General features: G+C 34.8%; 3 protein-coding genes across 3 annotated transcripts; 2 read left to right on the forward strand and 1 right to left on the reverse strand.

The window, feature by feature from the left end:
• Nucleotides 1-1,091: 1,091 nt before the first annotated feature.
• On the forward strand, nucleotides 1,092-42,222 carry LOC145586028 (uncharacterized). Its single transcript, XM_081642741.1, has 36 exons — nucleotides 1,092-2,132; nucleotides 5,019-5,163; nucleotides 6,847-7,122; nucleotides 7,232-7,399; nucleotides 7,510-7,725; nucleotides 9,860-9,954; nucleotides 12,591-12,765; nucleotides 12,883-13,292; nucleotides 13,559-13,682; nucleotides 14,806-14,901; nucleotides 14,998-15,069; nucleotides 15,606-15,734; nucleotides 16,129-16,273; nucleotides 20,505-20,866; nucleotides 21,873-22,336; nucleotides 22,431-22,766; nucleotides 24,967-25,188; nucleotides 26,814-26,904; nucleotides 28,912-28,989; nucleotides 29,076-29,366; nucleotides 29,525-29,722; nucleotides 30,118-30,609; nucleotides 32,272-32,433; nucleotides 32,661-32,990; nucleotides 33,743-33,825; nucleotides 34,005-34,121; nucleotides 34,356-34,584; nucleotides 34,976-35,341; nucleotides 35,635-35,736; nucleotides 37,319-37,453; nucleotides 38,602-38,690; nucleotides 38,867-38,949; nucleotides 39,029-39,144; nucleotides 39,954-40,039; nucleotides 40,867-40,966; nucleotides 41,455-42,222. Exons 1-36 carry the CDS (start codon nucleotides 1,261-1,263, stop codon nucleotides 41,518-41,520), a joined length of 7,521 nt encoding a protein of 2,506 aa, XP_081498867.1. The 5' UTR covers nucleotides 1,092-1,260; the 3' UTR covers nucleotides 41,521-42,222.
• Nucleotides 42,223-42,539: 317 nt separating this feature from the next.
• Nucleotides 42,540-44,489, reverse strand: LOC145586029 (uncharacterized). The gene is made up of 4 exons (XM_081642742.1): nucleotides 44,336-44,489; nucleotides 43,338-43,389; nucleotides 43,011-43,175; nucleotides 42,540-42,756 (listed from the first exon to the last, which is right to left on the reverse strand). Exons 1-4 carry the CDS (start codon nucleotides 44,427-44,429, stop codon nucleotides 42,726-42,728), a joined length of 342 nt encoding a protein of 113 aa, XP_081498868.1. The 5' UTR covers nucleotides 44,430-44,489; the 3' UTR covers nucleotides 42,540-42,725.
• Nucleotides 44,490-67,519: 23,030 nt separating this feature from the next.
• On the forward strand, nucleotides 67,520-70,394 carry LOC145584617 (FCS-Like Zinc finger 10-like). Its single transcript, XM_081641429.1, has 3 exons — nucleotides 67,520-67,919; nucleotides 68,498-69,627; nucleotides 69,729-70,394. The coding sequence occupies exons 2-3, from the start codon at nucleotides 68,513-68,515 to the stop codon at nucleotides 69,868-69,870; spliced, it is 1,257 nt and encodes a 418-aa protein (XP_081497555.1). The 5' UTR covers nucleotides 67,520-67,919; nucleotides 68,498-68,512; the 3' UTR covers nucleotides 69,871-70,394.
• Nucleotides 70,395-72,089: the final 1,695 nt, after the last annotated feature.

Raw genomic sequence — 72,089 nt, forward strand, 5'->3', positions numbered from 1 at the left:
GGCAAACCAATACGGAGTTCTCGTATATGGGTGTAAATGAGCTGAGTCGAGTATTACTTTGTTCATGTTCAAGTTCCTTTAACTTAGGCAAGTCTGAGCACGATCCCAAGTTTTCAAGCGAGATCAAAAATATGTTCACGAACGGTTTGTGAACGACTTGTTTATTAAACGAGTTAATAAACGAGCGTTTCATGACAAGCTTAGTATTAAATGAGCTTCTCCACTTCTTATGGCGGCTGTCAAGGCTATTTTGGATTCTTTTACGAGTTTATAGGCAAGACACATTTATCGAGAATGCAATTGTGTTGCCTATCTCAGCTACTCTACCCCGACTCATCAAGATATAGATCCGTTTTTAGATAGTAAATTTTCTTATTTTTGCTCCTTGATAGTTTTGGTCACAGTCTTGCGAAAAGACATACCTTAACTCCTCAATGTATCTTACTTTAAAAAAAATGATAATAAGTAAATAAATAAGGGTTCATTTGGCGTTGATGTGGTTTTCTGTTTTTTGGTTTTTTTTTTTTTTTTTTTTTTTTTTTTTTCTAAAAGTATATGACATGAATCTCATAATGAATAAAAAATTATATAAACTTAATAAAATTATAATAATTTTGAAAACTTACAACAGAAAAGTGGAAAGACCTTTTTCTTATTTCCTGTTGTTGATTTTTGGTTTTCAAAAAAACGGGAAACTAAAAACCAAAACTGATGCCAAACAAGCCCTAAGTTTTGTACTTTTGACATTTGAAAATCTTAAAATTAGCATAATAATTAAATCCTTATTATAAACCTAAGGATTAAATCTTTATTATTAAAAACTTAAAAATTAAATTAATAATTTGTGAATAAATAAATAATTCATGAATATAAATAAACGACTTGTTCATGAATTTATATGAAAGAGTACATCAATGTTCGTGTTCAAACAAGCTTCAAAATTGGTTCAAACTCGGCTCATTTATCAGATAAACAAACATGAACGAGATTCAACCGAGCTTGAATCCGAGTAGTTTATTCACCGGCTTGGTTCATTTATGCCCTTATTCTTATACCAAGTAAGAAGTGGGAAAACGTGCGAACATTTCACCACAACCCAATCTTTTTACAGTACAGACGGCGATCTCCCGCTTTAACAGACATCCTCACACAACATCAACTAGTGACGCATTCAACTGTCAATCTTCTCTCTCACACTCTCTTTCTCTCTCCTCTTCTTCTTCGCTTCGATCGTCTTCGCTACCTTCAACTCCTTCATCAATGGCGGAAGAAGAGAGAGAACCACCTCTAACAATGGACAAAGACACCAATCTTCTCTCCAAAGTTGCAGCAAATCACCTATTCCTCACTCAATTCGAGGCATTTCGTGCTACAATCCTTAGTCTCCGTCATCGGAACCCTAATCTTGCGCTGTCTCTCCTTCAGACGATTGTTGTTAATGGCGGAAGCTTCAAGAATGCTGTTTACTCTACTAATTGTTCGTCACCTGCTCTTCTTACTTGGCTTTCTTCGCTTGAACTTTTTCAATTTGAGAATTGGACTTCTGCTTGGTCGAGTTCGGTATCAGCTGATTCGATTAGGTTTCGTGTCGAGTTCTTGCTGTATGTTCAGATGATTAGTGCTAGGGTTTCGGAGAGAGTTGATAGGGTTGCGGAGGTGGAGGATGAAGCGGAGGAGGTTTTGAAGGAATTGAGAGGTTCTATGCGATTGTTGGATGGATTGATGGAGTTAGGATTGAGGAGATTGAAGGAGGATTTGATTGTTGATTTGGAAGATGAAGTAACGGAAGAATTGATTGTTGTTAGGGAGGAGGAATTGATGTGTTTGAGGAGAGTAATTCTCGAAAATGTGGATGTTTTTGTGTCGTTATGTGAGAATATACAGGAACAAGTAGGCGCGGAGTTAGAGAAAGATGATGGCAATGATTTGGCAATTACTGTGAGGAGAGAAGGGAGAGTAGGGACAGTTTCGAGTGAGGAGGATCAAAGAGTGTTGAAATCAATCCAGAAGTATGTACAAATCGCGCTTTTGGATGAAATGAGACAATGTGTAAATAAGGAGGATGTGGATGAGGCTATTTCGCATATTCGATGTTTGCGCTTAGGTTATGGAGTTTCCGAGGAAGAATATCGGTATGTGTAATGGTGCTTAATCCTTTTAATACTGGCATTTTAAGTTATAGAGTATAAATGCAGGTTATTGTTAGATTGATGCTTTATCTTATAATAATCTTATTGCTGCACAATGGTAGTATAATAGCATATTGCCTATTATGTATTATGTGAACTTTGTATAATTGTAATGTATTCGTTGTTAGATGAAAGTAGTTCATGGGAGGGGGATTAGATGCTAATCACCATTCACCAAGCTATTCAAATATAAGATGTTTGGTGTGATGGCAATTATTGTGAAGCGAAAAGCCCAATTATTGATGCTTTGTCAGGTTACCTGCTCAATTGTCAATGCTCAATTGTCGAAGACAACACTTCAGCAGATTAAGCTATATAAAATGGAAGTATTTGTGATGTGACTTCGTCCGTGTTCTCTGAAGAGGATTGTATAGCCACTTTGTCTTATACTAAGGGTTTTGATAGGTATTACATTCTTTAGTTGATTTGATGGAAGTCTGTAGGAGAGTTTACGTGAATAAAAGTTACTTTGACCCCCTCTACAAACTTTTATCTTGAATATTTGCTAGGAATTTGAGATTTTTTTCCATCAAAATATACTTTTGTGATTGCAATGTAACTTTCTCCTTTGGTTTGGGTAGATTATGTGGTGAGGAATGTGTAAGGTTTATTTATGAATTAGTGGTTTGGAAAGTAGGTGGAGAGCAAAGCTGCAATGGTAAGTGATTCAATAAACGAGGCAAAAAGATAATAAAGAGTTTAGAAATCAAGAGAAAAGTTGGAGAGCAATTGAGTTTATATAAATAACATGAATACTTTGTGTTTTAGTATTCCTGTAATGTATTTGGGGAAAAAGATGGAAAATTATTTCAAACTTGGACTTTTGGCCTTCATGGGTGCAATGGCCGACGTGAAATTTGCCATAAACTGTAGGTTATCTCAGAAGTAAGGGTTGAAACTATATTATGTGGAAGAATTATTACTTTTTGGCCTGACTAGTGATTATAAGATACATAGTATTTATTCCCTATATAGTTCTTCCTCCAAATTTATCTCATGCCTAATTTAATGTTTACTCCATTTTATAACTTTTCTTAAACCGGCTCACCTAACACATTTACTTCTAGAAATTCTATAGAATTCTCGCGGTGTTCTTTTATAATCGATACACATTCTTCTGTTGGTACTAAGAAGTAAGAACTACGAATAATAAAAAGAAGATGGAGGTTCACTTGTATTGATAAGGTGATATTACCTCCCAATGCTTGAGTTATAAGTCAATTTGTACTAGGATACTTGCAATTCTGACGGACAATTTCAATCATTGATATGTATTAATATTTACCTTCTCTTTTCCTTGCAGTAGTTTTTTTATTTTAGTTTCTGCTGTTTATTGCTTCAACCTTGTCATATTAGGTTGAGGATGGGGGAAAAGGTGTGATCTTGGGGTGGGGGAGTGATGACAGTTACGGAAACTATTGAAGGGTATGAAATGATGTTTGTCAGAAAAATGCTTCTATCTTTCTATGTCAATTGGTTGTTGTCAGGCTACATTGTGCATACTTTGTATGAGTCATCTCTATTTTGCATCAAGTTTTCTTTGGGAGTTTTTGCTAAATTTCCCTATTTTGGCCTATCTTTTATATCTATTGAATAAGTTTTGTTTGGTTGATAAATCTAAGTTGATCACTTGGCGTTCCTTTTTATTTTTTTTTATAATTTAAAATTATTATTATTTATTTATTTATTTTCTAAATTTTTTATTTATGGTATCAAATCATTGCAGTCAAGTCTCCTGCATATTCCTGTCAAAAAAAAAAAAAAAAAGAAAAAAAAGAAAAAGTTTGCTGCATAATAATTTTAGATGGGCACTGAATTATCTTCTTGTTGCCTCATTCTCTTCAATGTTGATTGTTTGGCCAATATTTTGAACCTTTATATGCATATACAGTTGGTCTTGTGGCAATCCTATTATTCTTACCTGGATGGAACTTTTGCTGGTGAAGTTCTCATGTAGCATTTCTCCACATTATCCCTTTTGCTTTGATTCAAGAATTGGCCTCTTCATCATTCTCTCCATACTTTGGAAATTGGTCTAAGATATCTAATTTTCCTTATGAGCAAAATTTAAAGATGCATTATGTTTTGTTTTCTTCAATGTTTTTATGTGGTTAGAGTTTTATGGAATCTATCTTGCTGCTAGTTTTAAATCTCTTAACTGGTTGGGTTAGAATTGTTAATTAGCCTAGCTTGTTCATGAAGTTTTTCGAGTTCGGTTAGATATGTTCATGAGCTGGACACCTGGACACAACATAGCTCGGCTCTAGAAGAAGCTCATGAACAGACTCGGTTATTTTTTTATCCTATATAATGTAACATCTAACTTAAATTAATAGACAAGAGTAATATATTAGACAATACTGGTGAAAAGCTTAAACAAAATTAAAAGACAGACATAGTTGTAACTAATTTCCAAATCAATTTGACTTTTATGGTAATTTGACATTGAAAGTTAAAACTCGATAAAGCTTGTGACTCGGTTTGAGTTTGAGCGGAAGTCTATCTCGGTCTCGGCTCGCTTGACGGCTATACACCTGTGTTTATTTGATCTGCCTGTAGTAGCAGGGTCCATATTGTTTTGTTTTCTTAATCCCATAAATGTTGTGCTTATTGATATTACAAATGAGGCTTGTTTGCATATTTTAAGTTGATGACTTGTATGACTGTAAGTTGTAATATTGACTAGTCATGTCACACTTTCCTCTTCTTTGGCATTATAATCCACTGTTAGAAGTTTAATGATTAGTATATTCCTCTTATTAGCGTATTAACCTTTTTTCATAGCTGTTAAAAGAAAACCATTTTTTTTAATTTTAATGTCTCTGTTAGGTTGGTATTTCAAGATTTGCTCCAAAAGGTTTTATCAGGAAAAGAGGGATCAGGAGATGTTTCCCGCACATCACGGGATAGGTTGCTGTACATATATCGAGAAGCTCTGTCAACCAACTGCACTCATCTTGTTCAAATGCTCCAGGTTAAAATTTTTGTCTTCCGATTATGGAAAGAGAAAGGTCCAATTGAATGCTTTTCTTTCTTTGTCTAGGTGATTATTTGTACCTTGTAGCTCCCTTAATCATCCTTCACTGTAGAATACTTCTTGTTTGAAGATGGCATAAGAAACTTAAGATTTTTAACTCCCTGGAACTGTTGATAATTTATGTGAATGGTGCTTGCTGACTCATGTGTCTTTGGTATAGCTTCATTTGTTCTGAAAAACTTACATGTATGAATGCCCTTGTTACTGTGATTTTGATTGTAACACAAATAGTCTCACTCTTCTAGGAGGCTTCCTAGGAGTAGACTTGCAGAGTTGCAGCTGTAGGGCCTTATCTCCATTGAATTTTTGCATGTTGGCTTTACCTTGCTTCTTTTTCCCCTTGTTTACTTTGAAATCATATCACTATATCATTACCATGATGGAATAATTGAAGGTTAGTATATGGATAGATTTGTCTTTTTGCCTGAAGTTGACTCGTGTTTAGTAGTTTTACAGGTGAAGTAGTGACTGATGGTGTTGCAGATGTTATAAATGTAGAACTTTTGATCTTTCTATTTGTTTATTGATACTGTGAGGAATATTGGAATAGCTGGTAAATGGTAGACTCCAGGTTTTATTTGAAATTACAGGGGATGATTGACAATTCAAATTGTATGAGTGATAAAATTAAGTTTTAGGTAATGTTAGGATCGCAGCAGTGGCGGGTTCAGGAATTTGACTTGTACCTAAAATAGCTTTGAACAAAGTTTAAAATGATAAAGTAATGCATCTCAATATGGCTACCTATTGCTCCCAAAATAAATGGTACGATATCTAAAGATGCCTAAAGATTTTAATCATTACCCTTCCTTCACTGTATGGATGTAGTGGCGGGTTCAGGAATTTGACTTGTACCTAAAATAGCTTTGAACAAAGTTTAAGATGATAAAGTAATGCAACTCAATATGGCTACCTATTGCTCCCAAAATAAATGGTACGATATCTAAAGATGCCTAAAGATTTTAATCATTACCCTTCCTTCACCGTATGGATGTTGTATCTAGCATCTACTGCCAATGCTGGTTTAGATATTCCTTTCCCTGTTTACTGAGCTATAGTGTTAAATCTATTCTCTTTAATTGCAATGTATTTTTAGACTTGTCAATGCCTAACTTCAACCATTATTATCTTTAAATATTAATAAATATAATAATAATATAAAAATGAGATATTGCGAAAGTATATGTTAAGATACATCTAATAAGATCACATTATTGTTTTTTTCGTTGAGTATAAATCACCACATATTGTCAAAGTAGACAGTAGTATGTGTTGATAATGTTAAAGAGGTGGAAGTATAATTTTGGGAGTTTGCTCTTGCATATCTTTAAATTCTACCTATCTCAATTATACACCTGTATACTCTGTGATGTCAAATTGTTGTTTATCACAGTGTGGACTGTCCTCTACATCCTGTTTATTTTCTGAGGTTGCCACTAGTCAAATTTAGAATTATGTTTTTCATTGTTACCTTTGATTTCAAGAGCTTTTCAGTCTCGACAGCAACGCTTCAATGACTTTTTAGACGCTTATCTTTTGAAAAGTAGGTTTATGTTGTCAGGAATTGTTTGTATAATGCTTCTAGAACTCTAAGCAGTATTATTATTATTATTCATCCAGGCTGTTCAAGACCATCTTTTGCTAGAAGAGATAAATATGCTGAGGGCTTCTGACAATCAGATTCTGCCCCCATTAATGCAACTTCAAAATCGCATGCGAAAGAAGAAACTTGAGAACATCAACGATGACAGATCTTTATCTTCTGACTTGGATATTACAGTTTGTATGCGAGATTTATACCATTATGCCCGTGTTGCTGGATTGCATGTTTTGGAGTGTGTTATGGAAACAGCTCTTTCTGCTGTCAAGAATGAGCAGCTGGAAGAAGCAAGCTATGTAAGCCTTTTCTGTCTCACATATGTTCTTGATGAAAGCTTATTATGCTTTGCTATATGTGTCTTTGTTATATGTTTAATCCAGACTAAGCTGCCCGCATGCTTTACAGGTAGTGTCATTGTTTCCACGGCTTCAATCCCTAGTTAGTGTCCTGGGGTGGGATTTGTTGTCCAGCAGAACTGCTGCTCGGAGAAAATTAATGCAGCTACTTTGGACAGGCCAGCCAAAAATTCGTCAGCTTAATGATTCCTCTCTTTATGAAAATGATTCAGATGAGGTACTACTTTCTACCTCTAGATTTACTCATTCAACAAATTTCTGCATCCTCAGGCTTGTGTTTATAACTTGTGTTAATTTTTTTCTGAAGTATTTTCCCATTTCTTACAGAAATCGTGCATTGAATTTCTTTGTGATTCCTTGTGTTATCGGCTTGACGTTGCTTCTTTTGTTGCTTGTGTCAATTCGGGTCAACCATGGGATATTAGATCCTCCTTATTTTTGTCTGGTAATGGGCAAGTAGATTTCCAAGAAGGGAATGCTCATTTGGATCCTTTTGTGGAGAACTTGGTTTTGGAAAGGCTATCTTCCCAGGGTCCTTTACGGGTAAGATTTTATGTTTATATGCTGTTTAATGTTGGGAATCCTTGTATTATGCTGATGGCTTTATATGTTATTTACTTTTGTTGAAGTTCAAAAGCCCAAATTTTATTTTTATTTTATTTGAGTATAAGATTAGAAATTTTATTGACAAGAATGAAGCACATGAAAAATTACAGAGTAGTTGAGAAGAGTTCGGAAACCAACCCCATATAGGTGTTCAACCAATGAACGATACAGAATTAATCTAGAAAAAAAAATATTGACAATGGTGACAGAATAGTTTTATAATGTGTTTGGTTTGCAATCATGGAAGGAAAGGAAGAGGAGGGGAAAAAAAGGAAAAGAGAGGGAGGGGAGGTTTGGGAAGAAATGACCTTCATCAGAAAGAGATTGAGTAAGAGGACCTACATGACATAGAATATGAAGGGTGTGTCAGTGTGAGAGACAGAGAATAAGCTGAGGGTTCCGCATCACATGGGTTTAGTAAAAAATTATGTTTAAAGTAACATAAAGATTTAATGTGGACATTTTGAAAAGGAATATAAAAAACTATTAGGGGAGGTTTGGGAAGAGATGAGCTTCACCTGAAAGAGATATGAAAAGAGTGTGAGTGACAGAGAATAAGTTGATTTGTGTTTAAAGTAACATAAAGATTTTATATGGACATTTTAAAAAGGAATATAAAAAATTATTAGGGATAGAGGGAATATTATTCGTCAATTCTTAACAATAAGACAAACATTTGTACATTTGGTCTCTCATAGTTGAGTCATCCCAACTTTCATATTCCACTTTTAAGCCACCTCAACATCGGTAAGCCTCCTTAGAGTTACCCCCACATTCATAGGTTTTTACATCTTGAGATTTTGATCTCGATCTCCTACACAAAATTTGAGCCATGCTCCCAAGTCCCATCATCCGTGCCTAGTCTCTCTAGGATTAAAAAGAACAATATCTTTAGGATATAATTTAAGAGAAACTAATTTGACGAAGAGAAGTTTTTTCCTAGCCATACAAAATTTATCTCTAAAAGCAACTCGTAAGATAGGAATAAATCTAACAAATTAAAATCTCATAAATGCCATATAAATAAAAGAAATTCTTATGATCAAATTGAAGGAATTCTTGTTGCCACTTTTATGCCACCTTGCATAACAAGAACTAAGTTCCAACAAAAAAATTCAACCAATCTACGCCATGTCAATGACCAACGTATTATATTTATCTTGGACCATTGGAGACCTATCCAGAGCCATATAATAATTATTGGGTTCCACTCTAACAATAAGTTCACCAGAATCAAGGAACACAGATGAATAGGACTTCAATATCATAACACATAAGAAATAAACGCATTAGGTAAGGCATTACGAGTGTGAGGCCGAAGAGAAGCTGAATATATCTTAGATCACTAATACATTAATAAAAATGGTCCTATATTTTATAAATTGCCAATAAGTCACTGTGTGCATCCATTTTACTCTATTACTCTTAGTAAAGAATCTAGCTAGAATTGGTCTTCCACATGGGTGCATGGGGGGTGTATTGTGAGATTGATGTCTTTTTACTCTCTCTGTGGCTTTGTGCCATATAGTTCATGTTTTCCTTTCATAGTGTCTCAAAATGTTGTTCTTGTTCCCACCCCCCCCCCCCCCCCCCCCCCCTTAGACACTATGAAATGTTAAAGCACCCCCATTTTTTTGTCTATATTCAATGCACTACCCAAAATAAGTTCTTTGGGGAGGTTTGTTCTTGTTGTGACGTTGAGTGGATATGGGGTTACTGGTTATAAATAAGTTCTTTGGGGAGGTTTTTTGTTGTGGCTCTCTTTCCTGTCTAAGATTTGTTCTTGGGAATATGGCTTTCAAATTGAATTTCATTTTGACATTAGGTTTTATTAGCTCCATCTGGCTGATTTTTTGTATTATTGCATGGATAATTGCAAATTTTTATACATATCCTGTTTGGACTAATGTTTTGTGATTGTTGTTGTAGAATATACATAAACTGATCAACATCATGTGAAGTACTCCGTTATTATCTACCACTATAATGCATTGATATTTATCGTGATCCCCCCCTCCTTTAAAATGCCTTGCTTACCATGACTTTTTTTTAACTTGACCATTTTCTGCAGGTATTATTTGATGTTGTTCCAACCATTAAATTTGAGGATGCTATTAAATTGATTAGCATGCAGCCAACAGACTCTACTGCAGCAGAATGGAAAAGGTGTAGCACTTTTCTTTGTGGCTGTATTTAACATTTAAAAGTACCAGTTCAATGCCCTGGTCCCCAAAAGAAAATGAGATGATTTTTTTTAAGAGGATAAAATAACAGTGTCCTTTGGACATGCGTGTTAATTTTGCTGAATTCGATGCGTTGGCTGTAGTGTTATGACTATATATCTCATAATGAGGCTACTGGAGTTATGGTGTTCTTGGATCTATGGGGTTTTTTGCTTCTGAATGGTCTGCATTGTTTGGTACTTTTCTGTGTGGTCAGTATGCCCACTCTTGTAACTAAGGACACCTTGTCTTACAGTTGTTGTGACTTGTAGTTCTCCTTATCTCCATAATAAAGCACAATCATATTAGTAGAACACCAATGGCCATTTGATACATGGTATTAATGGCGGTAATGTTAATAAATCTATTTGTTTTTCTGCAAATAACATCTCATGTTCAAGGCCTCAAGCTCCTCATTTAGTAGCCTCCCTGTCTTCTTGTTAGTATCTTATCTATATAGTCTCAAACAATTTATATCCCACTTTTTTTTGCCTCATAATTTCAATTTGTTCATTGATCTAACTTTATGGGTTTAGGATTCTATTTAAAGACTTTAGTACATACTTCAGATCAAAATCAGTCATAATCAGAAATTTGATGATTGTTTAGTTGGATTCAGCGGTTTTGATTTCAGTCCCCTTTGTACTAGGCAAATAACCTTTTTGTTAAGTTGTTTGGAGGGTAGTAAAAAAAGAGGCGTATTTTAAGAATGCAGTCAACCTTAAATATAGTTAGGTGAGGTTGGTTTTGGATCCAGATTCCTAACTCTCTTGGAGTTGGCGGACGAGAGTCTGGCTTTGCAGAGTTTGTTATTAAGTCCTTATTTGGCTTAGTTAAGAGCAATATTATTGCATGCTATTTTGTGCAGGCATAAAATCTGAAAGGTTCAGTTCTCAGACCTATCCAGAAAATCCTTGCTCTGGGAGGCTGATGTTGTCTATACTCTATAGACTGTAGGTGAGGTGATTGTATGGAACAAAGGAATTGTTACTAAAACATTGGGTCTTACTGTCTTACTTTTTATTAGACTTCATAATGGTTGTAAGAAAATGATTTGGCTAAGAGTTTTAGACTTTTAGTAAATTTTTCTGTAGAAGAATCAGTCTTATGGCTGGAGATACCTTTTCTGTTAAGATTTTTATTTCCCCTTTACTAATCTAAAAAGGATTATATTAACATCACGGAAGGCGAAGAGGTTAAGCTCTGCTTTAAACTTATATTATAAATAAAAACGTTAAGAGTAACTCCATTTCTTTGAACCTCCCCAACCAAGTAGCTTTTGAAAATCTCTTTGCCTATAGTCCAAAACAACACTAAATAAGTTTTTGAAGGAATGCTTGTGTCAATTTCCTTGCAAATCATAATTGGAAGGTGAAGGCTCCTCGTAAAGCATGTTGTGTTGCATGTGCAGCCATTAAGGATCTATTTTGACAGAGAGTGTACGTAATCAAGGAATTTAACTCTCAATAGTTGTTTATGTTTGTAGAGGAGAAAGTGTCTCTTGGATCTATTTGGACATTGAATGTACTTTAGAGAAGGAAATTTACTCTTTTCGGCTGTTTAGATTAGGAAGGTCTCTTGATCAATTATTACTATTATTATAATTTTTTTGCTTTTAATATGTTTACATGAATTTTTTTTGTGTGAACAACTGAACCTATTTGAACAAACCAGAACTTTTATGAACTTCTTTTAGCTGTGAACTGAACCCTGGTAAGCCCATATATTACTTGTTGGAACTTATTTTTCCCGGCATGTATAGTTTAAGGTGAAGAGAACGACACCTTTCTATCTGTCATGAGGTTTTAGCTCTGTGGGAGGAATTGGGTTTAACTTTGCTCTAGCAAAGTAGCTCTGGTGTCCTGGAGAAGTGGGATGATTAAAGGTTGGAATGTTTTTTTTAGTATGGACTATGCAATGTTCTAGGTTGGCAATCTAGTGGATACGTAAACAAAAGAAACCAACACATTTTAAGTAGAAATGGCAAAAGCTGACTTGACAACACAACAAGAACTGGAAACAAAGTGTTTAATGTTTGGAGTGAAGCTTTGCCCTTGTTAAATTCTCTGTGTTGCTGTCATTTTGGTTTTCAAAAATTATTATTTGCTGTCATTTTGGTTTTCAAAAATCATTATTAAAAACTAACATAATTTGATAAACACTGTCCCCTTCCCTCCTCCACAACCAACAGCTTAAAAGTAGGCTGTTGACATAATCATATGAAATTACTGAGGGAAATGGTTGGTGGATAATTCCCCCCCACTACCCTTCCTATTTATTGGTCTGTTTGCCTATATGATTATGCGTTCTTTAATACATAAACCTAGTACCTGATAATAGAGATAATACTGAAAAACAGAAGATTTCCTTATGGGTATAACTCTTATTTAAATGAAGTAAAAAAGTTGCAGGTGGCCTTTTCTAATTCCCTTTTCCTTTCAGAATTCTGATCTGTTCAACTTATAATGTGGGTAGAATATGCTGTTAAAAATAAGCTTAATTCTTTTGCTTTGAGTGACGTGTAGATTTATTGACCTTCGAGTCACAAAAATTGAAAATGCGGCGTACTTTTGTTGGTAGGATGCATGATGGTGAACTGATTCACATGCGCTATGCACTTGACTATGCCGTCATGGCACTGGGGGCTATGGAAAAGAGTGTTTCTGATGATCAAATCTGCTATCCTCAGTTGTCATTAAGATTTTTGAAAGAACTTAGGCATCATCTTGAGGCTGTCAATAGTGTGGCACGCAAGGTACTTTGTTCCTGGAATCCTAACTTCATGACGCGTTGTTGTGATCCTTTTTACATCTATTATTTATCAATTATTAATTTTTTTAACGGTCCTCTGCAACTAACTCCAATGATGCAGATATTCATGGTGAACATTATTATTTCACTACTACATGTTGACAGCATCTCAGTTGATTTTGAACATTGTGGCTTAGCAGGGAGCAACTATGAGCTATCTCGTGCTGGCCAGCAGCAGGATGATGATGTCAATTTTGATGAAATGGGAAACCACATGGCTGTTTCTATTGTTGAATTTCTACTTGATACTTTGCGTCAAAATTTACCAACAGAGCTGACGTTGGAGGTTACCAACTCTAGTGGTGAAAGGGAAGCCTTAGAGTGGAGAATATTGAATGCTAGAAAATTCATTGAGGATTGGCAATGGCGCTTGTCAGTTTTACAGCAACTTTTGCCTCTACGTGAGCTAAATTGGAGATGGAAGGAGGCATTGACTATACTCCGTGCAGCGCCATCAAAGTTGCTCAACCTGTAAGCTTCCTGAATACTTCAATTGATATTGGGTCTTTAAGCAGTTGTTCCACATGATATTTTTGAAATCTGTGATCTATTTTAGGTGCTCTTTGGAATTGTACTTGTAGGCTTTGTTCATTACTTGAATGGCTTTATAAAGCCTGATATTTGCCATTTTTCTCGATGTGCTCCTTTCTCCGATCCTGCTTAATACCATTCTTTGTTTCTGAGTATCTGTTGCTTTCTTCTTCATTTTTTTTTTTAAAGTTTTCCTTTTCTTACAGGTGCATGCAAAAGGCAAAGTATGACATAGGGGAGGAAGCGGTGCATAGATTTTCCTTGTCATATGAAGATAGAGCTACACTTGCACTAGCTGAATGGGTGGACGACACTTTCAAAAGAGCGTCTGTAAGCATCTTAAAGATAATAGCTCTTTTATTTTCAATGACACAGTTGGCTTTGCCACTATTGCTTTTACATGTATGGTCGACATGACCGTGTGTTGCTTCTACTCTTTGTTGAGGTAGACTTGTCTAACCTGTTAATTTATAGAAAATGCATGTTCCTGAATTATAAAGCTAGTAGGGTTCATTTCGGATTTCCTGTATTATAGGAGCTGTTACTTCATTTTTTCTTCGTAACACCTTTTTCCTTATATAAAAAAGATGGATTTCTGCTGATACTGTTCTGTGATAATATGTGTTAATTCTTGAAGTTTTTGATTACTACTTCTAGTGCCCTGCAAAATTGTATGTTTGTAGATATCTGATGAATTGGCATTGTTATTCTGTAGAGAAGATGGTAAAGATTTTGTTTGAATTGTGAAACGGTACCTCATCTGTTTCATAGTTTTCTGCAACTTCTACTTCTATCCATCTACTGTAGGACCAAATGTCAAGAATGAAACCCAAATAGTGGGGAAAGATAGGGTAAGATATCCCCATAAATGGAACTAGATCAATTTACTACACCAATGCAATGTTTCTTGTCTTTTAATTGCCAATGAACTTTACGAGTCAGTTATGAAAACCTGTGCCGAGTCCTTAATATGTTTGTATAATCTTAAAGGTCACTTCTAACCTCATATGGAGTGAGATGAGAGGCAAAAAAATCTATGGACAATTGGCTCTGTTATTGCTAATGATTTTTATGGTTGTAGTTAGGAATTATGCATACACCGGTCTTTGTCAAAAAATCAAAAGTTGGATTTGATTTTCAGACAAAAAAAATGCAGATTTTATGCTTTATTTGGGATTCAAAAAAATCTCTGTAGCAGATGATATGCCTCTACAATTTTTGTCTGAATTTTTTAATTTTAGTTGATCAGTTGTGTGGTTTCTTGTTGTTTCAGTGCCATTTAAAAAGTGATATATTGTTGTGGCTTTTATTTAGGCATAAATATTTCTCTTTTATGGAGCCAGTACTTTCTATGCTTGCATTGTTTTCCCCTGAATAATCCTCTTTCCTATTTGTTTCTCTTTGAATCCAATGTCTTTATTTTTTTTTCTTTTGTGGGAAAATTGAATGGTAGGTCGAGGATGTTGTTTCTCGTGCTACCGATGAAACAGTGACATTGCAAGAAATTGATTTTTCCTCGTTACGATCTCAAATTGGTCCTATTGCTGCTGTGAGTATAAAAAATGGTCTTCTCTATTTTTAAGCTTTATATTTTCATTTACATGTTCTTAATTTAATTTTTACTGATTAAATATTCTGTTTGCAGATTCTTCTCTGTATAGATGTTGCTGCTGCTTCTGCTAAGTCTAAAGACATGTCTGAGCGACTTCTGGATCAGGTATTTTAGTTTAATATAGGTTATAAGTATCAAATTAGAGAATTCTTATGCTGAGTAGGGCATCTTGGCCATTTAATTATCAGGTTTGATTGCTACTCACTTTGTATTTGAACAAGTGCACCACTTTGACTTTTGCACTATTCACATACTTTCACTTGAATTTTACTAAATTATAAAAACCAAATGTGATTGTGTAAAATTTTAATAGATCTATCATAAACTTACAATGTATGTCCTCACAATGTCAAATTTTTATGAGTAAAACTAGTCAAAGTTTGAATGCGATCAATTCTAACAAGATCCCATATGACCTTTTTTTCCTTACTATAAATCATCAAAGCTAGTCAAAGTGGGGTATATGAATAGTGTAAAAGCCAAAGTGTTGCATTTAAAAGAAAACGGAGGAAGTATAAGGTATCAAAAGTTACGCATTTTATATAGATTTATGAATATTTTACTTTTTTTTTTGTTCCATGTAAATTTGAGTGATCCCTTTAATTTTAAACTGCGCTGTAACTTTTTTTACATTTATGTAGGCTCAAACCATGTTGTCGGAAATATACCCAGGAGGGTCTTCAAAGATTGGATGGGATCAGATCCAGGAAATTGCATTGGTTTCAGTAGCAAGACATCTTCTCAAACGACTACGTGAATTTTTAGAGGAGGTGTGTATTTTTAAAGAATGAATATCTATTCTCTCATCGTTGATTCGTGGCCATAAATGTATTGGGCTTACAACATTAGAAACTCCCCCCCCTCCCCCCCCCCCCCCCCCCCCCCCCCCCCTCTTTTCCCAATAGTCTTTCAATTGATAATGATAGGGGTTGCTGGAAGAACTTCCATTAATAAAATGCTGTTTCTATATCTGCTTGATTGTAGATTTTCCTTTTTGCATCTATACTAATGAACTGAAACAGTGAAACCTGCAATTAATTGCTCTAGCGTATCTTCTTTTTTTTTTTTTTTTCCTCCAAAGCTATTCCCCATCAAACCTTCTGTAATATCTGCAAGTTAGGCAGTGAACTGCTTTATAATCATACCTATGTATTACACTTCCAGGAAAATTCTGCCACCCTTCAGTCTATATTGTCAGGGGAGATGAACATTACTTCTTCTCATCAACAAGGCCATAGAGATCGTGCTCTTGCATTGCTACATCAGATGATTGAAGATGCTCATATGGGTAAACGACAGTTTCTGAGCGGTAAGATATTATAATTAAATAAAATTATTTAAAAATTATTGATACACTTTAATGGTTTTGAATACTGCACTATACTCTTGTCTTAGTTTCTTATCTTTTTAGATGATGATACACTGTTGGCATCCTGTTATAGTTAGGAAATTCCTCTCGTCTATAGTCTTGAGTGCTAAAGGTTTTTTGTCCTTTGTTCTCTTTGAAATCGAGGATGCTCCCTCAGGGTTCTGTAAGTAACTATTTACTAAATTATCAGAATATTGTGGTGCAGTGGAAGCCATTACTATCATCTTTTACTCTTTTTTCTTTTGGTTCTCCTTGTAATGAACCGACCTTAGGAAAGGCAATATAGATGGTCTGATACGATTATTATTATTATACAATAGTCATTAGCTACATTGGCATTCTTGACAAATCTCTTAATAGTTTGGATGATGAATAATCTAGCTTTTTTGGGCTTTGGTAGGGTGAGGGAGAAGAGTTTGCTTTGGTAAAATGTAATTATCGCTGTTTTTTTGGACCATATGGCTACAGCGAAATTCATGTGATTAAGTCACATTGTTAGCTTCTGTGTGGGCTAAGGGGGTCGGCGCTTTCTGAAATTGTTTTATGATGGAAATTTTAAGAAGTTGGGGTAATTTGTAGTTGGGATTATTTCAATTGTTTTGTGAACTGTGAAGTCTCCTTGTTTGCTCTTTGTACTATGTTCTCTGTAGTTCCTTAAAAAATAAAAAACCTTAAAATTTTAGATCGTCTTCTAGATGATAGCTTAAGAGCATCTTTTTGTTGTACTTGATCTTGTTTATCCTTAGAGCAAGTTTAGCGCTAAGTCTAAAGAATTAGGGTGACATCATCATCTTGAGTCTTAAGACTTATGTGTAAGACTTTACCCATTTTTCTTCTTAAATCTTAAGCAAGTCTCAAGTTGAGTCTTGAAAATCCAAGACTCAACTTAAGACTTGAGATTGGGACCCACCTCAATTTTATTTTTATTATCCTTTTTTTTAAAAACACTTTTCTACTTATAAAGAGAGAGAAAAAAAGTCTTATATTTGAGTCTTAGGGCTAAAGTGATAAATTTGGGCAAGTTTTAGTGAGTCTTAACAAGAATTTGATGACATCATTTTCAATGGGGACCACAAAAAATGATGTCAAACTTGCTCTTAGCCCTCCTTTCGTTTTTGTGTCTTTTTTCCTTTAATTCTTTCTAATGATTTGATACTCACCAAGCACTAAAGTTTCTACTTTGGCGCTCGTAGTATTAGCATAAATGCATAATTTACTTTGGCACTTGTGCTTTTACTAGTTCTACAAGCTTAGGGGTGCACACAATGCGTGGACAAGAGTTGTAAAAACATTCTTAGTAATCTTGAAGTAAATATATAATAAATTATCATTTTTTAAGATAAATAAATACAATTCAACGGTTTAAAATAGCTATGGTTTTATATGACGTGAATGGTACGAAAGTAAAAGTAATGTCTTTATGCATGTTCGAGGCATATGGTAGACCATTAATATCTTTGATTGTGCTATAAAAATTTATCAAATTGATTTTATGAAAATGTGCATCAAGAATAATCTAAAATATATCATATAGGGCCATTAAGTGTACTAAAAAAATTAAGTCAAAGTAATAGTGCATAAAGGTTGAATCTTTTTGTTCTACTGACTTACTATTCATTAGGTCAAATTAAAAATAAACTTTGACCATCTATTGCTACTTATGTACAAATAAATTATTATTGTATGAAATTTGCCAGAATTGTTGCAATATGTGGGGTCCAAATATCAAATTTTAATAATTTACAATTTTTGTATGCGGCTTGCTGTATTGTGCTGCAGGGGTTACTCGACTTACTCGATTAGGGGTTACTCGAGTTGTCAGGATTACTCAAGTTTCTCGGTTAGGGGTTACTCGAGTTGCCGGGGTTACTAAAGTTACCACCGAATAACCCCTCGATTAATCCATAATCGAACCCCTCGATTAACCCCTATTGAACCTTCAAGTAACCCCAAACTGAATCCTTTGAGGCCCTAGGCCCTGACTGAACTCCTTAAGTAACCCCTTGACCGAATTACTCGAGTAACCCATGACCGAACTCCTCAAATAACCTATGACCGAGTAACTTGAGTAACCCCTAAAATAACCCCTAATCGAGTGGACCCCTCGAATAAACCCTATCTGGACCCCTCGAGTAACCCCTGACCGAGTAGCTCGAGTAACCCCTATTGAATAACTCGGGTAATTCCTAACAAAATAACTTGTGCTGCACCAAAAAGTTGCTGTTAATAATTTGCACTAGCACGTTTTTAAAAGTATAATCAATCAAACATGTGTGTTGGAGACCACAAAAATTGCAAATGAGTAGAAATATAATTAATGGAGGGATCACATATCTGTTTTCTTGTGTTCTAATCATTTACTTGTAGCTACATAGATTATGAAAAAGGGGGAATGAGGACCATGTGTGTGACCACTTTTTCTATAAATAGGTGAGAGATAGGTAGCAATGGTATTATTTGATATAATTGGACCCCGCGCAGTGGGATTGTAGTTGATAAAAATGAATAAACGTGCCATAAAGGGAATAAATTAAGTGAGTGGAACACAGAAAAATGGATGAAAATAGTAAGTTGAACTAAGGAAAACAAAGGGAGTATATTTTTGTTCATATATTTTACTAATTTTAGGTATATAGACATGTACATTATATGTATAAATATGGCCTCAAGCTCAACATGTGTGAAAAGTGTTGATCATTTTCATTTTCTTTTAAATAATTTAATTTACTGTTATTGGTTGATTCTCTTCTTTAAAGCAGTCTTACATCATGTAGATTTAAATGTTTATAGTTAATGCAGGGATTTCATGACAATTAATGTGCTTTGTTCATCACAATCTGAAAAAACCCTAAATGTAAAGAGTTGCAGAGATATGTATTACTTTATAATTTTATAGTAGATAAGTTTTACTTGAATGTTTGATTGGTTTATTTTAAGTAGACCTGATCATGGAAGGGACCCGATTTTGAGCGGGCTTTGGGCAGAAATTTTCAGCCTGAAATCAGGTCGGGTGTGATCTTTTTATTTATTTTTCTGTAGGCCTTGGACATGCATTTATAAGCATTTAAGTTATGTTTTGGCCCGGCCTCAAATACCCAAAAAGCCCACCACCGCTCCATTATTGCGGGGTTTTGGGCAAGCATTTTCAGTCTGATCCTTGGCCTGACCAAGTGGGCTTACTTTTTACCATCAGCCTGGCCCGAACCTGCCCCGCCCTTTGATCACCTCTGCTTTTAATTGACGACATTGATTCTCTATTATTATTTTAGACTTGGGTCCCACAGGAGTATATCGTCAAAAGCCACAATTAGAAAGTAAATCCCCTCCCGTAGTGCAAGGGGTTAAAACTTTCACCTTTTTGTCAAATGCACCAGAATTAAAAATAAGGGTTAGATTTTGCTTTGATTTGGAGAAGACTAACTCGTAAAGTTATAATAATAGGAAAGAAGGATCACTTACTTGGACCTTTTAATGGAGTGAACTACAGGGATCAAAAATGAAAATAAGAATGTAATCGTTAGGAGTACATGGAATCATCCAAAACACAGGGCATCAAAGCTTGAGAGTTGAAGTTTCTGAATATAAAATTGTTATAAGGCTTGAATAATCAACAAAATTCTAAAAACATTACTTAAATCCGAAGAAGGTTTTCCTGTTTAATTTTTTGAAATATCCTTTGTTTGTAGAGAAGCACTGAAGGCCACGAGTCAGTTTATGATCAGTGATTTTTGTTTCTATGGGTTTTTTCTTATCTTTTGTTTGTTGTTTGAGTCTAGACTAGTGAATAAAATGTCAAGGCCCCTCGTGTATTGGCCGGGCTAAATGCTGAACTTCTCATTTCTTCAAGTTGATGTATAATCTTAGAAAGCTGGCCCAAATTTCTGTACCATGGCCAATCAATTATCCCGATTATATTCAATTTTGTCCCGTGGACACAAATGCATGTGATTTGGCTGCTATTTCCTTAAGTATAGGACTTGAAATATGTGTTTTGGGATTGAACTGAGCTAGCATCCCCCCCCCCCCCTCTCCGAGAATAATTTTAAAAAAAAAAGGAAAAATAATTGGCCAGGTATTAAGAGTTGAGATTTGTTAGAGACAACTCTTTTTTTTTTTTATGGTTGTATATTTTGACTAGTGACTTTTCTATATTTATTATTTATTGTTTCAGGCAAACTTCATAATCTTGCAAGAGCAGTAGCTGATGAAGAAATGGGGATTGATCTTGTCAAAGTTGAAGGCAGGGAGCAGAAATATCTCTTGGATATTGACAGGAATAATGTTGTGGGACTTGGGCTCAGAAGTACTAAACAGCCATCCTCAAGTTCAGCTACTGGTGAAAGCATTGCACAACCTTCAGCTTATGACATGAAAGATGCTGAAAAGCGGCTTTTTAGCCCCTTGAGTGCAAAACCATCAACATATCTCTCACAATTTGTTCTTCATATTGCTGCAATTGGTGATATTGTTGATGGCACTGATACAACTCATGACTTTAACTACTTCTCGCTCGTATATGAATGGCCCAAGGATGTAAGTCTATTAATTCTTGGCTCAAAAATGATCTTGAAAATAATACGAGCGCTCCTTAAAAATCTGTTGCCAGTGAAAACCTGAAAGCATATAAACGAACCAAATTAACTTGTGGGGATTGGACTTGAATGTGATTGTTAATCTTGAGTATGGGTCCAGATTTGTGATTGAGAATTGTGGACAATGATCTTTCCATTTCTTATTCATGTATTTATAAGTAGTAGGTAAATATTCAATATTTCGAGCATATAATTGTTTGAGTATGCATAATTGTTTTAGTAGAATTAGAGCAAAGAAATCCTGCATTTTATGTCATTATGGCTAAGGAGATCAATGTTGTTTGTTGCATGTTAAAAATAGTATTTTTCAATAGCCCATAACTTTTAGTCCGAAATCGAGATCTAGATGTGTAACTGTGTAATACATGAACCGAGTTACTAAAAACTACTTCCCAAAGTAGTTGGCTTTGCTTCATTGATATATTATTATTTTTATTTTACATATGGGCCAAAGAGTGTAATGGTGACTTTTTGCACCTTTTTAATACATAACTGATATCTTCTTCTCTTTAATTGGATTTTGGATTATAGTTTGTCCTTAAAAGCTTATTTGAAGGTCTGAATCCTTACACAATATTTCATTATTAGAAAAATAGTGAATGCTTCTGCTTGGCTCTGTAGTTAACCACAACTTCTGCAGTTCTGTGGGTTTTTTAACCTGTCTGCCGTAGGAAATGAGCATTAAGTAGTTTGTTCACACCACCAGTCTGTGAAAAATGGTACTTCCCATGTAATATAGACTTCTTAAAGTAGTCACTATCAGAAATATAAATGTCTTTTACAGTGTGCAAAATTTCTAGCTTTTAAATCATTCATTTATGTCTGTTTCTGTGTGTTTTTCTTTTTTGCATATGTAGGCATGATTAAATAGAATATGAGATTGTGCCCCTGGACAGCAACTTGAATCTATGTTAATGCCTTTCATGATTTTCATGCCTTTAATACAGCTTGTAACGCGCCTAGTTTTTGAAAGAGGTAGCACTGAGGCAGCTGAAAAGGTTGCAGAAATCATGTCTGCTGATTTTGTTCATGAAGTGATCTCAGCTTGTGTGCCTTCTGTCTATCCTTCACGTTGTGGCCACGGTTGGGCTTGTCTTCCATTGGCTGCATCCAGTGTTAAGATTAGCCATGCTAGTCATTTAACTGCATCTTCTGGTAGAGGGACTTGCGCAAGTGACGTCAGCAGTTCCTTGGCTTCGGCTGGAATTGCTCAATATCATCTACAGTTGGACATAATAAAGCATTTGGTCAAAATTTCACCAGTTAGAGCTGTACTTGCTTGTGTCTTTGGAAGCAGTATGCTATACAGTAGTAATGAGTCATCCTTTCATAGTCCCTTGAACGAAGAATTGCCGCATTCACCAGATACTAACCACATGTTCTATGAATTCGCTGTTGATCAGTCAGAAAGGTATACAAATTGTTGTATATTTTCCCATTACAGCCAAAATTTCTTCTGGGTAAAAAAAAATAAAAAAGATAAAATTTATATTTCAAATTTTCAGATTTCCAACTTTGAACCGATGGATACAGTTGCAGACAAACCTTCACCGAGTATCTGTGATTTCTGAAACACCCAAGGATGCAGATGATGCTAGTGGGATACAAAGTAACCGAAAAATTTCTGCTAAACGATCTCGAGAACTTGACACTGACACTGAGTCTGAGATTGATGAAAGTATTGGAAGTAACACTGCAGCATTTGCTCCAGAAATTTCTCAAGCTACAGTTGATCATGACACATTGCAGGATTCCATGCATCAAGCTGCTGAAGATGATGCTACTACTTTTCTAACTTTTGACTGGGAAAATGAAGAGCCATATGAGAGGACTGTTAAAAGGTATATACTGTTTATCCTTGATGAAAAATCAATTTATGTTTTAATTTATTAATTTGTAATTAGACTAGGTTTTTGTCAACCTGTGGAATTGTTGTCGAAGTCCTCATATTTTACCCCCTGGTCTTATATTTACACTTGGCTCTTTCCACCTCGAGTTTCAGTGGCCAGTTCAATGCCTTTAGATGCAACTGCGAGGACTAGGTTGACTTGAGAGAATGTTAATTTAGTATGGGTGGCAGAGTAGCTTTCTTCCATTCCTTTAGGACTCACATATTTTCTTGGTCCTTCATTATGCCTAGCAGTACAACACATGCACTTCTCTCCCACAACCCAGTCTTTGAAGTTTAGTTTGCTCCATTTTTCTCACCAGACACCAGTTAACCTTATCCTGCAGCCACTGACATGCCTTGGACCTATTATTTTGGGACAGTGATTGCGGTGACAAAATAAGTTCAGTTTAGATATATACTGTTTAGAGCTATAAGAGTATTAGTTCTTTTCAGTTTATTATATTTATTATCCGATCCCTAACACATTGTTTGGATAGAGGGATTTGAGGGGAAAGGAAGAGAAGGGAAAGGGAGTGATGCAATTTCCTTTGTTTGGATGGTAACAGTTTGTTTGGATAAACAAAGGGGAAGGAAAAGAAGGGGAGGGAGAAGAAGAGGAGGGGAGGGAAAGGAAGGGGAGGGAAGAATGGTGAGTTTTCCTTCCAAATCTCTCCGTTGTTGGAGGGATCAATTTCCTACAATTTAATCATTCTCTCCCCTCCAATTCCCTCCCTTCCTCATTTGCTATCCAAATGAAAGATACTCCATCTCTCCATTTCTCTTCCCTTCCTTTTCCTCCATTTCCTTCAATCCAAACACACCGTAAATGATGGAGGGGAAGGAAATGGAAGGAGAGAAAATGGGGGGGGGGGGGAATATTTCAATAATTGCTTAAGGATAAAATCTTTCCAAATTTGAAAAGATTTGGAAGGAAAATACATTATAAAAACAGATTTAAAAGCAATATAAACTTATACAAACTGATTTTTTTTATAAAATGACAACTTTATCCTTTTTATTTCAAAAATAAACCCCCAAAATTCTCTCTCCTCAGAGTGCTGGAGTTCTTTCGCATAATTTCCCCAATGCCTAACCCTAATTCCAATTTTCTAGCACCACCAAATCACCATTGTAATTGTCATCGTAATCAATGGCTTTCAGTTTCGAGCAATTTCTATCTCCGCCTCTTTCGCTGAGCTCTTTGATTCCCGTTCAATTGTTGTGCCGAATTCGAAATTTTGCTAGTGTTTTTTTTTTTTTTTTTTTTTTTTTTTGAAAGGGAAATTTCGCTAGAATTTAAGAACTGTATAATTCACCGTGATTGATTTGAAGATGAAGGATTCATGCGTTGATCGAGGAAGATATTTAAAAAGAAGATGAAAATCAAGGATTTTTGGTTTGACTGTATGTTGAAATATGGTGGTTGAACGGAACAAAGAAGCACGATTTATTTTGCTGTTGGTTGTTCTTTACCCTTTCTTCCTCCCTCTCTCCCTTCCCTTTCTTTTCTATTTTATTTAAACAAGGGAGCTGAATTTCTGCCTCCCTCCCCTCCCTTCCTCTTCCAAGTTATTGATACTTCCAAGTTATTTAGTGTCATATCTTTCTAGAAATTGCATCGGTAGAAAAATTGGATGGGGTATGGGATATTGTTCTTTGTTGATGTTGCTTTTTTCATTTTATTTATATTTTTATTATTATTTTTTATTACTCCCTCCGTCCTTTAATACAAAGCCTCATTTCCTTTTAGTGTAAACCAAAATACAATGCCTCTTTCTATTTAAAGGTTGTATTTTTTGACATTATTACCCATTTTTGATAAGTTGTCATCTTTTTTCCTTTACTTTTTTTGTACTTTTAACATCAATTCCCAACACTTTCTCTCTCTATCCCTTCAATTATTCCAAACTACTTTTTCTTTCTCTTTATCTCTCTCTAACCCAACATGCATATTTGTACTTTTAATCATTAGTTTTAAAGAATTTACAACTTTCTTAATTCCCGCGCAAAAACCAAAAGAGACTTTGTATTAAGAGACGGAGGGAGTATTATTTTTTATTTTAGTGTTGTAACTTTTACGTACTTAGTGATCATACTCTGCCAAATTGGTCTTCAAATGATTAATATATATATTTTTTGTTTATGTACAGATTAATTGAAGAAAAGAATATTATGGATGCACTCAGTTTTTCTGATCGTTGTTTGCGAGGTGGGGCATCAGATGAGTTGCTTAGACTTCTAATTGAACATGAAGAAAACAGCCAAAACTCTGGAAGTTCACAAGGGCATGTTGGGAACAGGATGCTGAGTGATAGTTGGCAGTATTGTCTCAGATTGAAAGACAAACAACTAGCAGCTCAGCTAGCCCTAAGGTATACTTTGTACATATATGTTTATACATGTACATTTTCCAAATTATTATCCAAGGTTAATTTTTCTATACTGTGTGAAGTGGGATAATTCAGGATAAAGATAAGAAAAAACGAGCATGTGTGTGGAGAGATTGAGAGAGAACCAAAGATTGGTTTATTATGGAAGAACTGTTTTTTTTTTCCCTTTCCTTTTTGTTTGTTTTTTTTTTTTTTTCCCCTTGGGTGGGGATGGGGGAGTAGCTGTCTATTAATCCTATGTTTTGCACCTTATTAATACAAGTAAGCGTGGGTGAGCTCAAGTGAGTTTAGAGAAACTTTTGAAAGAAAGAAAATTTTGTCCAAAACCTCCTTTTTAATCCTTATTTTTGTGAAAAACCACCTTTTAAAAAAAAAATGTTGTAAAAGACCACCCATTTAATTTTTTTTGTTGTAATTCATCTCCAAGTGCCGGAAAATGAATGTTGACCGTAAAATCTGGCGTTTACGGGTCATGTGCTAGTCACGTGACCCTTAATTGGACCCCCATTCCTTTTTTATCCCTCTTCTCTTCTCTATTCTTTCTCCACCTCTATTAATATTTGCGCTGTTCACCTCCATTGGTTCACCTCTTTTCCTCCTCTATTCTCTTTACAATCTACACCCTTAATGAACAACATTCCTTCACAATTGCTCATTATTGCAAGTATGACCATAAAAAGGGTGACAAAGCAAAGTAATCGAAAACAAGATTGCGATTGAGAGGGTGTTATGGACTGATTTCCCGGTCACCGGAGTATGTTAATATTTGTGATAATTTAATAGAAGGAAGGCTTAATTCTTGATTAATTGTTAATAGAGGAACGATTACAAATGATAGTGGTAGTAACTTGAGGTTACTAATCTCCAAGCAACTTGATGTTGCAACTCTCTATGATTTGTCTTACAATTTTCTGGTGCCTTCCCTTAGGATACTACTACATTACTTATACTTCTACTTAAGAGTTACATGTGACTTAATTACTACTTTAAGAAAAACCATACATAGCATAATTGAAGCTGCTTGTTCTTCTTTCCTTCTTCTACTCTTAATTACTTTTGTCTTTAGTTCTTTGTTGTTGCTTGACCCTTGTTCGATGTTCCCCTGCTTCTGCTTCCTTGCGCCTCTTGGTATTCGACCCTTGACCATGATTGTCAACCCTGCCCCTACGGTGGTACACCCGTATTGGCTGAGCTCTATTTGGGTTCATCACAGAGGGTAAGTGTTAAGCCATAGTTGATATCAGTCATGTCAGTTCCCAGAGGTGGCGGCAAAAGCGGCGGATTTCTGTCCAAATTATGGTTTCCCGACATTGGTGTTGCTGCCATTGCTCTGCTTTCTAGGTTTGAAAGTAATATAGTAATATATACAAGTAATTAAATTAGTGGGTGGTATTTTACAAAATTTTTTGTAAAAGGTGATTTATTACAAATATAAGGATTTAAAAGGTGTTTTTTAACAAAATTTCCAAAAATATTGATGATATTATGCCTATGAGACTATTGTTTGAATGATAGTGGCAGTAGCTTTTGGAGATCTTGTAGTTTGACAATATCCTCTGTTAATTATATCTTATATTTAATTAAACTGTAATTTGTGTCTTCTGTAGATTTTTGCATAGCTGGGAACTAGATGCTGCTTTGGATGTGCTTACTATGTGTAGCTGTCATCTGCCTCAGAGTGAGCCTATTAAAAATGAGGTTATTGCTGTACCTTTTCCATTTTATGTCTTAACATTGTCCTAAAATTTTGTGTTTTTGTTTAATTCTTCCAAATACCAAGCATGACAATTGACGAGTGGACAGTAACCTGTAGTATGTAATACAATTAGGAAAAGAAATGAGACAAGCAAGAGCAGAAAGGTGGCCTATTTCTTTGGGATGGAGAGGGTCTCTCTATCTATCAACCATGATTTCTTTCTTTCAAACATAACCTAGAAATGTTAAGTACCTTCCTCATCAATTGAATGTCTATCTATCAGGGATGTTTTAATTAGTTTATCTGAGATTCTGTATATTATACCCTCCATAGCACACTGTTCCGGTAAAGCTTTTATTTACTTGTGGCTTTTCCTACTTTCCTCAGTGTGCATGATGCCGTGAAAAGTCAAATAGGTTAAGAATCTTGAAATGGACAAACCTTTGCTAGGCCTTTCCCATGCATATGTGAGACCAAACTTGATCCAATCCATACTTTGTGTGTGACGAAATAGGTTCAGCTATTGTTGAAGTAGTTGATTGGAATCAGTCTCCTCCAGCTAACATTCTGACCACTTGAGTTAATTATCTCTCTATAATTAAATCCTTAAACTATTATACTTTCGCCGTTCTTTTTAACATGACTTACTTTGACTTTTACACTATTCAAATCCCGTCTTTTGTGAGCCATATGTAAAGGAAAACATATTTATATAGGAATTTGTTACAATCGATTCACAAAATACTTCATCCACTCACTCTTTTACTTCATCCACTTTTTTCTTACATCCATCCACCTTTCATTCTCTCTTTTACTTTTTCATACTTTAAATTGCACTTACTTACCTTTTCAATGTTTTCTTGAATTGTGTATCTATAGTAAGTAACTGAGTAAAAGATGAAATAACAGAGGGTTTATATATCTTTTCTTACTCAGAATGGTACTCTAAAATATTAAAAGGATGTATACTATTTATCTCTCTCAACTCATGAAATGAAATTCATTTTGGTTTTTACATATATTTTGTCAAATCATAAATATATGGGGTATTACAAAACATATGAGGGTTTAAAAGTGAGTAAACTTAGGGATCATTTGGTTCTCACAGGGTAAAGGGAGTGGAATCAAGAAGGGGATAGACAGAGAAAGGAAAGTGATACCCTTTGATGTAATGTGTTGTTTGGGTGATATTTGTTTACTTGTCAATATATATCTTATCAACTTCTCTCTCATTTTAATGGAGCACCGCCAAGTCGCCGACCCCTTCACACCACCGCCATCACTTCTCCTCCCACTGCCACTACCACTATCTCCTTGCCATCACCACTGCTTTCTTCTCCTCCCACTGCCGCTACCACTATCTCCTTGCCATCACCACTGCTTTCTTCTCCTCCTGTTATTGTTTCACCTCCACTGTAAGGTTTTAAAGGTCATATTCAAACATAAAAACTTTAGATATGAAGTTTTCATGGTCGAATTTGACCATCTAAGCCATATTTGATAAGTTAGATGCTGATCTTATAGAAGTTGCTTCATTTCTAATCCTATGAACAACTTCCATGTGAATTTTGGGATTATCCATGTATATGCTTTACACATTCAAATAAACTTGATATGTGTCTAATTGAAAAATGAGCTTCCCAGCCAATCATTGGTACCTTCCTTTGTCAATGGATGCACTGTTATCTTTCTTTCTTCTTCTTTTTTTATTTATTTTATTTTATTTTGTTTTTTATAAAGTCAGATTTATCTGCTTGTTTGCAACCTTTCATTTGACACTGTAATTCCACTTATGACCTCACTGTCTCCCAACCATGGATTATTTTGGATAGAACGAATTCATCAACATGCTAATAGAGATTACTATCTTTCATCTTTTCAAGACTAACATCTTAACCCTTTGGATGCCATTACCACAACTTGGCTTGTAATATTGCACTTCTTGTAGTGCACCCTTAGAATCACAGCCCCAAAAAGAAAATTGACATGTGATATTTTTTGATGATTAGGTCCTACAACAAAAACAAGCTTTACAAAAGTACAAGCACATATTATCTGCAGATGACCAGTACCGAAGTTGGCAGGAGGTTTGTAGTATTGTTTTGGATGCTCTCCATGTTCAAAATTGCTTACAGTGCTGAATTATCTTTTTCTGTATTATTTGAGTTATAAGGTTGAAGCAGCTTGCAAGGATGATCCTGAGGGCTTAGCACTTAAATTAGCTGAAAAGGGAGCTGTTTCTGCTGCTTTGGAGGTAGCTGAGAGTGCTGGATTGTCTATTGATCTTCGTAGAGAATTACGAGGAAGACAGCTTGTCAAGCTTCTTACAGCAGACCCATTGAGTGGAGGGGGTCCAGCTGAAGCCTCACGTTTTCTTTCATCTTTGCGTGACTCAAACGATGCTTTACCTGTTGCAATGGGAGCTATGCAACTTTTGCCTAACCTGAGATCAAAGCAACTTCTTGTAATTATTTCTCAATCCTGGTGCTCTATTACTGTTTTGTTGTGCTCAATCTCTTCTAACATAACCACACACAAAAAGGCACCCTTCATTATTTTTAATATGCTATTAACTTTTTGGTGTTCAATTTCTGATATGGTTACATCTCCCATCTGCTGTAGGTTCACTTTTTTCTGAAACGGAAGGACAGTAATCTATCTGATGCTGAGGTATCTAGGCTGAACTCATGGGCATTGGGTCTTCGTGTGCTTTCAGCCTTGCCATTGCCGTGGCAGCAAAGATGCTCATCCCTCCATGAGCATCCTCAACTGATCCTTGAGGTGCTGTTGATGAGAAAACAATTACAGTCTGCTTCTCTGGTAAGTTGATTTTTTTTGAAAATTTCCATGTATATATATATAGAGAGAGAGAGAGAAAGTCATTTGGGGGCTTGTTAGATTCGTCTTGATATGTACTCTCATTAATTTAACTTTTATATTTATATTTTTTACTTGGGTATTATATAAGATATTAATTGCATAAAATGTGCATTAGCAAGCATGAAACACCCATGTTGCAATTAAATAAGAACGGAAGAAGTATATGTTAAACTGTTGTTTGTCTATCAGATTTGTCTGCCGGAATATTGAAGTTCATGCTGATTTGTTAGTGTACTTCATTTTAGCTGATTTTTTTTCTCTTTAGATAATATTAGAAATCTAACTACTTACTTTGTTACTAGTTCTTATGGTGAGCTTGTTGAATTCTTCTTCAGATCCTTAAGGAGTTTCCTTCGCTTAGGGACGACAATGTAATTCTCAAATATGGTACCAAGGCCATTGCTGTCAGTATCAGCTCCCCACCCAGAGAAACACGAATATCTGTATCTGGCTCTAGACTTAAGCAGAAGACAAAAACTGCAACTCCCACAAAATCATCTTTGACTAGTAGTTTTAGTAACTTGCAAAAGGAGGCAAGGCGGGCATTTTCTTCTTGGACTCCACGTGGATCTGCAGACAAAGTCCCTCCAAAGGAGCCACATAAGAAGAGGAAAAGCTCTGTTTTAACACCATCTGAGAAAGTTGCATGGGAAACAATGACAGGAATTCAAGAAGATCATGTTTCCTCATTAACTGCTGATGGACAAGATCGACTTCCTTCTGTGTCAATTGCTGAAGAATGGATGCTGACAGGTGACCCAAAGAAGGATGATGGTGTCCGTTCTTCTCATCGATATGACAGTGCTCCAGACATCATCTTATTTAAGGTATGCATAATCACCTTATTAAGGTATGCATGTATGATTTCAGAATATCAGGTATAAAATACTAACTGAATTTTTCTGGAAATATAACTTCTTACTTCCTCTGTTCTTTTTTACTTGACCTGTTTCTTTTATCACGCTTGCCAATGCATAACTTTAACGATCAATAACTTTAATTCTCCATAAGTAAAAATTATAAAAGTTATATATTATGATAGTACTTATTGAGACGAATTCAAAAAGATGTTACATGAATATGTTTTTCCTTACATATTATTCATAAAAGACAGTCAAAGAAGGGGTGGTGAATGGTGTAAAAGTCAAAGCGGGTCAAGTAAAAAAGAACGGAGGAAGTATTTATTAGTGATGAGAAAACGAGAGCATATTTAACAGCGAAAAAATGGAGTCAGCTAACAAGGACAAGTTGTCCTCCTAGGAAACAGAATTATTGATCAACCCAATATATTTGTTATTTCAATCATCTCTTGACAGCCCCGGCCGGTGGACTGTGGCCGCTTTAGCCCATGACAATGCAATTTATATTACTTTATCCCACAACAAATTAGTGAATTACTCCTCTGTCCACTAAATTTTTTTGTGATCCCTTTTCAGATATATATGAGAACCCATACTTATATGAGAACTGATCTAAAATTAAGAACATATGATTAAAAATTTAGAACACATGATTCAAAGTTTAGAACATACGAGTGACAAAATAAAACATAGTGTGGCTCGTAAGTTTGATCCCTCGAAACTATCTTCAGTGTCTCCTTGGTTTTATAGACTGGGACCAAGGTGCTCTTCTTCCAATCTTTTGAGATCCATGTGTCCCTCCATATCTTGTTAAAGAGGTCTTCCAACAAATCAATACCAATCTTAACCAAATACCTCCACACCTCTACCAATATACCATCAGGACCAACTGCTTTCTTAGGCTTCGTCTTCTTCAGTGCGGTCTCGATCTCTACTCTCCTAATCCTCCGCTCATTCTGCATGTTGATTTCTTCATCACTCACAAAGGCATCTCCTATCACAACTCCTTGATCTCCATCAAGCAATTTGTCGAAGTACCCCGTCCAGTCGTCCACCTGTCCTTAATGTCTTCGTCTTGTACTAAAACATTTTTATCTTTGATACACTTTACCATGCCAATATCCTTCCTCGCCTTTTGTCTTCTCTTCGCCCATCTTATAAATGACCTTTTCTCCCTCCTTAGAGTCAAGCTTTCGCCAACTCCTTTAATGAATATTTCTTCTAGATAATAGGCCCAAAGTTGGTTAAGTGGTACTAAGAGCAAGTTTTTGCCTCTTATCTTGATTACAGCGTCATCACACTGGCTCCCATGAGTATAGTTGGTTTAAGTGGTACTAAGAGCAAGTTTTTTAATTTGGGTGGGTGAAAATCAAAGTTTTGACCGGTAATCTAATTATTATATCGCGCTGTTTTGTTTTGCACAATAGCTTGATTGATAATATTTACATTGTTAGATAATGTTGAGAATACATTTTTATGATCAATTGCCATTCCATTTCATGCTTCTCTGCACCTGCAGTTCTGCTTGCCTTTGTACCTTGATATTGAATTGTTGAGTAAGCTATATTTCTTTCTTATTGTTATTCTTTAGATTTTAACTTTTATGCTTGTTCTGTCTCTTCTCTTCAGGCACTTCTTTCCTTGTGTTCTGATGGAACAATTTCTGCAAAAGGTGCCATAGATTTGTGTGTCAATCAAATGAAGTGTGTTTTAAGCTCTCAACAACTTCCCGAGAATGCTTCTGTTGAAATTATTGGGCGAGCATACCATGCAACAGAAACATTTGTAGAGGTAGTGACCGACTGACCTTTTTTTTTTTTTACACATTTGTTGGGTTTTTTTTGTTTCTGGTTACAAGTTCTTCTTTGCTCACCTTTGTTTCTCAATGAGTAATATATGCTAGTGGGCAGAGGGGTGGGCATTTGGATTGGGACTTGTAAGTGTCGAATAGGCTGTTCAGATTGTACACTTACTTGGATTTTGTAGCGTACATGATGACTGTGTTTCAATGTCTGCAGGGACTACTCTATGCTAGATCACTGCTTAAGAAACTTGTTGGGAGCAGTGACTTACCTGGTAAATCTGAAAGAAGCAAGGATGCAGATGATGGATCATCTGAAGCTGGAAGCTCTAGTGCTGGTAATCAAATTACAGATGAACTATCTGAGCTCTTGTCGCAAGCTGATGCCTGGCTTCGACGTGCGGAATTACTTCAGAGCCTTCTTGGATCAGGAATTGCTGTTTCTCTTGATGATATTGCTGACCAGGAGTCATCCGCATGTCTTCGTGACAGATTGATTGGGGAGGAACGTTATAGCATGGCTGTCTATACTTGCAAAAAGTGCAAGGTACTTCCCTCTGTTTTAAATTGATTGACCTCATCTCTATTTTGGTAAGATCCCACAGTTGGCAGTATTTAGGAGAGTACAGTCTTGCACTGCTGTTAGCCTAGTAGATTAGTAAAATGAATTGGAGAGTTATGAAACTGGATGGTAGTTTAACGTGAAATTCAACTTCAATAGAGGTTACCATAAACAAGCCCCCCCACCTTTTTTTTTTCAAGAAAAGTCTGTTCTAGTATTCTTAGCTGCATTGCTCCTTGTAAGGCTTCTTTTCACCTAAGGTGACTTGTCTAAACTATGAGTTTGAGCTGATTTTATCACTATGTTTGGATACAATAAAGAAGGGAAAAGGGAGGGGAAGGGAAAGGGAGGTGAGGAGAGGGAGAAGGAGAAGGTGACCTTCCATTTTCCTTTTAAATGTCTTCAACCATGGAGGGATTTGGTTTATTAAAAGGGGAAGGAAAATGGATCCTTCCAATTCCCTCCCCTCCCTCCTTGCATTAGATATCCAAACAATGCATCCCTCCTTTTCTCTTCTTTTCCTTTTCCTCCACTTTTCTCTATCTAAATACACAGTAAATGTCCACTATCACCATGGATATTTAACTGTGCTTCACTAGATCTACAACTACCTGTATACCCCTCTTAGTTATTGTTTAAGTTGGATTGGGTTAATCTCTTTGCAAAGATGACATAAACTGTTTGTTGCATATTCCCTTGAATAAGAAATTTTTGAGTTTGCTTTGTGCACTTTTCAGATTGATCTTTTTCCCGTATGGATTGCATGGGGGCATGCTTTACTTCGTATGGAGCACTATTCACAGGCCCGTGTGAAATTTATGTATGAATTTCCTATACTGCTCAAAGTCTCTGGCATTCTTTTTCCTTTTCAGTTTGAATGCTCTCTTCAGATCTTTTTGTTTATATAGTTTCTCAGTTTCTCCTTTGGGTGGAAGAGAAATGGGTGACAGATGTAGATGCTTATGATTGACAGTTTGACACTTTCCTGCTGAAATGCAGACAAGCTCTCCAACTGCGCAAGAATGATCCTGACTTCCATGTTGCACCAGTTATTTTGGACATCATTAACACTATTGAAGGTGGTCCTCCAGTTGACGTGTCTGCAGTTCGTTCCATGTAAGTGGAATATGCTGTCTTTTTTTGCCTTGCTTTTTTCTCCTAGGGAAAGAGATTGTTATGTATGCATACTGGATTATCAGTTGCATAAGCATTGATTATAGACATTATGCGTGTTAGATAATTCTTTTGAACTAATCCTATCAAATGATTTCTATAAAACCAAAAAGAAATAAAGTAGTTGTCAAGAAAGAAATGTACTTTAGAAGCTGATTGTTGTAATATATGTCACAGGTATGAACATCTTGCAAAAAGTGCACCGACAATTCTAGATGATTCTCTATCTGCAGATTCATATCTTAATGTCCTGCACATGCCATCTACTTTTCCTCGTTCAGAGAGGTCAAGGGGGTCCCAAGAGCCTGAAAATAGTAGCTCAATGAGTGGCACAGATTATGATGATGGACCACGCAGTAATCTGGATAATATTCGGTACCTTGAATGTGTCAACTACCTTCAAGATGTAAGAATCAGAAATTTAATTTAACCTATTAGTATATGCGATCGGTGTTGGAGTAAAAATTAAAAGATTATTCGGTTAAATGGCCTATTATTTGTTGTCGTTGACATGGGTTTAGTGAGGTCTTCTGTGTGATTTTGTCTTGTCTTTTACTTATAGAATGCTACTGCTCTTCTGGTGCTTAAATTGTGATTCTTGAGGTCTATGCTACTGTAGTCAGTGTAGCTATTGCCTGTAGGCAGTGAGGATTGACTACAGATTTTAGTTTTTTTTTTTTTCATGGTTTTGGAATTTACTATGTGATGCTCACTCCCTATTCTCCTTTTGCAAACTCCTATGCTGTAATATACCCACTGCCGTTTAGATGTTTAAGTAATTTTCTTTTCTTATGCAGTATGCACGACAGGATTTGCTAGATTTTATGTTCAGGCATGGACATTATAATGACGCTTGCTTGCTATTCTTTCCTCCTGAGGGTGTTCCTCCACCTCCTCAACCATCATCTGTCGGGACAGTTACTTCATCTTCATCTCCACAGAGACCAGACTCTGTGGTAACTGATTATGGCACCATTGACAGTTTATGCGAATTTTGTATAAACTATGGTGCTATGTCTGTGTTGGAAGAAGTGATTTCTGCGAGAATTTCATCTTCAGCATCCCTAGACTCTGCTGTAAATAAGTATACGGAGATGGCATTGGCTAAAATATGCAACTATTGCGAGACTCATAAACATTTTAACTACCTCTACAAGTTTCTGGTAATTCAAAATCCCTTATTAACTGTCAGTCAAAGTAAAGTTTGCATAGAGTGCCCTGTGTATGTCTTCTGTAATCCATCCCAATACTGCAAAATCTTTCATACACTTTTCTTATAAGTACATGAAAATTGTGTTGTTTACGTTGGGGTGCTTTGGCTTTTGTACCTGTCATCAATCATACTAAGGTTTATCCCCCATTAGTGTCATCGATCATCTTTCTGGCTGTACTTCCTCATTAGTCCATTAATGCAAAATTTGACTGGTCTCCTATTATCATTATAATATTGATGCAGGTGATTAAAAGAGATCATGTTGCTGCCGGTCTTTGCTGTATTCAGTTATTTATGAATTCTTTGTCCCAAGAAGATGCGGTAAAGCATTTGCAAAATGCCAAGGTACCACTAACCTCTCAATCACTGCATTTTGTAATGGCAAAAGCTCTTTTGCCTCTTCACTCTCTTTGTTCTTTCTAGGATATATACTTCGTATAAGTCTAGTACTAGCTGTTGTGAATCCTGTAGGTTTTAGTAAAGATATGATTAACTTATTTTTATTTGCTTTTATTGGTATAATCGGTTGTCCTCCTTTAACAGCAGAGTATAAAAACTGATGACTAAATAAGCCTGCATTTTCTGGACTTAATGTGTGAGCTGAATTATTATTTAAATTTTGTTTCTATTCAGAATTCTTGAGCAACCCTTTCATTTCATCCCATGTTCCTTGTTTTTTTTTATCACCCGTCTTTAATGATCATAGAGATGCAAGTATTTAAGCTGTCCGCTTTTGTGGTTTATTTCTCCTGTAGTAGTTACAGGATTTTCTGAGCTACATAAGTTTTGCGAAAATACAATCATTCACATGAACTTTATCAGTATTACCAAACATGTTCAATGGCTAGATATAGGTCTCACTAGCCAAAAAATTTAAAATTTTTTAGTGTGTATCAAAAATTTTAGCATTAAAATATAAAAATCTCCCTAAACGATAATAAAAAAAAAAAAATTAAAAATTCACTTCTTCTCTCCTTTCTTTCTCTCTGCCTCTCCTTTTCTCTCCACCTAGTTCTCTAAGAGAGAGTGCATTTCGGAGTTAATGCTTTCAACGGTGATTCGTAAGCCTTAAAAACCCATAGAGAGGAGGAAAAGAGATCTAGGTGGAGAAGGGAAGAGAGAAGAGAGAAAGAAAGGAGGGATGAAAGTTTTTAAATAAAAAAAAATTGCGGGGATTATTAAATTTAATGTTTTAATTTATTTTTCTATTATTTTACCGTTTTTAAAACTTTTTGATCTGAGATACTGGAATGTCATTGAGTTTCCACAGTGACGAAGTTCGTGTTAAATTTTTTATTGTGACAAGTTTGCACCAATGGTCGTCATTGGCTAAAGGTTGTGTCACTGGATGTGATATTGCTAAAAATTCTCATTTTATGGGTAAATTTACCTGAGTAAGGATATAATATCATAACTATATGTGATAAGATTTGCAAATTTTTTGGAATTTAATTATGCTATCTTGATCTCCAAGCCACAACTCACTTTATAATGAGTGATCATTTGTGGGGTTACAATACGCTCAGATGGCATAAGTTACAAAGACCCTATCAACTCCTTAATACCAAAGTATTTACACAATCCAGACTCCAGATTAAGTCAGTAAGATCTTGGAAGTACAAACACATACCATACAGGCATACACTACTCCTTGGAGAGTGTATCTTACTTGCTTGAAGACCATTGCGATGCATGTGGATTTATATTAAAGCTGATGAAAGCACCACCACCACCGCGTACATAGCTGAAAACGTCAAATACATCTCCATCCCTCGTGTTTAGCTGCATGCATTTTTCTTATTCATTCAAAAATCAAATTAACTAGGAATAGTTTCGATTGGATTAAAGAAAGAAAGAAAGAAAGAAAGAAACGTACATTGTCGGGGGTGATATTTATATTTGTTTTCATTTTTATTTTTGAGTGTAGGTACATTTTGATGATGGGATAACAGCCCGTAGAGAGACAGCTAAACTTGTTGGAAAAGGCATTCGAGGTAAAAGTGCCTCAGAGAAACTTACTGAGGAAGGACTCAACAAACTTTCAGCTCGGGCTGCTATTCAGGTAATTGCATCAATTCATTAAAATCTTATAACTTATAATCTTTGGGATTTTGTTGACTTGTTTCTACTTGCTCATGTTCATGGGATCAAAATAAAGAATAAAAATTATGTGTTTCTTGTAATACATTTGCTTTATAGTTTCTGATAGTGCTGCCTTACATTTCCAACTCTAAATGATGTAGTGGTCAAGCATCTATGGATAATATGTGTGCAATTTTTCCACCTTTTTTTTTTGCGTTTTTTTTATTTTTTTTTTTTATTTTTGCTGGACTTAATCATGCTAGTTGGCACTTGGATTATGCACTTTTATTAAGGAATAATGTGACTTGATGGATCCAAATTGGACCCTAAGTTGGATGGGATTTGCAATCATCATCTTTTGGAGCAAAAGTGATTGTTAGCTAACTTAGCTTGTAATGGAACTCTTGTTTTAACTGTTTTGGAGGAGTTATTTTGACTGTATCAGCCTATTACTCTGCTAGCTGTTTTGGATGTTATGAAACCGGAGAAAAAAAAAAAAGACTTGGTGCTTTGAGATTAAGTAAAATTTGATACTTGTATTCAAGGATGCACGGATTTGCCTATCAGGTGCCATCTCCTGTACCCGAAACGTATCGGGGACGGGTACGGTACGGGTACGCCTAGGATATGTCCCCACACCGTCCCCTTCAAAAGTGGTACGCCAAGGCAGTTTGGGGGCGTTTAGCATCTTGATTGGAAACGTATCGGGTACGGAAAAGCCTGATTTATGATGTGTCCTATGAAGCCCAGCCCTTTAAAAAAAATAAAAATAATAATAATAATAAAATAAAATAAAATAAAAAACCAAATCAGTAGAATACGTACCTGATTGTCGATTTCCCCCAATTCTAAAAAACCCTATGATACTAGAATAGTATAATGTAAATTAATCTTTTTGCTATTGGTGTAGGTTACAGTACATTCTTAAATTTGTAAAACAAAAAAGTTGTATGATTATGAGTGATGGATGTTGGATGGACTCAATCCCTAGCCCCCGTTCAATCCTGCTTATTGTGTTTTTCTAGCACATCTATTATTCCTGTCTTTCTCTGATGTGTTTTCTGTGATGCTGGTAAATAGATGGTTTTGAAAACTAATGCGCTTCTAGTGTTTTCTCTACCATCATAGGTTGAAGTTGTGAAATGCCTGAATGAAACCGAAGGTCCACAGTGGAAACATTCTGTCTTTGGAAATCCAAATGATCCTGAAACGTTCAGGTATCTGATACTTCTTGGTGGTACAGATTAGCAGTGTCCATTTATGAAGTGTAGAAAACAATTCATAATTTATCTGGAATTTACTCCCTCCTGCTATGTAATCAACTTCATTTATACGCCTTGTGAGGGCCTATATCTCATTTCTATTTCTGGCCATTGTGTTAATGCTTTTGCAGGAGGAGGTGTCAAATTGCAGAAACTCTTGCAGAGAAGAACTTTGACTTGGCTTACCAAGTTGTCTGTCAATTTGATCTTCCTGGTAGCCTATTTATTACTTGTTTTTATTGATGTCATCTTTCTTAAGCATACATATTGTGGCTCTAACTCAATATCTACAGCTGTGGATATTTATGCTGCGGTTGCTGCATCGCTTGCTGAAAGGAAAAAGGGGAACCTGTTGACTGAATTTTTAAGGAACATTAAGGGAAATATATATGATGATGAATGGGATGAGGTATTTCTTTTTCTTTTCTTAACATTGGCATTGGTATCAACAACGTAATCAAGTGGATATTAAGTTCTTCTAGCATAATTATTTATCAGATCATTGTAACTGTATTTTGTTACTACATTGAACATGGTTTACTTTTCACAGTATTAGATTAGCCTCAATTTAAATACTATTGTCGAAGATGAGTGCCACAAGAAGGGATGAGAAGAACTAAGAGAATATCTGGCTCAGAATTTGATATATGTTTTATCTCTTTAGCTTTAGGAGTTAGGAGGTCATAGACGATAATTCGAGCTAAAACAACATATCTGCATAATTTAGTGAGGAAGATGGTTAATTTTGGCTAAAACCCGAATTAGAAAACTAAATCAAAGCCCTTGGTTTTCTTTTTTTTTTTTTTTAATGATTAAATGAAAACAGTTGTCCTTAGAAATAATATTGAGCATATTTTTGTAATTTCCTTGATTGGTTTCTTTAACAGTTTAACTGTGCTTGAACTTATCATCCCCCTTGAATAAAAGTGCAAGTCAAACTAACCTCCAGTTTGAATTAGACAGTGTTTTGACCTGTCACCTTATAGCTTGTCAAGCTGTCAAATTATAAAGGAACCTATCATCATTTCCTTCAAAATGTGAGATGTGTTATATTACTGCCTAATCATCAACTTGCTCCAATGTGTTTATATTACCTTTTAGTTCTAAGTATGTTGCCTAATAATCCAGGACATATTTTACTCTCTTGGGATTTTATCAAGATTCCTACAATTGCATTGATCTCTGGCTTTAATTGTCTTTAACTTTATGATGCTCTAGGTTTTGGGGGCTGCCATAAATGTATATGCAAACAAACACAAGGAGCGCCCAGATCGTCTCATAGACATGTTAATCAGTACCCACAGGTAATGAACTATAAACTTCATGTATGTTACATTTCATGTACTTGTGTATTAAAGGTGTATAGACTGCAGCCGTGGTTCTTTTTAGTAAAGCAGTTGTTTAGTAATTTTAGTCTACTGGCTGGTACAATTAAGCTACTTAGCAATATGGCTATCAAGCAGGTGAGATGGCTAATTCAAGCACATGCCTATATAGCTAACAATTCTGTTGAACATAGACAAATTCCATTATGTATACCATGTTTTCACACAGCCTAACCCTATTCTTGAGTGATTTGACGCAAGAACCCTGGTAAAAAAAATGCTTACCTGAATTAGAAGGTGCTAAAATGGGTGGAGGGATTTGAGACTGAAAGACTATTCCTGGTATGAAAAGGAGACAGTAACTGGGAAGTAAGTACAACAAGGGATTTTCTGTTGAGTCATAGTAAACAATTTTCTGAATATCCTGAGTCAATCTAGATTGAAAGGCAGAATTTGCAATTAAAGAGTTTCAGTATCCTTTCTTTGGCTCTCTACTATTTCGCGCCTATGGTGTTGCCTTAGTGTAATATATTGCTTGAAGCAGACGTTTCTTTGAGTACAAAAATGGTAAAGTTGTTTGGATCCTCACAATGAAAAGCTTTTGCAGCATCCCTCTCTGGTCGAATTCCAGATCCCCTTTTTCAATAAGAATTTTATGGTTTAGAATAAGTGTAGTTTTCCTTCCACTTTTAATGGAACCTTTTTTTTCATCTGTTTATAATCCTATTCTCATACACAAATATCTAGAATATTATATGGGTTAAAGTAATATGGATTTTAAAAACATGGTATTTGTGTATGTGCAGGAAGGTGTTGGCTTGTGTTGTCTGTGGTCGTCTAAAAGGTGCTTTCCAAATTGCCTCCAGAAGTGGCAGTGTGGCTGATGTTCAATATGTGGCACATCAGGTTTGATTCTCTTTGATCCCTGGTTCATGTCCTCTATAGTTGAATCGAATTTGGGCAAGCTTTCATTCCATTTTCTATGTACAATAAAGCCACATGCCCACATCATTAGATAATTTATCAATCATTCAACTACTTTTGGTAAAAAAAAAAAAAAAAGTTGATCTATGTAGGCTCATGTATGTTGTTGAGTTAGTCTACAGTTATAGATCCACGGCGTTTTTATCAAATAAAAACATTTACCATGTTGATTGAAAGATCAGGTCAGGCAAATTGCTCTCATCAAATTACTGTAAAACTTATTGTTAGACTTCACTGTTCATGACAATATTGCATATCCTTTTCCATAGCAGCCTAACTAAAAGTGTCAAGGATGACAGCTCTAATGTAGTTTACAGCTTACTGTCAAAGAATATGATTTTTTCATGTGATTGTTGATATGGTCTGGTCTGGTTTGATATAATTTAAAGTTTGTTTTGTGTATTGGGCAGGCTCTGCATGCGAATGCACTCCCAGTTCTTGACTTGTGCAAACAATGGTTGGCTCAATATATGTAATTCTTTATCGACGTGATTACACTAATTGGAGATAGCACTCGGGTTGAAATTCTTTTTGTTGATTTCTGCTTTAAGTTGCACTCATAAGAGAAAGTGGTGATGTGAGTCGCTGCATAAGCATGATGCTTCTTTTGGGGTGATTCATCTATAAAACAACACTTAGATCGACAAACTCCAGTTCTCTACTCGTCTTAACCAAATGCCGATTTTGAGAGCTTTGTTTTCTGACAGTTTTGCATGTCTGTTAACTCTTGGTGGTTCATGCGGCACCTAATTGTTGAAATGGCAGCTTGCTGCTTCAAGCAATAAAAGAATGTGCATTGAGTTTGGTGCTGTTGAGGTGTAAACGCCACAAGAGTAACTTCTACATGGTAAAAGAAAATATAGGATTATAGTTATACAGCAGACTTTCTTGCGGCCTGTACCCTGAGCTTGTATATAACTTTCCGAGTTTGTACATAATTTGCCTTAGTCATACTTCGCCATTTTGTAGTTGTTAAGGCTTATGTTGATATATTTAGGGACAGTTTAGAAAAAGAAAAGGTTTTAATATACATGGTGAGATAGTTTACCTTGTAAGAATTTTAGGTTGTAACAAGTTTTGACAACTCCTAGATTACATTTGCGGTCAAGAACAAGCAGGAACATATATACTGTCAAAAGAGAAAGGCATTAATCAAATGAAATTTACTGTGTAGTAAATCTTATTTCATGGCACAAATATGTATTGGTTTATAGATCTTCGAATAACATACAATGAGGGATTAGTATGAACAAATGATTATTCTATAGCAATACTAATTTGAAAGTTCTGTGTTTAATGGAAACAAGAAAAGGAAAAAAAAAAAAGATATTTGTAGACTTGTAACTTTGATTTGCTAATATTAATTTGATTGATCAGGGCAAAATTCCTATTGATCACGGCATAATCTCTTGCAGGTTTATATAAATTGACAAAATGTTGGCAGAAATTTTAACACTTTAAAATATGCAGTAAAGATCAAACCAGAAATCATATACGGAGTACTTTGTGATTTTTATACAAACTTATTTGTGGGATGTTAGCATCTTTTTAAGGATAAAAATGCCAAGTACGATCTAATCAAACCTGAAAATTTCGAATCTTCAGCAGCTGCACTGATCATTTAGACATTTACTGCTACATTTTTATAATTCTGCAAGTATTTACTTGAGATGAATTCTCTTCAGTACTCTCTACCATTTTCCAGGAACATCCTGTTGCAAATTATATCACACAATGCATCACTTTCTGATAGAGAAACTAGAAAGCGCAAAAACAACATAAAACATCAAGCCCTTGAAGGCAGGAGATGTTATATATGAGAATTACTGATACTAACCGAAAAATATACAGCAAAAATCTTAAAATAAATCTTTCAGATGAATTACTTGAGAGATAGTAAGTTATCTGATTTATGAAATAAGAATGATCATATAGAATAAACAGATAAAGGTCAATAAGATCTTACTGATCATCTTGTTTGCCCTCTCCGGTATTCAGCACGTCCAGAACAGCAAAAGCAGCTTTCTGAAAACATTCCTTTTCTTCCTCAATGGCCTTCCTCCTCTCAAGAGCAGACTGTCTGCACCTCTCCATTTCTTCAGTTACTTCGGCAGAGTGTCCATCAATTTCACTGCACAATTATGAAATATAAGTATTCGAACATATTAATATGGTTGTGTGATTATTCACAGCAAGCACTGAATTTCATATGCTGATAACAAAGAAATATTTGGCAAATTGAGTATTGTTTTTGTATTTAGCAAATTTCGATTACTAAAGATTGCGAATTCACTTGATCATCTTGAGCAGATCTTCCATTGCTCCTTGTACTTGCTGCGAAAGATCTGCATCCATAAATATAAAGTTGATTCAGACCTTTGCACCTCCCTTAACATCCGTAAAACAGCTTGCCTCAGAATTTCAGACAACTATAAATAACTACGAAAGCAATTATATGATACGTGACAATATGACATTTAGTTGAATAATTCGTCCGAAGAACTTTTTCTCATTGTATTCATTTTTTGTTACTTCTTATTCAGATTCATCGTCCTTGAACAATCTTTAAATCCTATAAAAATTCAAATCTAACTCGATTAAGTAGGTTGCTAGCATGAAATCAATTACATTCAGCAACATATAATACTTTAAACTGGATATTATTCAAATAAATCAGTATCAATTGACTTGCTCAACTGCTCAAACAGAGACAAAATTGCGGAAAACAGCAGTATGCAATTTCGATGTTTAAGGAAAAAGAATATTCATCAAAACTTTATGATCATCAATTACAGAGCTAAACAAAAGATTGAATATCAGAAATCAAGCATCAGCGTAATGCATAGATGATTAACAAGTTTGATGATGACAAATATTATACAGTGAAATCAAAAACATTCAACGAAGTTACAGATATAAATTCGAAACTTCAAGCAAAACATTGATCAAGTTAATTGAAACACATCAAAACAGTAAACATTGCTCAAATTGCAGCTGAGAAAGACAGAGATTAAAGCTAATTCGATAATTTAACCTAAATTTTCATCAAAATAATGTGGCGAATCAACAAATTCAAAGCGAAATTCTTAAAATGAGATGAGAAATTCAAACACATTATCAGCGAAAAACTTACGCAATTCTCCAAAATGTAATCAATCAATTACACAACAACAAATTACAACAACGAAATGCAAATTTAACCTAATTTTAATTGATCTGGAAATCGATAATCAATTGTAAGAATTCAAACGGAAATTCAAACAAAGAGCGAAGATGAAAAGAGAGAAAAACCGTAAAGGACGGTGGAGAAGTGAGATTCGAGCTCAGGAAGAGAATTCGTTTGATGCGATGAAGGCACGATTGCTTGCTCCGACGATTCCTCCATTGTTGACGAGCTTCAGAGCAGAGAATGATGAGAGAGAAAGAGGAGAGAGAAAGAGGAGAGAGAAAGTAGTTTGTTTGGTTTGGGGAAGAAGAAGGCGGGGAAATTTGAATCGATCAAATAAATTTGAAGCCCAACCCAATATTTATACGGAGTACAAGATTACGGGCCCTGTTTAACACACACTTGAGTTACCATATCAACAATCCAACTTAATAATCTTTTATTTTTATTTTATTTTTTTATTTTTTTATTTTTGTAATTTGCAAATTGCGGTTTGTGTTTAGCAAATTGCAACCATTTAAAAAAAGGAAGAAAATGTTGACATAGCCCTTAGGACTACATGTAAACATTAAATTTACACTTGAAAATCGTAAAAAGTTAAGAAATCATAAAAATATAAACACTGATTACACTGATTTACGCGCGTTTTTGTCATGAATTCCTAATTTTATACAATTTCCAAAGGTGTATTTAATGCTTATATATAGCTCTTAGGGCTACATATAGCATTACCCTTAAAAAAATGCAAATTACAGCCCAAAAGTTCTTATAAATTGTAAATTGCAGCCCGATTCAACCTTTTTTATCGATTTACGTGTCAAAAAATATTTTGTTAAGATTTTAGGGGTTATTTTAGCCCTTAAGGGTCCGGATTGAGATCCAACTTGATAATCTTGCTTGCAACAAAATAAACCATATTGATGGCGGTGAAAGTTGCAACTTATGAAGTAATTTAAAATTTAAAACAAAATAAATAAATAAATTGAAGAGAGCGAATTACAACACGAATTAAATTAGGCATTTGTGGGTAGTTTATTGGAATTGTTTACTACCTTCATTTTACAAATGAAAAGAAATGTAATATTTTTTATTTTAAAGAGCCACAAGAGCCGCTAATGAGAATCAATCCTAAGATCTCTTGAAACCAAGAGAAAAGTACCACTTGAGCTATTAGCTTAGGGTTATTTTTATGTTGTCAGAATTTTTATTTATTTTTTTACCAAATTGTCGTATATTTTTGTTTTTACCAATACGGTCAATTGGCCCCTCCTCCTACTCCCCTTTCTCTCAACGTTTTCCATTAATTGAAGCACACTTTACGTTCTCCATTGAGGCGCCTTCTAATATTTGTATCCTTCTAAGGTAGTTGATGTTTCTTTTTATAATCATCATATCAATTTCACAATATATGGTTTCAATTTTATATATGATCTTATTTAATTTAATTAAGTGTAGGGTTCGAAAATCTGAATTATTGGTTCTAATTACTAAGATTAACCAGCAATTTTGTTGGTAGAAAAGAAAATTATGAGCCTAATTTGATAATTGAATCAAATATCCCTCAAATTATGAGATTTTTCGAGCCTTATTTGGTAATTGAATCAAATTCGATTGCTAATGTATTGTAGAACCCTTAATTGTTAGGATTGAACTATGAAATTAGACCTCTTCTCCCTGCAATTGTTAGTTTATATTCTTTGTGTAAGTTAAATTATGGAACTTCTAATTTACTGGAGAATTTTAATAAGGATCATTTTTTGTATTCCTTCATATGAACAACATATTCAAAGTAATAGTTTTGTTGAGACATAATAATTAATTTTTCAATGACTAAATTTTGAGTTTAACTGTCATTAGAGTACCTAATAACAAGAAATTCTCTTCATGATATGAGGATCATGCTTAACATTACAGTAGTCGGTACGCGTTGTATGGGAAAAATGAATGTAAAGTCTATGAGGTAAATAAGAATGAAATTGATTTGATTTAGTTGATTAACAATACAAATCTCGAATATCGACTATGCTTGAACCTTATCTTCTTGTGGAGGATCAACACCAACTGCAATTTGGAATGCAGGTCAAGGATGATGATGCACGCCTTCAGAACAGGACTGTGGATTCAATCACTCGGGATTTGCTCTGCAGAGGTGCTTTTGTGAATTGCGGGATCAATCTCTTGTGTGATGACATAAAGGTTAGGATTTTAACTTCAACTGCAAATAATTTGACGACTGGAAGTATGATTGACAGCCCACTTCTTTGCAAATGCAACTCTGATTGTCATGTTATTGTCTAGAAATATTCAATTCTACGAGTCTAATGGTATTTGAGGTGAAATTTCATGTCTTTAGCATCAGTAATTTGATGTTGTCTAATGGTTTTATTACCTGTTTTGAGCAGTTTAATGAAGTCGATGTTTGTAATAAGCTTAGCCAAAGTCGAACTGCAAAAGAATGTATTTTAACAAGATGGAATGGTTTTAATTGGAAAGGCAAACATAAGAAGTTGAATTTAACATGCAAAACTAATTAACCAAGCATTGCTTCAGCTGTGCAGCTTGAGCTTCAGCTTTAGTGTAGTACAAAATTTGAACCTCAAGAACTAGGCCCTATTTAACACACTCAACACAATCACTAATCCAATTTGTCAATCTGAACTTATTTGACATGATTGGATTTAATTAACTTTGATAAGCTTTGAAAGTTGAAACTTACGAATTAGTTTTCAGAAAACAATTGAAGAGTCATTGAATTAATCAGTAAATAAAAGTAACACGATACAAAAAATATGTGAAAAATGTGGTGTGCTAGTAGCTTAGAAGGATGTGAATATGTGATGAAGGATAGACTTGTTGATGTAAGAACGGCGGGTTACTCTTTACAAACTCATACTACCCATGTACGTATTAAACATGTCACAGTATACATAACTACACAAGTGACACTATAGTTAGATTAGGTTTCAGTCTTGCGAAAAGATAATCCTAATCTCCCATTATATATTACCTATTTCTCCCATTATATATTACCTATTTAAAAAAAGATTACCACGATAGAAAAAAAGAATTAGAAATTGAGATGTTCTTGTGAGTAGAGGTGATGAATTGATGAAGAATAGATTTGGTGCTGACATAAGAAGGCCACATATGTTGTAATGGAAGAAAAACGTCTACTTTGAAGGTTGGTTTTTTACAAACTTTGGTTTATCATTGTTACTAGCCCATCTAATGTCCGTCCAAACTTTTCTTTCAGCTTTGTCATACTCTTTCATTTGTATTGTTTCTACTTATTTTTTTTATTTTTTTTTTACATATTTATATATGGTCTTCTCTGTTAATTTTACCTTTACTGTTCTTATTTTCCTTCTTAAGGAGTGTGCTCTTATTGAATATATTCAAGTTTAAGGGTAGTTGTGGCCAAATAATATGCCTATAATAGGATCAAAACTCATTTGTAAAAGCATTATAGAGAATGTTTAATGGTAAATAGTTCGTTGTAGACATGAATTCGCCCATGTGAGTGTGGCACGTGTATTGTATAACTATAATAATATTTTAGCCCTGTCATAAATATATTTTGGTTTCATCTCAGGATAAATTTCCTTTTTATATTCTAATTTGTCCTTTTATCACCCGTGAATTAAGACGAAGAGTGAGAAAGTGGTTGTAAAGCTTAGGGGTAACAATATGTATATGTCGTTGATATAGTGAGAGAGATCCGCAGTGAAATATGGTTCCTCTTTCAGGTGTACTGTAATTCGCCCTTTCGTGTTTTTCCTGCATATGCCTTTGTATTGATGAATTCAAAAGGCCGGAATCTTATGTAGAACGTTGTTGACGACATTATACCAATCAAATAGATTATTGACGACATTATACCAATCATAAATGCAATGAATCGGGGTAATTTATTTTATGGTTCACTCGTATTATTAATAACAATTTAATACTCCGTACAAAGTAATCATAAATTTATAGCCATCTAAAAATTTGTAAATAATAAAAGAAGCTATGGAAGAATTAATTTTTTTGGACCCATAGGAACACCTATTAATTGAGATTTGAGATGGATTATAGTGATGACATGATCAGTATCTTTACAAAGAAAATGACATACTCAACATTCCTATTATCCTTTATTTTCATATTTTTAGCATCATTTTCATTATATTATGTTCATTCTTAATTATCCTAAATTATTTTTGTTTTTGTTCTAATTTTACTGCCTTTTACTTCTCCAATATAGCACGGTCCAAGAATTTTATAATTTCTAAAGTGTTGTCTGAATATTCGAAGACCATCTAACAGCAAAAACCTGAACATTATATCTTACTCGACGAGCGCTCCCATGTCAAAAATAACTATTAAATTGTACATATAATTATTAAATTGTACAAATTATTTTATAAAATTAACAATAACATTTTCTTTCAAACCTCTTTACAGTTGGAATATTTCGTTACTTGTGAATTTAATTAAAAAAAAAAACTCCATTAGTACCAATAACATAAAACGTTGTAGTAGCACTCTATATTGCCTTGAATCCTTAAACCTTACAATATTAACACCTAATACTCTAGTTGATGCTATGATGATGTTATATACTTCTGATACAAGGAACAAAATCATATTGTATGCGATTCAAATCAATGTGGTGTATTAAACTAGGGCGCGGCCCTATTTCGCTTTCGAGGCGAATAGGCATGTCTCTATTGTCCAAAATTAATAATTTTAGTCTAATTTAGTGGTATGATTATCTTTCGGGATAGCTTTTTAAAATTGAAATTATAATCTCTGCTAGAGATAAATTACAGCAGGTGAGGGGGATCATTTACCCTTTTCGGTTTCTTCTGATCATGTACACATACTACAACAAAATAAGACATTAATGACAGTAGAAAACTATTGCCCAAAATACCCTTACTATAACTTTTATAACCTCATTACATAACGCATAATTAATTACGAGTAAAAAGTAATTTGTGTTGGCATTTGAAGGGTGGTAAAGGAGAAGACATTTTGTATGTGTTGTGAATTGTAAATTGTAATTCTATAATACTAGTGTAGATGTGATATCAATACTCCTTGTCATTTTAAATTCTATAAGTCATTAATGTCTATCATGAAATATGATTAATTAATGTGAGTAGTACTCCCTCCGTCCCAAAAAAAACGACCCATTTGGTCAAAATTTTGTCTCAAAAAGAATGACCCATTTGCATTAAAATACCACCAATTTGCAACAATATTTGTGCAAACTTAGCTTCCCCATATAAAAATTTGATTTTTCATGTTATTTTATTACTTTCTCTCTCTATTTTTTTACAAACCCTATGTAAATTTATCTTTTCAATATACGTTTACTTCTTTTTACTTAACTTCCTTAATACCCGCATAATCAACCCAAATGGGTCGTTCTTTTTGGGACGGAGGGAGTAGTAATTATCACGGTACCTTAGAACTACTCTACTTTGTTTTATTTTTAGGAGACGTAATCGGCTTCAAATCATTGAGTCGTTTTCTTTAATTCCATAGATTAATATAATTGATTCCTTTAGACAAAAGATAATTACAGAGAATCTTTTGATTGATTGGAATTAATAATTATTTTAGCTCATTATGAAAATGTAAGCAATGAGAAAATTAAAAGAAATAATATTTTTTTTTTTTTTTGAATAGAAAAGAAATAATATTTAACAGATATATACTAACCTATAATCTTAGCGACTATATATAATACTTTGTATAAGTTAAAAAGCATAAATATTTCGGAGTAAGCTAAATTTTACTCCAAATAATATTTAATAAATATCGTACATTTTTAAATTAATATGTATATCAATTTTAAAAATATATTATGGAGTAAATGTTTAAATGTATCTTAAAAAATGTACTTGTATACAAAGTGAAACATTATTACATGAATAAATTATATTCCTAGAGTCCTAGAGGACCTAGACTTAAGACTTTTCCAATTAATTAATTAAATTATTATTAGTCTAGAGATTTTAGGAAAAGAATAAAATCTGATATATTCGGCCAAATTAATTATTTTATGAGATATTGGCTAATTTGTTCTTCATGTGATGTGAACAACTTGGATAAATAAATTGAAAACTACTGTTATTTATTTTTTTAATAAGAATATAAAGGAGACAAAATTGAGTGGGACCTAAGTAAATAACGTAATTATTGAACAATTTATGCATCTGCCTGATGTTTAAATATGTTTGTGTCATCTTCTGTTTTGGACCTATGCTTCAATTTTGCCTTCCGAATTTTGCTTCAGGTTATTATTCCATTCCACGTACCTTCTTTTTTTGTTTCTTCTTCAGTGTAACAAGACTAACAACTATATATTCTGCCATTCTGATAAGGCAACCCTCCCCTTCAACAAGATATTTACTCGTATACTTCGTATTAAAAAAAAAAAAAATACAAATGTTAGATAAATAATTTGGACGAGTCTTTGTATGGTCATATTGGTCAATGGTCCTTAGTACATACTATACATTAAATCGAATTTTATCTACATTATTTATTTATGTGACTTTATTCATGACTCGAAACAAAGTTACGTGTTCCCTCTATTCCCATGAATATACGCAAACAAATACTCCGTATTACAGTGGTACAGTCTACTAGTAATAATGGAAATGATCAACATATCTCGTCAAACTTCAGTAAGACTTGTTCTCCAAAGACATGAGTCCATGGACAAGTTTGGGATATTGCCTTAACTGAGCCTTGTATCCCAGAAAGCCATTATCCGAATCATTGCCTTCAGTTGGCCCTGTGTTTCGGATATCCATTTTTAAAAAGTTAGACAGAAAATCAAGGATAACAGCAACTGTTGGAAATTTTTTATTCAGCCTTGTCTGAAACCTTCGCCTCCGGGTAACTGGGTTTCAGATTGCTGACAAACTCGTCTTTTTAAATGACTCTAGTCTTTCAGCTGAAGTCAAACTTCAGTAAGACTTGTTCTCTAAAGACAAGAGTCTATGGGCAAGTCTGGGATATTGCCTTAACTGAGCCTTGTATCCCAGAAAGCCATTATCCGAAGCATTGCCTTCAGTTGGCCCTGTGTTTCGGATATCCATTTTTAAAAGATAGAGAAACAAAACCCAGCTCAGTAATCCAAAGACTTGAATCTTCAGATTTCTGGGGGGGCAAGAGGCACTACCAGTGCAAGTTTATCTTCAGCAGAATTCTTCAAACCGAAAGCGGAAAATAACAGCTGCCGAAATACGTACAGAAACAAAAATAAACTGTTTGTACATCAAGGCAAGCTGAAGCAAAAAGATAAGGCAAAAAGAGATTCAGAAAGCGGTGAGTCTGAAGTTAAGCACATGTTGATCCGCAAGATTCTGAAGACGACTGCCCGATTTCCTATGCTTCAGTTGGAGGATCAGGCTGATCAGCCGGGCCAAGCCCCGGGGCAGTCTCGGTTCCAGCAGCAGAGGAGGCAAGTTAGGCCCTTGCCTGAGCTTCAGCGGCTCGCTGTTCAGCCTCCAACTCCTGCCGCTCAGCTTCCTCCTCGGCTTGTTCAGCCTGAAGGATCTCATGCTCAGCAGGAGTGGCATACAGCATGTGCGGATCTTCGGGGTCCTGAGCCTAAAGCGCACACTTGGACCAATCCAGCGAGGGCTCAGCATGGAGAGCCAACCTCCGAGCCACCTTAAACCCATTAATGTAGCCCATCTCATATTCGTCTTGGGTGTAAAGGCGGACTTGGAGTAGGGCTTCAGCATCAGCCAACTTCTTTTGACTCTCCTCCAAATCCTTTTTAGATTTTTCTAACTCTTCTGAGAGTTTGGAGGAAGAAGTCTTCTTCTCATTAAGCTCCAGCTGGACGTTGGAAGCTTCGGTTTTGGCCTGGGTCAGCTCATCTCCCTTGACTCTCAGCTGATCTTCCAACTCCTTCAGCTTCTGGTCCTGGCTCTCAGCAGCAGCTTGGGCAGCAGAAAGGTGAACATCCTTGGCCTGTAGAGCCTCTTCAGCAGCCATCCTGCTGGCTTCAAGAGCTTCCAGCTTCTGCTGCACTTCAGCTTGTGCAGCAGCTCCTTCTTGAATTCGGCTCTCGATGGCAGCTTTAAATTTGGAGATGTCCACTCCCATTTGCTCCTGAAGGAATTTCTCCCCTTCCATCAGCGGGGGAAAAACTTCCTTCTCCATAGCCGAGCAGAAGGTTTGAATGGCTTCAGCAGCCCTCCTCTCATACTCTTTGCTCTGCTGCTGCTTCTCTTCAGCAGCCTGCTGCTTCAGCTCAGCAAGCTTCGCCTCCTCCCGGGCAATTTTTGCCTCCTCCCAGGCATGCTCCAGCTTGTCTTGGAGGGTGTCAATCAACTCTACAGTAAGAGTCTGATTGTGCACAACCTGTTCGCAGGGGCACATCAGTTGAAATAAATAAAGTAATAAAAAAGGAAAGAGCCAGAAAGGAGAAGAAGAGCTGAACGAAAGCAAAGCAATTAAAAGGTTAAGTACCTGCATCAGCAAACGCTGGTTGTCTCTTGCAGGGTCAGGGACCCTTCAGCTGGATTCTCCCATCCCAGCCGTGGCCTTCAGTGACCACACCCTTGCTCGGTCCACTTTAAACATGCTAGTTAAGTTGCCGAAGTAGCCTGCATCCCCTTCACAGTTCTGGCCCCAAATTCGTTCCCAAACAGGTTCTGGGATTGTGATGCGGGGGGCCGAGAAACCCAAATCTCCAGAGTTCAGTGTCTGGAATGAGGGGAAGGAAGAAGAGGGAACTTCTTGAATCTTCTCAGGCTCAGCATGACCTTCTCCTTCGGCGGAGTCCAGTTGGTCTCCACCAGGGTCAGCAGCAACGACCTTCTCTGCTTCATCCCCCAGATCAGGTTGACGAAGAAAAGCGTCAACCTCCCTATCAATATCATCTGAGAAGCCTTCAGCAATCGGCTTCTCAGAATCTTCAGTAGGGCATCCCTGAACCCCCCCCCCCCTTCGGACCAGGAGTTCTTTGGTCCACCTCCATCTCTCGAGTTTCGGGAGGTGGAGGGGGGGTTTGAGGGCGCGGAGCTTCCGGCGGAGGGGGAGCCCTCGGCGAGCGTCTACCTTCATCAGGCTCCCGTATGAGGATGCCCACAGTAGGCCTCATCCCCGTCTGAAACTGACGAGGTCCCAGCACGGCCAACCTCCTCCTTCTCTTTGCTAAGGGCTACTCGTCCATTTCTTCAGATTCTGACGAAGATGGATCTTCAGAACGAGCAGGCGCCTTTCCTTCTCTTCTTCCGCTCCCTTCCTCAGACTGCAGAAAGGGGGGGCAGCAAAGTGTGAGTAAAAAAAAAAAAAAAAAAAAAAAAAGCAAGTCAGGAACTTACTGGAACCCTCGGATGAGCTCCAGGTGCAGGGATATCCCTCTCAGCAGCACCAGACGTCCCAACATCTCCTTCCAAGGAGTTGATTACTCGGGACACGTCAGCTGCTGTCTGAGCAGCCTGTGCTTCCTCAGGTAATAAAGGCCGAAGGGGATCTCGCTTCTCCCACCAAGGCTTCTGCTTGGTGTATTCGGCAGCGGCTTCAATTTGAAGACCCGTTTCGTGCAGATGCAGCGGACGGTTCTTCGGAGCTGTGATTGCCGGAGCCCGGTCTAGAATGACCCTTTCAACGTTCACCCCGAGCCGGTTATAATCAATTCCCGAGGTAGCTTCGCTCAACTCTGAAAAGAACAGACGAAGGTTAGACTAAGGGAATAAGCATCAAAGACAAATCAAAATTGATTAAGTTAAAGTCCTCGGCCCCAGCCGAACATACTTACCACCCCTGTACTTTCGGCTGAGGCCGACAACTGCCAACATCTTCTCTTGGAAGATGTAATGGTTATCCGGAAGCCATCTGGCCGGGAGAGTTCTCATTCGGCCAACTCCCCCGGGGTTATTCTGCTTCCCGAAGAAGCTCATTTGCTCATAACTCGGGTGGCTAGTGGCATCAGGGTCCTCAGGACCCAAGTCTTGCATGCTAGGATCAGGCCTGGAGAGGTATCGGGGAGCCCCGAAAAAATATGGATGCTCCGGATCAGCAGGGACTCTCACCCAGACCCATTGACCCCTCCAACCCTTATCCGAGGAGTCGTTCGGCCACATAGTCAGATATTGGGGGCGGCTCTCTATTCGCCACCAGCCTGAAGACCCGTGTTGGTCGTACACGCTCTGGAGGTTCTGCACTAGTTGATGCGTCTTTCGGAAGCAGTGCAAATTCGGTTCAACAGCAAAAAGCCGACACACCCAGAGATAAGTCATCACCCGCCGAATGCTAACGGGTGTTAATTGGCACAGGGAGATCCTATACTTTATTAAAATGTCCCTGATGAAGGGATCCAAAGGAAACCGAAGCCCGTATTGGAGCTGCCGAGTGTACACCCCGATATACCCAGGAGGGGGACGGTGAATCCTATCCGTCGGCGAGGGCATTCGGCACCAGTGCCCATCCTCTTCAAAAATTCCGTAGTGCAACTCAATTTGCTCGGCGAACCGGTAGGTTTCGGCGTGCTGAATCCACCACGGGTAGGGCGCATTTTTAACCATGGCTTCCTGGGCCTCGGCGTCCTGCCATTCAGCATGCCCAGGAAGCAGGTCCCAGAGCACAGGGGGCAAATCTTCAGCCTGCCTAGCCTGTTCTCTCTGCTCAGGTTGCTCCGCCTCGCCGGCCTCGGCGTCCTGCTGAGGCGGCGCGGCGTTTAAAGGAACTGTCGGAATCCCCCTTTCTGGGTCTTCACCGAAAAAGCTCGAGGAAAATTACCTTCAAATTGGCCGGAATACGCCGGTCAAATCAGTGGAAGCGATGGATTTGAGTCTCGAACTTGGATTCGAAAATGGTACGCTGGAAATTCAAAGCGAAAATGGGTTTGTGCGAGAATTTGAGTGTAAGTTGGTGAAGAAATGAGGTTGAAATGCGAATCAGACCTTATAATTCCAGGAAGGAGAATCCCAAAGGTCGAAAAGTTCAAATTTCTCTTAATTGCCTCCTTAATTAACCGTTAAACACTCTCTCTCTTGATTAACCGCCCACTATCCACTCCACTTCCTGTTAATTATCCAAATTACAGTTATTTAATTAATAACTGTTCAAAGAATTTAAATCTTTTGATTTAATTAAATCATTTACTTCCCTCCATTTCTTATTAGATTCAAACCCGACCCGTCATCCTTCCAAATCGGGTCTGGGGGGCAAGTTGTTTGGGTCCAATTTATCTAATTGGACCTAGTCATGTATTTGGGTCCAATTATCTTATTGGGCCTGGTCACTAAATGACTTCATATTCCAAGGTCAAGGCCCGAGCCTCCAATCAAGCTAAGTCAACCAAGAGTCCTTTGGTCCGAATTGCCATGGTCAGCCCATGACTATTTAAAGGCCCAATTACTCTCCTCTCATCATGAGCAAAGGTATAAAAGCCTTCAATTCATTCATTCATAACAAGACAACAAAAGCCTCAAGCATAAAATCTCTTGCATAGCTTTCTCTCTCTAAACACTGTTTGACTTCGGCATCGGAGGGGTCTTCCTCGGATCCACCCCCGAGGCCAGTTTACGTGTTTTAGTTGTGCAGGAAACCTTCGGCCCAGCATCAATTGGACCGGACCAGTCTTCAGCCACTTCAGCGGGCCTTCGGCAAGGCCCCATTGTTTTTACCCGAAACACATTCTTCCTAATTTGAACATGGCGGGGCAATGTGATCTTCGCGAGGCGAGTATGAGCCTTAGCTTGAATGATTGGGAAAGTTTGTGAGCAGAAATTGGTGAAGTTAGGCGGTTAAAAGATTGTTGTGAGGAAGAAGAAGAAGCTAAAGTGGGATTGAAGAATGAGAGTGATGCTGAGGCAGAGGCAGCCAAAATAAAAGGAAATTTTATTTTGTTGCTTATTCTTCAACAATTTTGTAAGCTTCAAGTGAAATGTCTTAATTTGTTCAATTCTCTTAAATGAATATCTTGCAATTTGCTAAACTATATGATTAAATATCAATTAAAAAAATCAATATGTTATTTTAATAATGAACAAAATGCTAATGTTAATGGAACACCCTTTACTATAAAAATGGACATTTTATACAACTGAATAAACACAAATCATTTGTATTCATTAAAAAAAAATGTACTCTTATTTTATAAGAATGAATATTGTACAACATGAAAATGAACATTTATTTTATACAAATGAACATCATACTGCATGAAAATAAACATTTAATTACCGAGAAATACAAAATTATTTTAAAATATGTTAGTTAAAAAATGTTCATTTTTATAAGTGTAAATGTTCATTTTTGTATGAAGGTACCAGCCAACTCTAGATGGTCTCAAGACCAGCTATTAACAATAGGTAAACAGGCCCTAAATCAATCGAATTACTTTAATTTTATGTTTTTATACCAATATGAAATATCCAATAACTTATAATGTTTCCTTTATTGGATATAAAATAAGGGTAATGTTATATGCAGCCCTAAGCATTTGATATACTTCCTTTTATAGTATTAAGTTGAGAATTTATCAACAATTCACGAGTAAATCAGTGTAACAAATGTTAATTTTATGTTTAATTTTTGCAATTTTAACTTCTTAAGGGCTGCATATATCTTTTACCATTGTAGAATTTTTTTTAGGCAAAAGCTAATGAGCGCCTCCGGGGCATTAGATAAGAGAATTTAAAGTCGAAAAATTATAGTAAAACTAACATTAATTACACCGAACGGCACGTGATTTTGCCATATATTCTTAACTTAATACCATTTTAACCAATACAATTATTACTTATCTAATGCACCGAGACACTCAATAGTAAGATTAAAAAAAAAAGAAAAAAAAAGAGTTGTACGAGTATTAGAGATTAAAATAACAATTTGCTATGGAGTACTTCGTATTTATTTGTCCTTCCAAAATAAAGTGTAGTACTTGTACTAATGTTTGTACACACGAATGGTAGGTCCACAATCTAAAGGCCTCAATTAATTTGCATAAAATTCGAATTGTACCAAATTTATCATAGCCGTTGGATGGGTCATGGATTACTAACCTTATGTGGGGAATCTTGCATTTGTAGCCGTTGGATGGTCTGATGAGAGAATAATGACCGTACAAGTGTCATCTTTTCCAACCTATGAATGCAAGAAACGCTGAGTCATAGAAAACGACAATAAAAAAGGTAGTACTACTACTCCGTACTCCCAAGGTCCCAAACTCCCAATGATTTTTTATTTATTTTTTTTCTTTCTCCTTTAAAGACCAACGTCAAATTTAACCCAAAACCAACAATACCCCGCAATATAAATTTTATTCCCTCCGTTCCAAAAAGAACGACTCATTTGGCCCAAACTTTGGCCCAAAAAAAATGACCCATTTACATTAAAACACCACCAATTTGCAACAATATTTGTGCAAAATTAGCTTCTCCATATAAAAAAATTCATTTTCCATGTTATTTTATTACTTTCTCTCTCTATTTTTTTACAAACCCCATGTAAATTTATTTTTCCAATATACTTTTACTTCTTTTTACTTAACTTCCTTAATACCTGCGTAATCAACCCAAATGGGTCGTTCTTTTTGGAATGGAAGGAGTATTTATTTTTATTTTTTTGGAAAGGGCCCCGCACTATTAATTTAAAAAAAAATATTTGAAAAAAATGAGTTAAAACGATTTTAGGGCTACATATAGCATAACCCTATATTTAATTACCGATAAGTAAAAGTTATTAAAAAATTAATATTTTAAAATATATATCGTGACAAATCCAACAGTACACTACACGCTAAGATCTCAATGGCTATATTTTTCATTATTTATAAATCACAAAATTATCAAGGAGAAGAAAGTAAATAGCGCTAAAATCAAAATGTGTCAACTAAAAAACAATGAGTACGTTATGCTATATGTAGCCCTAAGGGCTATATATAAGCATTAAATCTATCCTTGGAAATTGTATAAAATTAGGAATTCATGACAAAAACACGCGTAAATTAGTGTAATTAGTGTTTATATTTTCATGATTTCTTAACTATTTACAATTTTCAAATGTAAATTTAATGCTTATATGTAGCCCTAAGGGCTATATTACTCTGTAATAGTTGAATTTATGCACCGACAAACATGACTATTATAAGGTTCTTTATGTTTAAGCTGTGCACAATTACTTTGACCTTAAATACGGAATATCTACAGTTGTACTCTGTGTCTCTATATATTATACTTTTCGTTACTTTTTAATCTTTATATTTAAAAAATTTCGGAGAGAAAATGTTCAAAGCATAAAAACTAAAAAGTGACAAAATGAATAATAAAAAATGTAACAATTGAATATAAAAATGTAATTACTAAGGGTCTGTTCTCATACGTTGAAATTCAGTTCAGTTCAGCTCCTAATTTCCTTCTCTTATAAAATATTCAGTTCAGTTCAGCTGAGTTCAGTCAATGAGAACAGATTCTAAGTTATTATTAATTGAAACGAATTAAATAAGACCCAATATATTTGTCTCTATTTTATATATTAAGAGTAATTTCAAAGTTTTTTTTAACTTATGAACAATATCAAGATATCAAACATGAAAGCTTGGCGACACATTCTTGAAATGGGAAAAATCTCAACCATGCATGGCGGCAACTTTTAATCGAACCAATAAACCCACAAATTCCACAAACATGAAAGCAAAGGGATTACTAGTTTACTACGTATATAACACCTTTTTTTATTAAAAAAATAAAATAAAATAAATAAATAAATACATAAAAACAATTATATAACACCTATATTAAAGTGATGTAACTATATTGTATATAGTGCAAAAGGCAAACTAAAGTACTAAAAAAAAATTAATTATTTCTTTTTTACTACGGAGTATTTTGTTTGTTTTTATCAATGTTAAATTGAAGTAGTCATAACAATGATAAATACTTGTTGAAAAAAGAAAAGAAAAAAGGGTGGAATTCACAGATTCACTGTGACTTGACGAAGCATTAGTTGAAAAGTAAAACTCAACTACTCAAAATTAACAATTTTGGTAATTTTCGTTAAATAGCCGTTTTGAGTTGCTATTAAAACCAACGTTGATTGTTTGACTGTCAAATCAATTGAAATATGACAACTTCTACTTCTTTACCTAGCCCTTATAGGCATACCTAAACTATTAAAGTGTACCCTAAATTAAGACAAGTATATACTGTGCTTAATATAAAAGGGAGGGAGTAGTAATTACCGATAAAGTATTGTATTATAGCGTAACATGTGCGACTCTTGAGAAGTTGAGATGCATTTTTAGTTTTATACCATCTCATGAGGTACATATATTATAGGAAAATTTGATTTAAATAATCCAATCTTTTAGGTATTTATATTTAATAATCCAACCTTTGGATTATTCCTGAATAATCCAAGCTTTAGAGGTTGTTCTATTTTATCAGGTCAATATGACCGGTTACCTCCTCTTCAGGTAATTTTTTATACATTTTTTCTTTTACAATTTTTTAACAAATAATAAATTTAAAAAAATAAAAAAGTCAAAAATAATAACCCTATTAAACCACCAGCTCCTACCCCTTCCCCGGAAAACACCCTACGCCCTCCCTCACTCGCCAGAAAATAACTTCTACCCCTGCCTTCCACCGCCGCCGGAAGTCACCGGAAAACCCACCCGCATCAACTACAACTTCAAACAACATCATACACCAACGCAGCTCCTCTGCTCCACCAACGCGGCTCCTTTGCGCTCCACCATCGCCACCCCTTTGCGCTCCACCATCGCCACCCATCTACAGAATTCCTTGCCCCTGGTGCATCCCACAACATCACCTCCCTCATCAACTGGAAAAAAAAAAGTAAAAATAAAATTAGGCAAATCAAAATATGACACGAGGCAAGGTAACCTATTCTTGTAGGTTGGTAACCGGTTTGGCCTAATAAAATAGAATACCCCTTAAAGCTTGGATTATTGGAGAATAATCAAAAGAATGGATTATTAAAAATAAATACGTCAAAGGTTGGATTATTTAAATCAAATTTTCCTATATTATATACTTCGTATATGGTAAACATTACATAATCGTAATAAGCTCAAATTCGATGTATGTCTATACTTAACGACCTTCCGTTCAAATATATTGATCATTCCAATCCCGGTACCTTTATACTTAATGTTATATTCATATAAACATGCATCACCAGTTTATTTTACTCCAAGCTAAGAAATTATACTTCATAAATACTTAGCCCTTTGATCCAAAATATGTACCTACATTGACTTCAATTCTCTCATTTCTATTGATCTAAAATATGAATAACTTCACTTTGTCAATCTAATGTTACATGTCACTTTACAAAATCAATACGACATGCATCTTAATTACTCCAATTTTATATGCACTGTTAATTTATTGTCACTTTTTTATATCATCGCAAATACAATTTAATTTTTTTTATATATATATATATACGAAATACTCTTTATGTGTAGAAATTCTAAAATCGACTTATATTTTGAATCCAACCAATCAAAAAGGGAAACTTGTACATTTTTTTGGTGTTGAAAGGGTTGGTTCATGCATGTTACAACTCGAACTCACAAGGAGCCAAAAAAAAAGGGTGAAGAGAATAAACAGTTTTAAAGAAAGCATCATTAAGAGAAACACAGTACCTGTTTGCAGATTTTCACAAGATTTTATCACCACCTGCACTGAAAATTACTGATTTTCTGTCTTAAGTCATGATTAAGATGCATGGACTCTGATAACTCATTACAAACTAATTCCCTAATTAAGCATTCTTTTTCCTTAATTTAATTGCTGGGGATGGGGACCAAAAATAAAAAAAAAAAAAAAAAAAAAATTCTCTAAAAATTAAAGATTTTAAATAACTTTTTTTAGTTTTTTTTTTTTTTTTTTTTTTTTTTTTTTTTTTGTAAACAATTCAATTATACTGAAAAGTGTTTTATGTAATGATTGATACTCTTTTATGTTAGACCTCCTTGTCAGTAAAGTGAAGAGAACTTTTCTTTTTTCATAGTCTAAGGTGTTTAAGACTTTTAGAGTACATGTACATGCAATAAACATGTACTAGGCAGAGGTAAAGAAAATACTTAAAGTTGGTAGCTTATTAGGTAGTACTACTAGAGAAAGGATGAACACATTATGGCTTAATGTCCCTTCATATCTTTGCAATTTATATTTTTCTTAAAAAATATACTAAAATTAGGGGAGTTTTCTCTCAAGAGTAAATCCTACCTGATCAAATATCGAAAGGAAAATACATAATCTACGGAGTAAAAACGGATCTATATCTAAATGTACTCGTATTTGACAAAACCCACCACCGTGGCTTCTAAAAGTATTGTTATGGAACCTTTATGCAATGTAATTGTTAGATTATATTTATCAAATATATTCTATATGTATCTTATATTCCGTATATATCTTTGTAAATTGTTGATAGGCTAGCTATTGTTGATATTCCGTATAATAACATGAAATAATTATGAAGTATATGTCTCCTGCAATTATTGACATGAACTTATAAAAATGTGATCAAATACGAATCTGAAAAAAAAAAAAAAACAAAAAACAGTCTCAATTTATATGTTTAAGGTATAAGTATATTTTTTAAAATAATTTTTAGTTATTAATTATGAATTAAATCGAAGTATGAAACTCTACATATTACAATAATAGTAGAACGTCTCGAGAAAGTATTGATTTTTCAATTAAAATGCATTATTGTGCTCTCATTCATTCAGTCATTCTAGCTAGATTATACAACTCAAAAGCTCGTCCTTATTAATCTCATTGTGATTAGTATATAGAGGAATCGATTGATTATTTAACTAAGCATGCATAGAGTAGTACATATATCGTCGTGATGTGGGAGAAACTAAGGGTCTGTTTTCTTACGTTAAATTTCAGTTCAGTTCAGTTCAGCTCCTAATTTCCTTTTCTTATAAAATATTATTCATTTCAGTTCAGTTCAGTTCAGTTCAATTCAGTTGAGTTCAGTAAATGAGAACAGGTCCTAAGAAGCATTAATTAAAAGCTTATATAGAACAACGCATAAACCATGCCTCAAGCAACCATATACATTATATTAAACGTAAATTCAAATCATACTAATTTGATAACTTGCTTGTATAATTGAATGCTCTAAATTTATGTTCTCCTTAACTTATTGTTGCTTAATTTAGATTTTTTTTTTTTATTTACTTTTTTTATGTGTATGCGCAAGACTTAACATACTTTGTGAATTTTAACTTATTAATTATATATGTTGAATTCAATTCGGGCATGTTCTCTTCAACTTATTTTCAGTTCAGTTCAGCTCCAATCAATTCAGTTTCTAATTTCCTTATCTCATAAAATATTCAGTTCAGTTTACTTCAGTTCAATTCTGTTTAGAGCCTGTTCATATTTACTGAACCGAGCTGAACTGAAATGAACTAATTGGAGCTGAATTGAATTGAACTGAACTGATTATAGATGAGCTGAACTGAACTACATTGAGCTGAAATGAATATTTTATGAGAGAGTGAAATTAAGAGCTGAACTGAAATGATTGGAGATGAACTGAACTGAACTGAACTGAACTGAAATTAAGTAAATTTGAACAGACCCTCAGTTCAGCTCCAATCAGTTCAACTCATTTTTGTAAATTAGAACAGGGCGATTCATGTGTTTGATACAAGGTTAACATGCTAAAACCAATCGATGTTAGTGGTTTTTTTTAAGGGTACATTGAAAAATGGCAAATTTTAATTTGTTACAGGTAGGGGTCACTTTTTCCTGAATTGAATGTATGTTGAAGACTTAGGCCCTGTTCTCATCAGATTATTTCCAGTTAAGTTCAGGTCTAATAAGTTCAGTTTAGTTCAACTCCTAATTTTCTTCTCTCATAAAATATTCAGTTTAGTTTAGTTCAGCTCTAATAAGTTCAGTTCAACTCAGCTCAGTTCAGTCAATAGAGAGCAAGAATCGAAAGACACAAGCTAATAAGGATTAAGGAGAAAACCAATTATCAAATTTAATTATCAACTAATACAACCTGCTATTTGAATTCACCAAAAAGAATTTCAAAATTCTCATATGCACTCGATACACGCGAGTAATGCTACTTGTAATTACGGAGTAATTTATTCTAGCTTCTTGTATATATATACTTAGGGCCTATTTTCATACGTTTAATTTCAGTTCATCTCCTAATTTCCTTCTCTTATAAAATATTCATTTCATTTCAGTTCAGTTCAGTTCCTAATTTCCTTCTCTTATAAAATATTCATTTCAGTTCAGCTTAGTTCAGTCAGAACAGACCCTGTTCATTTCAATACTTAGGGCCTATTCTCTTACGTTGAAATTCAGTCAGTTCAGCTCAGTTCAGTGCAGTTTAGTTTAGTTCGGCTCCTAATTTCCTTCTCTTATAAAATATTCATTTCAGTTTAGTTCAGTTCAGCTCAGTCCAGTTCATTAGAGCCTGTTCTCATAGACTGAACTCAGCTGTACTGAACTAAACTGAACTGAATTGAACTTAGTTGAACTGAATGTTTTATAAGAGAAGGATAATAGGAGCTGAATTGAATTGAACTGAATTGATTTGAACTGAACATAAACGTATGATAACAGACCCTATAATAAAACACCGGGATATATCCTAGCTTCTCAAATTTACTTTGCATAATTTACCTCTTTTATCTAATTATCATCAAAGCTACTATTATATATAATTAAAATATTGCTTAAGTATCAAATGGATCGATAATTCTAACACGGTCATTAAAATTCAAAAATGATCACATTTAAAGAAAAAAAAAATAAAGTACAACGAGCAGCTCAAAATAGTGCACATGTTATTATAGTCCACTCGGTGGCCGGTGTGGCAATTGAGTTACTTTGGATGAGATTAATTTATAATTAATTTTGATCCCAATTTATATTAATTAAATAAAAGGGAATTTAATTGACAGAAATCTAGCAAGGGTAACAATCTTGAAATATGTTCAAAAAAGAAAGCCCCATTATCTTGAATTAATGATTTAAAATCTTTATTAAAGCCAAAAAGAGTCATAAAGTGGGAATTGGAATTACAATATTTTAAGTTAACTCACGGATTAATGACTTGTTTAATTTATTACGACTGACACCATGGGTTAAAAACCTCTAACGTCTGGTTTGTCAGTGTCATAAAAAATAAATACAAATAAATAAATTAAGCAGGCCTTAACTTGTCGTTTTCTGGTGATTGATCATTCAGCTAGTAATAAAAAATAAAATAAAAAAGTAATCTTATAGAACAAGAAGGAAATAGGAAGAAGGAAAAGTAACTTCTGTACTTGCTACTCCGTATATAAGTAAATAGGTTATTGTTTTTATTATTCCATTTTAATCATATGAAAATTTGCTAAATAAATGTGGGAAAGAAAGTAAAAGAAAAAAAGAGTGAAATGGAGTAAATAAATGAATAAATAAATAAAGTAAGGATAAAATGAACAAGTAATAAATAATATGATCGAGAGTAAGTAAAAAAGGTGGATAAATGAGAGTGTCTCTGGTTAAATATTCAAGTACTTCAAAGTATTTACTATCTCCGTTTCCTATTACGTGAAACAAAGAAATATTTTATATCTCACAAATAATAACTCTTTGTTGCACATAATAAGAAACGGATGTAGGGTCTGTTCTCATACGTTGAAATTCAGTTCAGTTCAGTTCCTAATTTCCTTATCTTACAAAATATTCATTTCAGTTCAGTTCACTTCAGCTCAGCTCAGTTCAGTTCAGTTCAGTTCAGTTCAGTCAATGAGAACAGACCCGTAGTATTAGAAATGAATAAAAGTAAAAATGATTAAAATAAGTAGAAAAAAAAACATTTTTTAAACATGAAACAATGTTAGTAAAATTAGCAATTGCTCATGTATGTAGTCCCTCCCTCTCTATCCTTTTTTTTTTTTTTTTTTTTTTAATTTGAAGTTTTACTCTCTATATGCATGTGTTATTTTGAGTTAATAATGAACAATGCTATTAAGATACCCTTTTTAATTTACATTGGTATATATTATTTCCTTAATTAATTGTAGATAGTTAGAAGGGCTATCTTAATCTAATGAGATCACACTGAATAATGGTTTAAATAATTTTAGTGAAATTAAATATTCAGATCAGGTCAAAAACATTCTAATCGATCAAACCAGACCTCAAAAAAATTCATATCTGAACACTTTAAATAAGGTGAAAGAGAACAAACAAAGCTTCCAAATAAGGCATTGAACAATTATTTTATTTTTTTCTTTATCCATATTAGTATAAAAAAAATTGGGGAAAAATAATCTAAAATGAGCCTAATAAAATAACCTAGTTTGATTTTTAAAGTTTCGATCAAGCCGAGACATGTTTTGGATATGTGAATACTTAATCTCGATTACTATAAGATGCATGCTAATTGAATGAATAAAACATCAACATATAAATTCCTCAGTAGTGTATACAACATATACAATTTTAAGTGCATGCATATTTTGATTTATTGAACTAGGCTAAACTGAACTAAGGACCAGTTCTCTTTAGCTTATTTTCCGTTCAGTTCAATTCCTGATTTCCTTCTCTCATAAAATATTCAGTTCAGTTCAATTCCTGATTTCCTTCTCTCATAAAATATTCAGTTCAGTTCAGCTTCAATCAGTTCGGTTCAGTAAATGTATGCCCTAAACTGAACTAAACTGAACTAAACTGATTGGAGTTGAACTGAACTAAACTGAAGTGAATTGAATAGAGCTGAAATGAATATTTTATGAGAGAAGGGAATTAGGAACTGAACTGATTGAAGCTAAACTGAAATGAAATTAAGCTGAAGAGAACATGCCCATAAATTAGCTATGTATGCAGTTATTTTGTTAAAAAGGTGAATTGCTACCGTAGCATGCAAGATGACACATCTCAATACTTTCAACCCTCTACGTAAAATCAGGAATATAAAGTTTGAAAATCAGGAATATAAAGTTTGAAAATCAGGAATATAAAGTTTGAAACTTATGTAGAATTAAACAATAATCCCATTAGACACAACGAATTGTGTAGATATAGACAAGTCATTAGAGATATTCACCCGACAAAAACACAATAATCTTTAGTGATGTTTTTCTTCAAAAAAGTTTTATAAATGTTTATTTTTCATTTTTTTTTTAATAATACTAGTTTAAAAGTCTTACAATCGATATACAAGTTATAGATCTTATATTTAACCTTGAATTCCATATTTGCCAACGAACCAATAAAAGTTATTCAATATTACCTTATATATCCGTCCCCAAAAATTTCAAAAGTATAATTTTAACCTTGAATTCCATATTTGCCAACGAACCAATAAAACTTCAAAAGGACAATCCTTACAAATAGGCCAATCTTTGTTTGACACAAGACGTGATAGTTAAAGAATTCTGATTTTGATAACATCAAAATATACATTCCTTATGATGTTATACTACGTATATGCTTAGTGTACTCCATTATTGCATAATTACATTATATTTGAATTGAGTTATTAAGGTAGCATGAAAGTTGACACGTTTCATCTATATAAGGAAAATTAATCATATTAACTTTGAAACTTATAAAGAAAGAAGCGATATCAATATATGTATCATATCGTGAAGATAGATAGATAGATAATAGTCAATTAAATCTTCAAAGATATTAGTAGGACAAACAATCACAGTACATACCACAATTGACCATGAATTTCACAATTGAAAACCAATAAGAGAATTAAAAGTTGTAAAATGCTTCCTTATCCATTATTAGCATTTTAAAATATACATCTTTTAGTACATTGCAATAAAAACAAAGTACGAGTACAAAAGTTGTGATAACCCTTAAAATTCATAAATGTGTACATTATTCACAAGTCACAATTTAGAAACATTTGATCACCATTTTCTACATTGTTGTCTAAAAATTGATTGTTGTTCCATACATTGTAGTGGAAAATGTAAGATAATCCCGTTTTAACATAGAGATTATTTCTAATTCACCTTTGTAAAAATTCATACTAATATTGTATTTGTTTATTTTATTTTATTTTAATCTTTTATTTGAAGTAGTCAATCTAATCTAATCCACAATTTACCAAAAGTCAAACAAATCAGAATTCACACAAAAAAAAAAAAACCCTTGTTGTATAAGTGACGTGGCAAAAGCAAGAATTTAGCAATTTCCAATTTTATTTATTTATTTATTTTAATAAAAAAGCACTTTCCAGAAATGATCCTGACCGTCTATGACTACAGAGTCCATCTTTCTTCTCTCCTTTAAATTCACAGTAGAGAGAGAAAAAAAAGAAGAGAGAGAAAGAAAAGAAAGCAAAGAAAGAAAAGAAAAGAAAGAGTATTTCAGAAGCTCTCTTTCTCTCTCTTCACTCACTAACTATGCTTCGCTGATTTTGATGCATTTTACAGTAACAAATAAGAACAATTAGAGAGAGAAATTAGAGAGAGAAAGAGTGGAAGACAAGTCTTTTTTTATGACATTTTTATTTTTTTGCTTCTTTTGTTCATCCTTTGTTTTTTCCCTTTTTTTTAACACCCTTTAATTTCTTCTCCCAGAAAAATAAATTTCTCCCTCATTTTGGGTTTTTCTTTTCTCCTAATTTTCTTGGGGTTGTTTTGTTTTTTAAAACAATTTTTTGGGTTTATTTTATTATAAAAAACTCAGGAAAATCAATTAATCAAATCAAAAGGTATGTACTCTTCTTTCTCTCTCTTATGATTTTGCTCACTTCACTTTAGCTCATGATTAGAGTTATAATCTTTAGATTAGCAACATTTAATCATCATTTTTGTTTGATTTTGTTTTTTATTTGAACCCCATTTGTTGTATTTAGTGATTTTTAGTGGTACTTTGTATGATTTTTATCTTGATCGGTTGTTGAACTAATGGATGCAGTTGTATGGGTGATTTTCATGTTTTTTCTAGAATTTTTGGGAATATTGGAATTTTTTTTTCTGGTAATAATTAGTACCTTGGAAAATGTGATAATCTGGACAACAAATTCAATGATCTATTTTTTGTTCTTCATTATGGGTTTTCATCTAATTTTATCTGCATTTGCTTGAATTTTTCTGGGTTTCTCTAATTTTTTCCTCCTATTTTGAGTTCCTAGATTTGCATGTTATTTTCCCCCCCTTTTAATGCTGTTTTTTATTTTTTATTTTTGGAATTTTATTTTTCTGGGTTTGACGATATATGTATTGCTTAAGACGAAGTATGAATTTTTTACCCAATTGTTGATATGATTTTCTGTGAATTATTATACAGATTTTGGGAATTTATATGATAATGTTGAAGAAGAGGAGTAGATCAATTCAGCAAGAACAACAAATAATGGGGGGTCAAATAACATCAGATGGAGGTTCTGAAACTTGTTTACAGTCTGAAATTTTAGGGCAAAGACAAAAGACCAACTCTTTTTTTAATGTTCCTGGTCTATTTGTAGGATTAACCCCAAAAGTTGCTTCAGATTGTGACTCAGTTAGAAGCCCAACTTCACCTCTTGATTTTAAGCTGTTCTGTAATTTGGGCACTTGTTTTAGGTTCCCTAAATCCTCTTTAGAAGTGCACCAAAAGTGTTGGGAATGTCACAAAGTTGGACTTGGAAGCATTGTGGATTCACTTGATGATGATGACAGGAACTTAACTGAGAAGGATAAAGTTATGCCTTCATCTAATAGTAAGACTATACTGTTTGGGTCTCAGATTAGGAGTAAAGGAGCCCCAAACTCGCCCACCAACCGTGTCGATTTTTGTGAGTCGTTGCCCAAGTCTTTGCCGAAAAACTATGCAGTTTTCCCCCATGCTAGGATGATGAAGCCTTCTAATCTTCAGAAGGGTAGCTCTGATGTTTTATTTGAGATTGGAGGGGACCCTTTAGAGTCTGACCCTTTTGGGAAGATCCAGTCTTTTTCTTTGGATTCTAAGAGGCTAGGGTCAGAGATGTATAGGCTGAAGTCTCGTAATGTAGAGTCGAGGATCAAGCGTTCTTGTTTTGAGAACGAGACAATGGAGAAGAGTTTGAGTTTTGACTGGATTGGAGGAGGTCTGGATGCCGAGAATAAGCTGACTACAGTTCCAATGGCGATTCCTTCTTGCAATGAGATGGCTCGTTCTCTTACCCCTGAAGAGATTGAGCTCTCAGAGGACTATACATGTGTGATTTCACATGGTCCCAATCCCAAAACTACTCATATTTTTGGTGACTTTGTTTTGAAAAGTCACCCCAATGAAATTGATCCTGAAAATAAGAAAGAAAGTTTAGAGACCAAAACGCCTTCTATGGAAAACTGTTTGCAGATATCTGCACCATCACCATACCCTTCGAATGATTTCTTGAGCTGCTGCTACTTTTGCAAGAAGAAGCTGGAAGAGGGTAAAGACATATATATGTATAGGTTCGTTCGAGTAGCTTACTTGCAGCTAACCTTCTAGTTGTTGAGTTGTGATTATCCTGTCATTGCAGCATCTCTAAACTGTGTGTTTAACCTTGTTGCAGAGGTGAGAAAGCTTTCTGCAGCTGGGATTGCCGTTTGGAGGAGATCTCCAATGAGGAGCACGAGAAATCTATCACCGGAGATTCTCCCAAGGCGGAAAATGGTGACGACGTTTTTGAGAAAAGCATGTTCGTTGCTATTTAGAGAATATTAATTGCTTTCCTTGAAGTCATTATGCCCATGATTGATGAAACTGCCAAAATTTGATCATCTGATAATAAAGAGCTGCGTCTTTTGTATATCTATAAGCAGCCTCGGGTGTTCACTGTATGGCGTGTTAGTAGAACCTTTTGTTGCAATTCATCTCTCATGGTTCTAATGACTCTTTGATAGCTAATCGGCTAGATCCTATAATTTTGACCGTAGTTATAAAAGCCGGGAATGGCTTCTTTTGCCATTTCTGCCTATATCTTCTCCTGGCTTCTCCAGGAACTGTGAAAAACCCAAAAAAAAGAAGTGTTTTTTTGTTCCTTCTTTTTTATTCACCATTTTGAAAGGAGTTGATGTATAAGCCTCCCATATGGACAAATTATTGAGATTATTATATAGTATTTTGGATATAAACCTTGATCATTTTGCCGGATATGATTCATATATAATTACAGATTGTTGTTTGATGCACATTATCATGAATATCATCATATCTTATATCTTTGTCTCACAGTTGAGGCCTCTTGTGAATGTCCCAGGTATTGCATATCTGCATCTTATTAACAGAGATGCATAACATAGGGCTTCAGCTAGTAAATCCGGTTGTTTTCCGAGCACCCTTCAGATCTAACTGGTTTTCAGTTTCTGTTTTCCCAGTTATTACAGCTTTTGGTTTCAAAGATTGTGTTCATGACCCTAATTCTTCGATGACCAGGTTTACTCGATAGTTTAGTCTCCATTAGCATATACATGTAATGTTGCGTTACACCCGGTCCATAGCTGAAGAAAAGAAGTAGCTTGCTAAAGACTTGATCAAAAACTGCATCAGCAAAGGGTTGTTGAGAGATTCTTATTACCCAACCCTGTATTTTTCATTAATTTCAAATCAATCTTTTTCTTGTTGTTGAATTATTAGCTTTACACTTTATTTGATACAAAAGTTGAGCAAATTTAAGATTTTCCTTGGCATTTTTAGTGTATATATGTGTTTGCTTATTTGGGACCCAGGTTTTCTATATCTGCATAGGTGGGGGAATCAGGGTAGTACAGTTTGTCAGTTGTGAATTAATATGTATGACAGAAAATGCATACTTTCATGACCATGCAATTCATTGCAAAATCTAGGACATAAAATATTGATGCAATTTGCAATGATTCTCACTTCTTTAACACTATGGTGCAGCAGAAGCTTATAGTAGTAGTGTTTCCCACTCATTTTGTATTTTTCCCAGGTTAGTAATGTCTGATCAAGGTTAACACTTACCAATTTTTGGTAACGAAATCGAGAAACGATAAACAACCATTTAGAAGTCGTATTACCATGAACCTAGAGATTCTTCGAGCAAAAATTACATACGTAACTATTACTGCATTTACTTTCGCCTATCTAATTAACCATCCTTTGTTTGTTGAAGAATGGTTTAAAAGTTTTACCTTGAATATTAAGATTTTTCGATCTAAACTACATACAAAACCATACTATTGCTACATTTATCATCACCTTTCTAACTGACCATTCTTGTTTGTTGAAGGTACTATCATTTATATGCCGTATTATTATTAACATTAAGATATTCCGAGCAAAATTACATACAAAACCGTAACTAGCTACTAGTGCATTTATTATGCCTACTTAAGTGACCATCATTTTTCTATGAAAAACAATTTATAAGTTTTACCACGGATATTGAGATTTTCCGAACAAAACTAAATAAATCATTATTATTATTGCATTTGTTATCGCCTATCTAAATGACATCCTTGTTCGTTGAAACTAAAATACCATTTAAAAGTCGTAATACTATGAACATTAAGATCTTCTGAGCAAAATTATATAAAAATCATTACTAATACTGCATATATTATCGTCTATCTAACTGATCATCGTTGTTCATTGAAGGATCGGTGTATAGGTTATTGTCCACATCATCCTCCTCTTCCCTTTGAGATTTTATTGAACAAAATTATGTACGAAGCCATTACTATGAACATTAAGATGTTTTAGTATGGAACTATGGACTATGGATTACTAAAAACAATGGAAAAACAAATTTCTACTCTTTAAAATATGATTGAGAAAATTAGTCATAAGCTCATAACGTCAGTAATAGAACCTTGTTATAGGGAATTTCCTGTAGTTTGGGCTTCACGTGCAACCTCGTTCTATGTGTTGCAACATATTTTATTTTTTTCAATTTTTTTTAATAATATAA

This window comes from Chenopodium album, chromosome 16, assembly GCF_948465745.1.
Source record: "Chenopodium album chromosome 16, dcCheAlbu1.1, whole genome shotgun sequence".
Taxonomy (NCBI): domain Eukaryota; kingdom Viridiplantae; phylum Streptophyta; class Magnoliopsida; order Caryophyllales; family Amaranthaceae; genus Chenopodium; species Chenopodium album.

Bases quoted from the DNA above. Each gene is read 5' to 3' on its own strand.
- LOC145586029 (XM_081642742.1), bottom strand. From the start codon at position 44,429: ATGGAGGAATCGTCGGAGCAAGCAATCGTGCCTTCATCGCATCAAACG. The intron at 43,176-43,337 runs GTGAATTCGCAA...ATAATTGTGCAG, and splicing joins GATCTGCTCAAGATGATCAA to TGAAATTGATGGACACTCTG. The intron at 42,757-43,010 runs GTAAGATCTTAT...AATTTGCAACAG, and splicing joins GAGGGCAAACAAGATGATCA to GATGTTCCTGGAAAATGGTA.
- LOC145586028 (XM_081642741.1), top strand. From the start codon at position 1,261: ATGGCGGAAGAAGAGAGAGAACCACCTCTAACAATGGACAAAGACACC. The intron at 9,955-12,590 runs GTGTAGCACTTT...TTTTGTTGGTAG, and splicing joins ACTGCAGCAGAATGGAAAAG to GATGCATGATGGTGAACTGA. The intron at 35,737-37,318 runs GTACCACTAACC...TTTTGAGTGTAG, and splicing joins AGCATTTGCAAAATGCCAAG to GTACATTTTGATGATGGGAT.
- LOC145584617 (XM_081641429.1), top strand. From the start codon at position 68,513: ATGATAATGTTGAAGAAGAGGAGTAGATCAATTCAGCAAGAACAACAA. The intron at 69,628-69,728 runs GTTCGTTCGAGT...ACCTTGTTGCAG, and splicing joins AAAGACATATATATGTATAG to AGGTGAGAAAGCTTTCTGCA.